At 31.9% G+C, this 62,290-nt stretch overlaps 3 protein-coding genes across 3 annotated transcripts; all 3 read right to left on the reverse strand.

The window, feature by feature from the left end:
• Nucleotides 1-3,743: 3,743 nt before the first annotated feature.
• On the reverse strand, nt 3,744-16,098 carry LOC134241751 (protein sax-3-like). The gene is made up of 8 exons (XM_062723773.1): nt 15,891-16,098; nt 9,785-10,192; nt 9,247-9,594; nt 8,448-8,768; nt 8,048-8,137; nt 6,728-6,847; nt 6,612-6,630; nt 3,744-3,834 (listed from the first exon to the last, which is right to left on the reverse strand). Exons 1-8 carry the CDS (start codon nt 15,964-15,966, stop codon nt 3,744-3,746), a joined length of 1,473 nt encoding a protein of 490 aa, XP_062579757.1. The 5' UTR covers nt 15,967-16,098.
• Nucleotides 16,099-24,964: 8,866 nt separating this feature from the next.
• LOC134241752 (cell adhesion molecule 2-like) lies at nt 24,965-32,145 on the reverse strand. The gene is made up of 5 exons (XM_062723774.1): nt 31,716-32,145; nt 31,198-31,545; nt 30,673-30,993; nt 30,163-30,264; nt 24,965-25,077 (listed from the first exon to the last, which is right to left on the reverse strand). Exons 1-5 carry the CDS (start codon nt 32,143-32,145, stop codon nt 24,965-24,967), a joined length of 1,314 nt encoding a protein of 437 aa, XP_062579758.1.
• A 10,433-nt stretch (nt 32,146-42,578) lies between these two features.
• Nucleotides 42,579-58,443, reverse strand: LOC134241753 (nectin-4-like). The gene is made up of 8 exons (XM_062723776.1): nt 58,350-58,443; nt 55,662-56,069; nt 54,719-55,066; nt 54,193-54,513; nt 53,746-53,841; nt 51,880-51,994; nt 47,639-47,709; nt 42,579-43,271 (listed from the first exon to the last, which is right to left on the reverse strand). Exons 1-8 carry the CDS (start codon nt 58,441-58,443, stop codon nt 43,096-43,098), a joined length of 1,629 nt encoding a protein of 542 aa, XP_062579760.1. The 3' UTR covers nt 42,579-43,095.
• Nucleotides 58,444-62,290: the final 3,847 nt, after the last annotated feature.

The following is a 62,290-nucleotide window of genomic DNA, read 5'->3' on the forward strand; positions in this document are numbered from 1 at the left end:
ACAAATAGATGTCTTTATTTCACGAGAAAAGTATAATTTAAGGTCAAAAATATTTGTTTATTTGTACATTTGCTTTTAAGAATCGGGTTTGGTTGACACAACAAGTGCTGTATATGAAGGGTCGGGTTTGACCTTCACCTTTCTTTGCTGAACTTTAGTTTTCAACGGTAAAGACGCATAAAAAATGCAAGCAAAAAATGCATGAAATGTTGCTTTTTAATCCCCCTTCTCTCACCACCTTTAGGCCTATTAGAATTTTCTGTATTCTATAGTTAGTAACCTAGGATTTTTCGCTGATAGATTTTTGCTTTATTTTGCAGTGAAACACTGCGATCTTGATGTCCGAGATGAATAATTATACCTATAGAGAAAATCATCATGGTGCTTTCTAAATAAGGAGAAGTTGAACTGAAGAATCTGCCACATGATCTCCACATCAAATCCTTTGCCATCCTAAAGGATTGTGCAAACCGTGCATTAAACTGTCTCTGTGCAATATGATAGTGTTGCAAAATCGCACCAAACCTGTAATCGTTCATAAAAATGGATCGTGTTGCATGTAATCGATTAAAGGTTGATAGTTTGTACGAATTTAAAGCTCTTTTACGAAAGCTTTTTTACGATATAAATATCAAGCTCAACATTCAATTGCACGAAAATAACAGGATATTTGAAAGCAGAAAAAAATTGCCCTTCAAGGAAATGACAAACACCCTACCCTCAACTCCCCACTTCACATGTACCATACACCATACTTATTGCCACTAGAAATGTCTGCATATCTTTTTTCATTTCTGTACCTCATTACATGATATAGGTTTTATGTCAAAGTAAGTTGTCAACTGTTAAAGTCAGTGCTTCTCACAAAAGTCCAATTATCACTTCGAAGTTCATATCTTGCCAATAATCTTTGATATCTTAAGCTAGATTAAAGGAAATGTGGTTTCTTTCAATGTGTATTTTCTTAAACACATCCATGGTGTACAAATGTCAACTTTTTCCAAGACCGATTCTGAAACATCAAAGAACCTTGAGACACAGTGAGATTCACAAAATGAAAATTGTTGCGCGAAAAGATTTTAATTTCAGCTTTATTTTGATACTTTTGAATCAAATAAGAAACTGAAGAGTTATCCTTCCTGACAGAGGATTGGGTTTTAATAGAAAATTGCAGTGGTACTTCCTGATAGAGAAGTCGCTAGAGTAAACGTCTGCGCACAGCATTGCAACTGATAACTGGCTTTTATCTTCTGTGTCCAATTGGTGAATTGTTATCTTGTCCAAAATGCTGAGGTTGTCTATTACTTTGTGTTATTTGTGGGTAAAAAGTTTGTTTCCCTTGACCAGTCTTATTTCGTTGTTTTTCGTAGTTTAATATAACTGTTGAAAGTAGAAAACACAAAATTGATGACATTTTTTTGAGCTCTTTGATATTCTTTTGGTATTGCGCGTTTTTGAAAATAAAAACAGGCATATGCAGTCACATCTCAGAAGGAAAAAAGCTGTCTGAATCATAATTCAATTTTATACAGTGCAAAAATTCATTTCTTTCTTTAAATTTGTTTTCAGTGAAAAACATTTTTTTCTATTAATCCATAGAATATGTACTGTATAAGTAGACTTTTTAGTAATATTTAATTTTGGCATTATTAGCCATGGCGCTGACATTGCATTGAGTTAGCATTGTAAAATCGCTAACATTACTTCTCGCTGAAAATAAAATACCACATTTTATGTAGAAATTGCCTAATTTGAGTCTCGCTAAAATATCCACAAATACGGTATTTTGTTCTTTGTAGATGTCCCGAGAAAACAATTGAAGCTTCAAATTGTAAAACATATTAAATGCCAAGAATCTTTGCAATTTAGTTTATCAATAAATATGAGAACATTGGGTTTTGCCGATGTATACGGATATTTTTCCAAAATCAATATTCCTTATATTATTTAAAATGTAAACTGTTTGAATTAGTTATAAACTCCATAATTATAATTTATAAATTTTAGCTTATATAAAAAATTATCTTGAAACTGAAGAAAAAAGAGGCAGTTTCCATGACAGATAGTTATTCAAATAATTTAAAAATAAATTATCATTTCTTTTATTAAAATTTAAAAATGGATGAAGTGTCGTTATTTACAAGTCTTTAAGAAGATATATATCGAGATTTACTGCCATATTTACACTAATTCCAATAAAGGACAAGAAAACTTTGATGAAACTATCAATTGTCGCCCGGAGAATAATTGAAATAAACAATGGAAATGAGTCTTGATCATCAAACCGCTTCGATATGTGTAAAAAAAGACATGCGTTTAAATGATGGAGACGATGGTCGAGAATATTTTGAAAAATTATAGTCGGATGAAAATCGAACAAAATGGATACTCTTTTAAACTTAATATCTATTCCTCAAGTAAATGTTTGCTGCATAAATATCAATTGAAACCAGGCAGATTCATCGCATATATTCAAAAATGTATTTCACTTTAAGAAAATAAAACACGAACGGTGTAGAGTACGTTTTCATGCGATAAGAAGAATTCGATGTTTAAAAAAAAAAAAAAGGATCTGTTGTTTTTTCGAAGTAAATGATAAGCAACTTTATACGTCAAGTACTGTAGATTCCTAAATATACGCGAGGAATTAATTATCAAGTAATTTTGCAAGAAGCAACACTCGCAAAATAAAATTACTCGCTTTTATTTTTATGTTGTTGAAATCCATGTAAATTCTATTGATCAAGCGTCCATTCGCGAATTATTATTCTCGCGATTTGACGTTAGAGAGCCATCTCGCGATAATAAGTACTCGCGAAAAATAAGGAATGTACAGTATGAAAAACATATTTATTTTTACAGATTTACTTTATGGAGGTAAATATGTATCTCGTAATTTATAAAGGGAAAGAACATTCTGATTAACAGTCTTTTAAATGATTAGAAAACCTTAAAGTTTAATTCTGAATAACTTCTCCCATCTCAATCTTCATACAACAATACTTAAACTTATATGTATAGAGCAGCCCGGTCCTCCGGGCTGCAATAACATTTAAATCATTTACTGAGAAACAAAACAAAAATGGCGTCCGTTCAAAGTTTTAAACACGCTCAGCAATTTCCGGAGAAAAAAGAGCTTACTTTAACATTTGAAAGAGAAGAGAACCAAAAATGGACAAAAGTATGTTGATCAAAATACGAAGGAATTTAAAATTCTTATGATTTACACTTGTTCGTGTTATCTGGTCACCTATTTTGGAGTCCTAATCCATGCAGATGCATGGCTTTGTGAGGGTTTTTTATTTGATAGTCTATAATATACATGTAATATAAGTCATTCAGTTAAATTGCAATCACATTTACATATACATGTATTAATATTCAATGTAGTTCATTTATTTATCCTTGTTTGATACGTTTAAAAATTAAACATACCTGTAGGGTCTGAAAGTTTTTCATATCCGTGTTCTTCTTTTCTGTGTTTCAGTTCTTCATATGTTATTCTGAATAGTCCAAATAAAATAAACACATTTTAACGTTGGGATTTCATTTTCATTTTCGGTTATTTTCTATTCTAAATCATTACTAACCTTTTTTTTCTCAAAAATTACTTACCTGTATGATCCATTATCTGAACAAAGAAGAGAGGTGTAAAATAGATTTCATTTTATGATTAAAATATTTGTAAATAGAATGCCATTGTGTATTTTGAAAAAAAAATTATCTTGATATATCTATATGTTTTACAGAATGTCCTTACTCATTGACGGTCTAATAACGTCGTATCCGTTTTCCTGATCTCGACGAATCTGTGTCACCTCTTCATATTGAGCTCTTAATATATAAATATGAGGTTTATAAATATTCATCATTTAGTGTAAATTAATAACCTTTCGTTAAATGATGAAATGATACTTTACTTGGTAAAACACGGATATGCATACAATCATAGCACAAAAATAATTAGATTCGATGTGATTTCATAATCATTCTATAGTGTTATTTATTAAAACTGTGACAACTCTTTACATAGACAATCAAAATGTTTTCAAAAACAGAAACTAAACTTCTCCTGCCAGTGGGTTTGATTAAGCTTACTTCAAAATACTGTGTCCTTTTCTTAAGAAAAAAAATATAGGTCTACCTCATACTGACATTTTAGCTTTTGACTTAAAAAATTACCACTTAAACTACGTGTTTACATATACCTCTAATCCTATTATTGTCATCCTCTTAGAATAATTTCTTGTCTGTTAAGAATAAACTTTTTATTATAGTTTTTTTTTCAAGTATCACAATGCATATTGATGTCAATCTTCTATTCACAATGCTTTTGAGACTTTATTTACATGTATTACTTTATTTTTTCTGATGATAAAGCATACGTTACCTCCTTTCTGTTTCAAGCCCTATAAGATCGGAAAAATTTCATTAAACATTTTTTTTTGAAATTTATAAAAATAAAAATCATTTAAAGTGATTTGATACTTACTTTGTGTGCCAGAGATAGTTTTAACTCTTCCATTTTTCTGTTACTGTGAAATAAACATAATCGATCACATTAAAAGAATACAAACACGTGAATGCCATTTTATGATTAATAAGAAATTGTTTTACTGAGGTCCTTTATTTTACAATGCCTTATTTTGTCATTTGGATTGCAAATGCTATTCAATCACTTAATTCCGTGTTCTAAGTTTTATGCTTTGGCGTAAAGGTTTATGTACAAGAAGGAGTATGCCTCAATTCCTAAAAAGTAATTGATCCGAGGTCCTCTTTAGTTGCATTTGATTTTGTGAATAGTAAAAAGGATTACGATTTACATTTGAATTTCTTTCAAAAGACTGTGTTTATTAGTTTAATTTTTTCCACGTTTTTTTTTATCTATTAAATTTTCCTATTTATCTTTTAGAAAAGTAGGAATTTATTTCTTTCGTAAATAGATCATTAAAATATCTTATTCAAAGCAAAGAAAATACACCTGATTATATATGATATCTTGTAACTTATATTGAAATTATTTTGCAAAATCAAATTTTTGAAAGATCAAGACATTATTATGAAGTTCGTAGAATTGGCCTCAGTTTTTAAACTTGTATTTTGAGATTAATATATAAACATTTAGCATCCTTTGAAAGGGACCTTTCCTAATACTGGAGCTTAAAACTTATTTCGAAATTAACATTTATTTCTCCTTGTCTGGAATCTACGAGGGACGTTCAATAAATAATGTCATTAGCTCGACGACATACAATATCGTAGTCATATGACATAAAGTTTGATTTTCTCTCATTATTGAATCTTTAATGATTTGATAACAGTTTGTGTGACCACTTTTCATCTTATTATTTCATCGTGGGAAGCTGGAAAACAAGGGCTGTTCGAGACTCTGCATTAAAAATGAATGGTCAAGAATCAGTAAACTAGAGTAAAATTCAACGCTTTATTATAGCAGCTGTAAAACTTGTTAATATCCCAAAAAGGGATTATCTGAAATATATAAAATTTACAGCAGCCAAATTCCCGTTTTATAGACAGGTGAACATGTAGATTTCAATGAAAAAAAATTATATACTGGGCATCAATAATGGGTACCGTCCTTGGCAACAATGACTTACAACAACCGATGTAAATTTGTGAAATATCAACAAATTATCAATGATTATGTTTTATTGACTTTAAGACACATAGCAAAATTGATAAAAATAATTTTGGGGATAATTCATAATGTTTTAAAGAAACTTTTTATAGTAAAAATGTTTAATACTCAAAAGTCACCCTTTATTTTGAAAAATGAGAGAAAACGACAGCGTGTAGGAATATCCAAACAATTATTTTTTAAAAAAAAAACAAAAATTGTACATATCTACGGTTGTATGAGATTCTAACAGATAATGAAACTTGAATCCATTTTGCTTTAAGCCCTCAAAACACATTTACAATAAGATGCAGTTGACAAAACTGCAAAGGCCTAAGAAGAGCGAAGAATTGCAAGAGCATATAACAGTTTTACATGCTATTTTCTTAAATACTAGCGGTCTTGTTGTTCAAATTCATATTCAGGGAGGAAGTTCAATTTCTGGAGGAGTCTAGAAAACAATTTTTTTTTAAAAAATGAAAGGTTTCTGTGAGGAAGGAAACAGAATGAAGAATTCACTACATTACATGTCTTCATGACGGCGTCAAAAACCACAGGCCATGAAGAATAAAGGAGTTTTGGGGATAAATAGAAAATTAATGTTTTGTCACACCAACAAAATTTGCCAGGTCGTTCAACCTTTGACTTGTTTCATTTTCTTAACTTAGAAAAACATCTATCAGAAAAAAAATATCAAGTACAGCAAATCATAGGATCTGCCATATTCCAGTATACGAAGGGTCATACTCAAAAATGTCTTCGAAAAACAATTAGAAATTAAATGAAAATGTTACGGATATATGTATTAATTAAAAGAGAATATTTAAGTTAAATCATTAAGACAAAGTCATAGAAAAACGTTTTTTGTTTCATTCCTAGCCCCAATGACATTATTTATTGAACGCCCCTCGTATAGTGTATAGTAGTAAAAACAGTTTTGACTGAATATTCCATGTTATGTTAGCGTTCTTACCTTGAATTTTGTTTTCTTTCTGAAAGTAATATTTTCCAAGCATTATTCTAAAATAATTGACTAATTTAGAAGAATAAGAAAATCATAATTACTCATAACTTTAACTAAATACTTACCAACACATAAAATTTGGTATCTTCTATTAAAGATTAAAAGGGCAACAAGTACAATTAAAACAACTCCTCCAATTGTCCCGCCAACAATAATTTCCAATTTTGATTGAGGTGTATGAAATCCTAAACATAAAATACCAATAATGAATGATATAATAACTTTACAAGTTTTTGTAAAAAATTCAACCAATAAATATGAAATTTGAAAAAAAGGTTCAACTGCAATATTAAAGATATAAATCCAAGATATCTTTATGAATAATATATTTAGATAGCGATGTAATGTTTGCGGACTTGAGTTATAAGATATCAAACACGACAAGACAGCATTTGACATCAAACTCAATGCCAATTACGTCACTTATACGTTACGTAAAACGCAAGGATTGCGTAACTATATCCCCTCCAATTCCATAGCAGTAGGTTATAAAAATCTTAAATATGCAATTTTCTCTGAAAAATTGCTCTATTTTATTCACGAAATCATTTTACGTCGACATAAGTACTGTCAATATGTTTAACAACTATAATAACCATGTTCTATCGTGGAAAGCATTTGTTATTTCATTTTTTTAATTTAAAATAATATAAAAATTTTAGTAAAATTTTCGGACTCTAGACACGTAGACTATTACAATAGAATACCCCCCCACCCCTCCAAAATAATGAAATAAATATATATACTCAAAAAATTAGTGCGATTATAAAACGTTCAAAAAAATTTAACTTGTTTACTTCATACAAAATTACAAGAAGTACAAGGATCTTGGTATGCATCTGAGTATAATACAGAACTGTGGATCATTGTTTGTTTGTTTGTTGTACCTCTCAAGAATTTGTAAAGTATGTAATCATGGCAAAGAATGCTCAGAGGTATAGAATAAATCATAGTTAATTGATCAATAAAGTTTGTTGCAAGAGAAACATAAGACTGTGCAAAACAAAACAATTTTTCATAAGCACTACTGTAAACTCTAACAACTCAGATTTTCTTGAACCCACTTGGTCTTGAACGAATATCAAATGAAATAATAGAAACGTGTTATTATTTATCTATTATTTAAATCTGTCTAACTATACAAAAACTTCGAAAGAACTTAGTATATATTTTATTTTTGAAATTTTGTATTTTTCTGTTACTTTTTATTTACATCAATTGTTTAGCACAAGTTACAATGCAAGTTAAGAGGAATCACAGCTGAAAGGTTAATAGGGATAAATTCTCTGGTTCATTAAAACATTGTCGATGATAAGTATGATGTATTTTCAAAATTAATTATATATTCTTTTATATGTAAAAATGCATGCATACTAAAATATTACCGCTTCGTTCCTGTGTTGTGAATGTTTCAGAAGATCCAATCGTATCGATAATAGGCGTAGTACTTGGGGTAGTGGTAGTTGTAGTTTTCACTATCCACATGAAAACGAAAAGAAATCTTTAGATAATAAGTTAAAAAAAGATTCAACCCAGGTTGACGGGATACAGCTGATTTCTCAAAGAAATCTATGTTTTAATCTTTGATCATGAGTTTCTAACAAGGCTCTAAAATTTTTGCAATCTCTTAAATATTTATTATAAAAAAATGATAAAATCCAATGTTTTCTTAAACATATCCATAGTACAAATGAGACAAAATAATGTTACTCTTTCAACACGAGACTTTTTGCACATCAAACATTAAATCAAAAGGAAACAAGTCTTAACGAATCAATCCCTTACCAATTTGTAAAATTTGGTCTCTAGATGCATTGAAATATTTTCCATTGAATCCATTGAATGCAGTACAAGTATAAGTCCCTGTATTTGTTTCCCGAAGATTTGTCAGAGTCAATGTTCCATTAACGGATGATAGTTCTGTAGCATTGTCATTGGGACTGGTCTTGAATGTCCATAGATACCTGTTAACAATCTTATTTGTGTGGATCCCAGGAGTTGGATTACCATCAGCTTGACAGGTCAAGGTAGCAGAGGAGCCAACAGAATACTGAGAGTCAGCGCCAGTATGTGGTAGCTTCTTTATGATGGGAACATTGACCTTAACTATAATTATAGAAAAATACTGAGAGTTAACACAAGTGGTCCTTGCAACTACCTAATTCTAGTAACTCTGAATTTAAACACACTAAAGAACTTGATGTTTGTTATGGTAAATTATAATTTACATTAATTAGAAAAACGCTTCGTTGCATACATTTTGCTTTATGTAAGCTACTGAATGCAGGGGGTAGAGGTACATGTATTTTCGCCCCATGTTATTTTGAACCTATTACTTTTGTCCGGTTTAAATACGTCCAGTAACAGTTCCGATTAAGAAATTATACTGTCACCCTGTAGTGAATTTGCCCACTTGTGTCTATGATGAAAGAGGCGAAAATAAAACAGAGGCGAAATTTTACCTGTAAACAGTATTTTATTATTTTATGCGCTTTTACACATTGTATTAGTTTATAAATGTTCATGTCTGCTTATGACCTATCAGTGCTAGTTACACATGACATGAACACAAAGATAAACTTACAGAATACATTAACCCTTTTAGATTCTTGGTTAGGTTTGTCTCGGTCTGGCATTGTCAACAATTCATTGTCCACAAAACATCTCCACACCGACTGGTCATCATCCTTCGTCATCCTGTATGTTACCGTGCAGGTCACGTTGTAGACACACAAACCTTCCTGAACCGGTGGGGTGCTAGTAGACACTCCTGTCATTTCCTGTGGAGCTGTTATACCATTCCTGTAGCGCCACCACCTGATTTGTCCTGTAGGTTTACCAACATTGGCTGTACAGGACAAAGTCACTTCCATGTTCTCTTCTATATTGTCTGGTACAGGGACTGGAATGTCATAAGGTTGCTCAGCAGGGGCTGTAAATATAGGTTTTCAAATGTTTACAGATCTTTTTAAAATTTTCCTTGGTTTGCATGAAAAACAAATTTTCGTGGTTTTAATACAATTTAAACTGAATACATTTAGCACATTTATAAGACACTTTTAGAACATAAATAACGCATTTAAATATCAGTACTTTAGGAATACATGTAATAAAATACTTACCTCTAGTTGTGAGAGAAGTTTCTTTTGTTTTAGTTGTAGGACCTGATCCAGAATTAATAAATAAAACAGAACATCTGTAGTGTTTCTCGTCTGAACACATCACCTCATTTACTCTCATCACAACAACATAAGAATTACCTCCATTTGCTGTTACATTGAATAATTCAGATCGATTCTTATAATCTGTGACAAACTGTGTAAAGGAATTAGAACCACCCGATCCAGGGGGAGAAAAACTGGCTATATTGGAAAAATCCTCTGGTCCTGTTCCTGTTTTAACTTGCCATGACATAGATCCTGGATAGACTGTATCACCGGAGTCTAGTGTATATGTACAGGTGAAGTCAACAGAGCCTCCAATGGTGGCCGTGAGAGAGCCCGCTGTGGAAACTGTTCCTGCAATACTACCTTAAATATAAGAAATATGTATCTTCAATTCAATTTTATCAATAAGTGAGGTAATGATTAGATTATACCAGCTGTATAATATATGCTATTAGAGACAATTACTATATGCCTACAAAGTAAGTTGTCTTTAATTCAAAGCTATTACATGTTTAATGTTTTAGATATTTTTTGACACTAATTATCCATTACTATATATCTGAATAGTATAATATCATAAAAATATAAAATAAACTTCAAATTTTAAATCATTATAATAATCTCTCTAAAAAAAGATGCATCAGGGCATCTTAAAAAGGAGGAAAATTGTTGGCAAGTGTAAAGTGCAGATGTAACACGGGTCAAAATAATTCTATTAACAGTATCATGAAATATTTCATTATCGTTGTTGTAAAGGTAGGTGATGGCGCTGATGCAGTTTTGCATATGAAAATTTACTTTGTACGATTACATTGTAATATTAAGTTTTAAAGATGATATTGTAAGCTCCCTGAGAACCAAGTTTGAGTCAGGGACGCTACAAAATAGATAGGCCTACTGGTAGCAAATACCTGTACCAAAATCCTAGGTCCCCCGGTTATAAAGAAAAGACAAGATTCTTTGTTGACAAGATTCGGCTAAGTCTCAACAATATTTATTAATTATAAATCAGTTCTCTTTTCAACAGGTACAATAATACATTTTGGTGGCGTCTACTGTACAGGCTTCTCTTAAAGAGGGGATATCCCCTGCGAAATGATATTCATAATTTTAAGAACCTTTATGAGTTGTTCATAATTGTTCATGAATGGTTCTTAAAGGATTCTTAACAGGTTCATAAAAGTAGTTCACGAATAAAATTCATGAAAACATTCATAATTCATAGTTCATGAACAAATGATGAACAAATATGAATATTGTTAATTTTCAATTTAAAGAAAAAACTTAATAGTTCAAGGTTGTGAATGTTCATGAATTTTCATGAAGACTAAAAATGTAAAAATAATTGTCACAAACGATCGCCAGAAAACACTCATTACTCCCATAATACAACTTTTGCATGCAGATGCAATTGTTGAACAAGCCCCTGATTTAATTAATAACATGCTTTTGTTTTGATTTTGAAAGTATTAGATCAGAGACAAGTAGGAGAACATAAGAGGTTAAAATCACTATTTTCTACTCTCCGAATCGGTAACTTAGATTTTTCAGGATAATAAAACTCTGTTATGTACTGTCTAGAAGGGAGATCATTGTAATTAAATTATGATCGTAATTTAAAGAACACTGCATCAATACTGACAGCATTTTTTTCTCATATTGAATTACTAATGTTTCTTCATCATTTAAAATGGCCAGCTATATTAATATTGTGCTTTAGATTATCTCATTTTTCACGACACAACTTTGTTCGACCGAATTTTCTCTATTTGTCAAACTTTTAACAAGTTGTAAAAAAATGAAACAGACTTACAGTCTAGGGATAATTTTATAATCTTTATAAAAACGTATCATAAATTTATTGACAACTAAAAAAGTATATCTCTTGTCCGTACTGTACCGTACCATTCTTGGACCGAAAAGCTTAATATTTTGATGCAGTTATAAAGTCACATATTTCTGTCCATCGTGTGTAAATGATACAGCACAGGCTGCATGGTTGTGAAGAAGCTATGACATGAACCACATTCGTGTTTTGTAGTCTATTCTCCTATACTTTTTCATAGCTCAGGGTACTCAGTTTGAGGGCGAGTGGTTCCAAGAGATATTTGTTGTCCTCTGATATGGAGGCGGCCATACTTGAATACGAAACTATGGCTATACAGGTATAATGTAAAAAATCTAATTCAATAAATGATATAACTTATATTAATTTAAAAAAAATAATTTCAGTGAAAAATCATTCAGATCGTGTTTGTTATTTTTTGTTTAACAACAATCTTGGCAATTCGAAACTATTTCTTAATTAGTTCTGCATGACACTTTTTAAAAGGCGCAAACTTTGAAACGCGCGAGACGTTGGAAAGTGAATCGGTAGAGTGAGAGGATTATTAGCATAGATCTAGTCATTCTTTGTCAACCTTTGAAGAAAATAACAGAATACGTAGAAGGAATATCCAGAGGATCAATTTACTTCATAACTGCAGATAATATGTTGACGGTGCGACCGTTAGGGCGAGCGCAAACTCTTCTATTTCTTTTGATTTAGACAGATCGGGCTCGTCAAACCGCACGTGACATTTGGTGCGTCTAGACTCTGACGTCACATGACGTATGTAAGTCGCAATAATCCGAGAAAAAGCCTGAACGGTGCTGAAAGTTAATGAAGAACGTTTTGTTTTCTATTTATCTTCAATATATATCCATTAAATCAAGGTGAGTAAACTTTTTGTTGAACATTTGCCTTGATTCTCGTGAGAACGTAACTTAACAAGTGTTGCATTGTGGGTCGAAATTGCGGCGTCAAAAAAGTCCATCGAATGAATGTGCAGTAGTCCGAATTTTCTCTTCGCACAGGCGTTGCTTTAAGAGCTCGCAGTTACGAGCGTCGCTTCGCGACGCTCGCTGCGCTCGTTATTAATGGTGAGTTACAAAAAAATAGAGGCAATCGCTGAATCTGTGAGATATTTGTCAAGATGTTACTGTCTATTTGTAAGAGTTCAGTTATGTCTTTTTTTAATGAAAATTTTGTCAAACTTTGTTATGAGTAAGGATCCAACCAAATTACGTTACATTTAATAATTAAAGATTGAAAAAATTCATCCTGTTCACCTTTAACATCTTGAACATGGCGGGCAAGGGAAACAGGCTAAACTCCCGCTCGGAATGCTTTAAAATATGACAGTGCCTATGATACAGAATTAAATGAAACAAATATGCAAAAAAAAAAATAAGTCTTAAGTTTTCACATTTATGAGCATTTTCAGAAAATCTTTGTTCTTGTAGGGAAAAGAGAAGCAGTTCACAGATAATGTTGATGAGTTGAGATCCGAAGATTAAAAAAACTCTGGCTGCCAAAAAAAAAAAGAATATAAAAATCCAGGATCTTGAAGAAAAACAAAAGAAAGGAATGAAAATATGAATCGTAATCGATCAAAGGATCCAAATGATGAAATTCTGAAAATTCCACAGGGAAAGCCAATAAGATTTTTTATTTGACCACCTCTTCTCAAAATCTTTGAAAGCCCTTTTAGCTGATGCCCTAATATTGCTGAACACACTTTTCTGCCAGCAGTGAGACTTGGATTAAAAATAATTCCATTTTAGGCATACACTTTGAAATACGCTGAATAGGGAACCCACTCTCCTCTTGACCAAGTAAGGTTAAGGATTCTGCAAAGAGTCGCGTTTGAATTAAAAATTTTCATAATTTTACTAGGAATGAACTACATAATTTATTTATTATCGATATCACTTATCAGAGTTGTTTACTTGAACAAAGATTTTGTTACCATGATTGGAAAACAAAAATTCTGTGAAATCTTTCAAGATGCTATTAAAATATTTTCTTTTACAGATTTACATTTTGCATAACTTATTACATTTTTGTTTACAAAAAGCAAGAACATTCATGAATAGTTCATGAACATTCCTAAATAACTTTTACAAATTATTCATGAATAGTTCATAAAAATGCATTGAACCTATTAATATCATTCATGAACTTTTCTTGAAAGTTCAAGAATATAATTCATGAAGTTTTCTTGAAAGTTCAAGAATTATTCTTGATCATTTTGCAGGCAATTAAAAAATCGAAGTTTGTTCATGAACAACAAATAATTCTTGAATATTCTTGAACTTGGTTTTCATGAATAAAATCCATGAAATCATGAGTGTCCAATTTTAACTTCATGGGATCTTCATGAACAATTCATGAGCTGATTCAAGAATATAATTCATGAACTTTTCCTAAAAGTTCAAGAATTATTCTTGATCATTTCGCAGGGGATACAATGGTTATATTAGGATGATCCTCACAGTTAATTACAAATAAATAGGTGTCCAGTGTGTTGGGAGATAATTGTCGATCATTTTCTCACCTGAAATCGCAATATTAATGCTATAATAGGCTGCGGTGAAAAGATGGGCGGATATTGGATTTATCTCTCTTTGAATATACGCGCCTTACATCTCGGTACATTATCTGTTTACCAAATGCGATCGGCCCCTGAATATAACCCTCGGAAAAGGGTTACATGACAAAATTCAACCAATAAAAATGCTGTACAGCGACGTTCCACCAATCACGACAATGTACGACCCCGTGAAAAATGAAAATCGTGTCGTACTGTTAGACAAAATTTCCGTACAACATGGGTTATAAACAAACCCAGGAATTGAAATGTAAAAAGACAAAATCATCAAGAAATATGGATCACAAAAGATGTGTCTCTAATAAGTAAGAAACAATTTGTATCTGAAACTTGTAAATTTCACATAAATAAACTTGCTGAGTATGCAGACGATATCGAGGATGGATAAAAATATAGTTCCAATTTTAAACACATGTAATCAGGAATAAGAATGGCTAAAATGCATAATAGAACCCACAGTAATAATTAACATAACAAATAGCAAGTAATCATGCCCGTAAATTAGCGCAAAGAATAAGTTAGGTAAAATACGAAACTATGTACATAACATGCACCGATATAAAGACGGCGAGCGGAATGTAAACAAGTGGCAAGGCAGCAAATGATTCAAAGTATTACAGCTAATCCACTCACGTAGAACTGCTAAGATAATTACAGTTAACTCAAGAAATACATGCAGATTTTTAAAAGATTACAAGTAAAGTCCACCCACCCAATAATTATTACATAGTACTCCATAATTAAATTATAGTCATCTGCATGACAGATCCTTACAAAATGTTGTCTATAATTGAAAGAGAAACTTTTAATTCTACAATAAAATATTTTGTGTTATACAAAGCGAAACGTAAAAACAAGGCAAAATGCAGTAACTGGAATATTTCGTTTTGCGTTTATAATAACATTTTGCATCAACATCAGCACAAAAAACAACAATTCTTAGATTAGTACATTTTGCAATGCAACATTTTGAGCAGAGATTGAAAAAAGTTTATACAACTCTTTTTGCCACGACAAGGTAAGAATAATTTTAAAAATGAGTATGGATGAAGAAAAAAGAGAAGGAGAAATAAACAAAAAGAAAATGCATTTAAAATTGTAGCTTATAATACCGGATTATATTTCAAGGTTTCAAAGGCGAGTGAATTGTCAATGTTTTAAGTGAATTAAACGTCTCAGAACAAAAAAAAAGTCCCGAATTTACGTTTCTTTTAACCAGTTGGTTTATTTTATCTTGGTTTTGATTTTCAAGACATGATACCGAAATTGTTATCTAAAAATTACATATTACATGCTTATTTGTGATTAGCTAAGTTTTGAACAGGAAAATATAGTTTTAGTGTTTGAATATTTTATTAATGAATGCTAAATTTTCAACAAACATGTATGTACAAGACGTAAGAGCTGGTAGGTCTTTCTGCCAATTTTTTTTAACTGATTTACTTTCTTTAGAAAAACTTCCTACAGAGTAATTCGAAACTTATTTTACTACAAATATTTTTCAGGTGTTTTATTTACACAAATTATGCAAGAAGTTATAATGTAAACATGGTAAATGAAAAAAAAATCATAATCAATAACAGTGACTTAATAAATTAAATTTTTATCATTCCTTTTAAAGTACTTACCTCCAGGTAGAAAGGAAAGGTATATACAACAAAGATGCAAAGTAAAAAGTAATTTGTCAGATTCCATTGAATTCATTTTGAAGCCGATCGTAAATCGTTGTATACATATAATTATTCACGTTTGTTAATAGGAAAATTCCTAGCACACTCTCAACAGCCAAATCAATAGTGGTTTCGATATTGATGATGTTTAAAATTTCTTTTAAATGACCTAGATATATATCGATTTTTCGTCAGCAACACAATATAAGGAAGACCGAACCCTATCACAACAATAAATAGACCATGATAAAAATATGCACTATTCATATGCTCTTTTTGAATAGCAAGTAACGTTTATAAACGTTTAGTAATCAATATTAATTTATAAAACAAACATTTGCATATTATACTCAGTTTGTTGAGTTTAATTTCTTTCGATTTGTACATTACATAAATGTTCAAGTCTCTCTTTGAAAAGTACCATGTATATCCCACAACAAAATTAACATTTTAAAAGTAGTTTTAAAAGTCTCTCTAGAACTAAATGTACACGAAGATTTGGTATTATTATGACATATGTCAATGTATTTATTAAGATTCCAGATAATGTCTTATCTAATAGTACTTTATGGTATTTGTCCTTGCCATTATGTTGTCTGGGACAGATTTCTGATTCTATTAGTTCTGGATGTGCCTTGACAAGCATAATGCACAAAAGTTAATTTTAAAGACTGAATGACGTCAGATGAGACAAATACCTGGTTTGATGAGTTCTGGATGAGATTAGACTGGCATAATTCTCCAAAGTAAATTTATGGTTTTCTTGGTGTGTTTCGCTTATCAAGTATATACGAGGGACATTCAATAAATAATGTCTTCGGGACTTCGAAAGAAGCAAAAGACGCTTTTCAATGAATTGGTCTTCATGATTTTACTTATTAATCTCTTTTGATTAAAACAGACGTCCGTGAAATTTTTATCTCATTTCTGATTGTATTTAGAACTCATTTTTGGGTATGACACTTAGTATACTGGAAAATGGCAGATCCAATGATTTCCTGGACTTGTTTCTTCTTTCTGAAAGGTGGTTTTTCAAGTTTGGAAATAGAAACAAGTCAAAAGGTCAAAGATCTGGCGATTATTGTTAATGTGAAAAAATATTAACTTTCTTTCTATTCCGAAAACCCCTTTACTTTTCAGGGGTGCGGGTTTGGACGCTGTCGTGAAGAAATTTAATGCAGTGGATTCCTGATTCTAGGTCCTTCCTCTAATAAATCTTTCGATTTTTTGGCAAAAAAAACTTTCTAGACTCCTCCAGAAATTAAACTGTCTCTCCGAATACATTATTTTCTATCTAGCTTGTAACACGATCTTTGATTGGTTACAAAGTCGGGTGTAAATATCCGTGCACCTGACTTGAGCCGGGAGTAAATAAAACGTGACGTCACAATGTATACATTCTCTATATATTGTAGTACGTAGTTATCTAATCGATAGATTGAGACACTCTGATGTTTACAAAGCATTTTTATAGGTACAAAGGAAATAAATTCGTTATCCAGGTTCAATCAAGGGTGTACGGGGATTTACCCCGGGTTGTATTCCATACATCCTTCGGCCTTCGGCCTTCGGCCTCAGGGTGTATGGAATAAAACCCGGGGTAAATCCCTGTACACCCTTGATTGAACCTGGATAACTAATAAATCAACAATACCACTAATATTTAAGAAAATTGTGTATAAATTTGTCTTTGTGCTCTTGCATACCTTTGCTCTTGTCGGACCATTGCTGTTTTTATTAAGTACATCTTATGGGAAATTTTGTATTGAGTGTTTTAAGCAATAGATTCATTATCTGTTTGAATATGAAAAAAAACGTGGATAACTACAAATACCTTTTATTTTAAAACAATTGTTAAGATATTCCTACACGCTGTCGTTTTCACTCATTTCTTAAAATAAAGGGTGATCTTTGAGTACCAAGCTTTTTTACCATCAAAGCTTCTTAGAAACATCGTAAACTACTCCCGATATGATGTATATCAAATTTGCTAAGTGTCTTAAAGTCAGTCATACATTATTAGATATAATTTGTTGAAATTAGGCAAATAGTACATAAGTTGTTATGATTTTTGTTGGCAATGACGGTACCCATTTTTGATGCCCATTATATAATTTTTCATTATTGGAATCCACCTGATTATTTGTCTATAAAACAGACAATGGTTGATGTAAATGTCACATATTTCAGCTATAATTTCTTTGGGATTTTTAACACATTTACAGCAGCTTTATTGAAGCTTTTATTTTCACTTTAGATTACTGATTCTTTACCATTCATTTATAATGCAGTGTCTCGAATAGCCCTTGTTTCCCAGCTTCTCACGATGAAACGGCATAGTCTAAAACCTGGCCTTGCCCCTTTGGCCTGGCCTCTAAGTTGGCCTGGCCTCTATTTTGGCCTCTAATTTGGCTTCACACCAAATTTTGGCCTGGCCTCAAAAGTTTGTCTGGCCTCAAATTTGGCCTCTGCAAAAAAATTGGGCCTCAATTTTGGCCTCACCCAAAAATAATTTCTTTTTCAGAATTTGATTGGTTTGATTGATTTTTTTATTGGTTTCATTTTTTCAAAGAACGCAGATAAATAATATATTTCTGTTGATATGTAAATGTGAACATTAAGATAATAATACACTACTACCAATCTGATTTATTTTTATTGATTTTCTATTGACCAGTTGCAATTCTGAAGACTATATAACACAGAGCATATAGTTTTAATTTTGATAAGATTTCTTAATGATTTAGTAAATTTGCCTTTAATTTTTTTTCATGGTAGGATTGGTGATTTTTACAGAGAAAAACATTTAGAAACATCAATTTTAATTATCAAGACAATAAAGAAATGCAGATGGGTACAAAATCCTAAAGTTTTGTATTTCATATTCAAACATATTCATGTAACGTGTTAGTTAACTTTCAGCAACTATCAACGTGTTACACATTCCAATAAATGTGTCATTATAATGTTTCTATTTCAGAGCTGTACTTATCAAGAACAGAACTTATGGTCTTGATTTTTTTAGCGTTATCTAACTTTTGCAATTATTTTTCTACCCTCAGAGAAAAGGTGAAAGGTTCCCATGTCATTGGTGCCTGTCCTATCAGCAAAAACTAAATAAGCTATCATCATATATCAATTATAAAGAGTTGGTGAAGACAGGATTTGCTAAAGTTTAAATTCCACCAAATATAGAAACAATGGACCAGTCCATTATCAGAAAAAGGGTGTTTGATCCAATAGAAAATTTAATTAGCAACTCATGATCATTTAATGAAACTGACTAAATTAATTAAAGTATATAAAAGTGCATAGATTTTCAAAAAGTAATATTTTGTTTCTCTTTTTTTGTGAAGAAGCCAGTTAAACTGTTAAACTGTTTGAAATATTAGTTTTATGCTGTTCACCCTCTACCCATTTTATTCCCAAAATGACATTGTCAGCAAAAGATTTTACTTCGTTGTAACCACTGCAGCAGCTATACCTTTGTAAAAATCTCAAAAATACAAAAATCATCTTAAAATGGAGTGAAAAAGTTATGCAGATGCCGTAAAAGGTTTTAGTTGGGAAGATGGATCCCCTGGTGAACCAGTGATCAAAAGAAGTTTTTCATTTAAGTACCATGCTATGAACACAGTCACTAAACCTGAAGCCGAAAAAGAGAAGAAGTCCTAACAAGAAGACATCCAAATCTGGAAAAAGGTAAAATATGCAATATTTATAACATAATAAGGATGGGTTCCATAGATTTCTATATAAATTGGATTTATATTGTGGAATAACAAAAATGAACTTAAAATAAAGTATTAATTACCTTCCCAAATTATAAATTGAAACCATTTTTTTTTTATTTTAGGCATGCGGCTAAGCGCATGCAGGACCATATAAGTTCAAAACTAGAGAAATGGGAAGTATGTCATTATTATTACTATCCAACTTGAAAACTCAGATTGTATTGAGTAATATTATCAATATTTGCGAAATTTGGTTATTGTTTCCAAGATGAAGAGACCATATCGGGGAAAAGATGAAACAATGAAAGAAGGAGCACTTTCAAATGTTTATTTCCATTTATCAGAGAAATGCATCAAGAAACAAGATCCTTATTTTATATCATCTTTAATCTTTTGTCATGAGGATTTAAAAGGTCATTTGCTTCATCAACATCGTGAATACCTAACAGCAGCAAATATAAAGTTTTAACTTTTGCAGTAATTTTTTTCAGGATTATCCATTGTCAATTGTAGGCTAATTCTTTATTGTATTACGCTGTTATCAAATTAACCTTTCATTCTGAAAACTGATTGTGATAACTTAAGATTTTTTTCAAAACATGAATGGAAACTGACAAATTCTCTATGCCAGTGATTAAAACCTTCCTGTTAAACCCCTTCCGTGGATCTCTGTGTAATAATCCTGAACTTATTAAGAACAGGGCATACGGTCTAGAGTTTTATTTAGCTGTGTATCAAATGTCAACTTGTCTTCTGCATTGGTTCTAGATAGTGATGTCATGGGCACTTCATATATCAAACAAAATTGTTTCTATCAAGGATGGTGAAGGCAATAAACCATAAGCACAGCATTCTTTGGTGCAGTGTGTGAAGAGTGAAGGGTCATGTTTACAATAAATTGGATCATTAGACTCATATAGGTAATAATAATGTCAGAACTAAAAAGAATTACTTTCAATGTAACTGGTTTGTTTAAAACTGTATTCATTAAGAAAATAAAAGAATGTTTTTTTTTAATGAAGATCTTAGGTAATTATTATTCATCTGCATTTCTTTGTTGTCTTGATAATTCATATTGATGTTTCTAAATGTTTTAATTATATATACTTAAATATGTAAAATCCTCAATTCTACCATGGAAAGTCTTCAGAATTGCAATTGATAAATAGAAAATCAATAAAAAATAAATCAGATTGGTAGTAGTATATTATTATTTTAATATTCACATTTATATACCAACAGAAATATATTATTTATCTGCGTAATCTTTGAAAAAATGAAACCAATAAAAAAAATCAATCAAATCATTCAAATTCTGAAAAAGAAATTATTTTTGGGTGAGGCCAAAATTGAGGACAAAAAATTTTGCAAAGGCCAAATTTGAGGCCAGGCCAAAATTTGGTATAAAGCCAAGTTAGAGGCCAAAATAGAGGCCATGCCAACTTAGAGGCCAGGCCAGGCCAGGCCAGGTTTTATAGTATATCCGATGAAACTATGTGATGAAAAGTGATCACATAAAAATGTTATCAATTCATTAAAAATTCAATAATGAGAGAAAGTCTAGCTTAATGTCATATGATTTCTATGTAGTATGTCATTGAGCTTATATATGACATAATTTACTGAACGTCCCTCGTACTAAAAATGAGTCTATTGATACACTAGAACATGAAGTAATCAAACATATTTTTTGTGTTTTCTTGCAGGTATCATGGAAAATATATCTTATATTCAAATTTATATTCAAAACTCAATATTAATAATCGACCTGTGTCTGTTATAACTGTTTCAGACATTAGTTTCAGAGCACGCATCCTATGATTAAATTTTTTTTAAATGTGTCGCTCTTCATCGTTTCACAAATTGCCAATTTCAAAGAAAGTGGATTGATAATCTGCACAGATCACAGAATCAGAGACATCAGATTCGAATAGATTTCTTCCAAATTTGTCCAAGGCGTGTTAGCAATGGAGTGTGAATTAACTGGTACCTTTTAAAATATGATTTGCATTTTTATTAATCTTAAATATGTTTATCAAATTTTAATGTCTCTTTTCATTTTAGACTAGTAAATGACATATCTTCCTCGTCTGAAATTTACTTGTAAGTACCTTTGCATCTTGTGTTACAATGTATTTATAAATCCATAATTTCAATATTCAATATAAACTCAACAAAACTTTCTATTATCAAACCTTTTTTTTCAAATTTATTTCGTTCAATTTTAAACAATTCCTCAGTCTTTGATAAGAAAATAAATTTGAGGGATAATAGAGGGAACTTGTTATATTTTAAGTATGGACTTTGTTTGTTTCCGAAATACCCAAGGGAAGGGAAGAAGATTTTTAAAGGCAAAAAAGACCTTTTTACTGTTTAATCAACACAGTCCCTCCAAATTAGATAATAAAAATTCGGATAGATTCGTCCCAATTTCCTTTTCGTATATATATAATGATTACAAAAAATTCAAACATTGTATGTTACTAGCTCATGTGTATTTTCGTCGTTTTTTTGGGGTGGGGGGGGGTGGGGTGGTGGTGGCCCAGTGCTTATTTCACACTCCAGGGGGGCATGCGCAGGGACTGTTATTTTTGTATTCCTTAATCTATAGTTGATTTATCAACATTATCATCATTTTTTATATCATATGAATCACAACATTGAAAATTGTGCACAGGAATGTATCCAATATTGTACAAAACATTTTAAATACATGTCTCAATAATATTTTACCATGTCATTTTGATTGATATTACTTCTGATTATGTCACGTTTACAATCAAAGTTGATGATCATATTGGTTTGTGTGTATGAAGTTACGTGTGCCTGTGTATTATCCGTGTTGTTTTTTCCTATTTTTATCTTAACAAATATGCTGGATATTCTCGACGCTCATTTCAAATTATCTACCTTAATTAAGGTATCCGACCTACATTAGCTTACGATTCATGAAATTGAATGCGAAACAGATATGTATGAGCTAAATACTCAATAGATGTAAAAATAATTTTCATGTTTTAGTATCAGTATGTAAGAACGGAAGGTGACTTAATATATGACCTGGTCCTGTCCTTGAAGAGTTAACACCCTTTGATATTACTTTAAGTTAATAAAAATCAAATAGTAAATTTCGATCATTTTTCTATTTCTAATGAACTGGAAACGGGAATGGAACGCCCTACCGCTAGGATACCTTAACCTGTAGGTGGACTTTATATAGCCAGGCTTTCAAATTTATTGTCTTAGATGTATGCCTTTAATCAAAATGAATGACAAATGAAGATTATTTTCTTTTTTTAGCAATAAAATATCCACAAGATCTCAATGACATACATAATTCTTAATTCAGAAGTAAAATATAAGGCAAAAGAACTCAAAAATCAAATTCAGACATGAATTAATTTACAATACATAATACGATTAGGACATAAACTAAACATTACAGTTATAAGCTTTTGTTAAGCTTTTACAGTTATAAGCTTTTATAAACTTTAGAAATGTTTAATTGACATTATAAGAATACAATAGTCATAAATATAATTTTTATTTAATGATACATATATCATGATTAATTCATATTTTTTGATACCTAATGTACAAAAGATAAGCACCCTTTCAGCTGGGACTTTTCAATCGAGAAAGTGGTATACTAGTATTTGATGATATATTGAAGTCGTACATTAAGTTTTCTTGTTGCATAAAGAGTATTTCTGAATTAATGCTTATTTCCTGGTAACATGGTTGTGAATTGTTTAATACTATGATTTCAAAGTTTTAAAAAAGAATAAAAAGAGATCTATGGGCCTTATAGATCACCTGAGTATCATGTAACAACTTTCCAACAATTTGGTTCGTGTTTTAATCCAAAAGCCATGAAATTCACAATTTTGAAAGAGGCACCATTTCTTATCATAATTATACACTAAACATGCTTACTTTGTTTACTTAATACCCAGAGGTAGATCAGAGTAACAAAGAGAAAATGCATTTCCACTTTATAACCATCAGTTGTGCACCCCACCCCACAGGAGCCACTGACCCTGCGGCCACATATTTCGAAATTTTGGAAATTTTATCATAAATTTTATTTCATCATAAATGGTTGATTAAAACCAAAAAGCAGATTTCAAAACATTATTTTATTTTCAGACAAAGTACACCCCCGAGTACCCCTCACCCAGGGGCCCTGAAATTAACCATTTTAAAGGAAGCACCTTTCTTCATAAATATATAGTTAGATCATTGGCATATTACCCAGGAGCAAAGGAAAAGATTTTCAAAGAATTCATACATTTATCTATATAATGAAAAGAACCCTGCCCTTATGAGAACCTTGACCAAGGGGCCCCGAAATTCACAAATTGGGAAGAGGCAACCTAATTCAACATAATTATATACTTGGTTTGACGATTTAATGCCCTTGGGCAGAGCAGAAGATTTTTTAAAAAAAATGTATTTTTTCTATATAATCAAAAGAGCTTCGGCCATAACACCAGAACCCCTGACCCATGGGCCATTAAATTCAGAAATTGGAAAGAGGCAGCCTTATTCAACATAACTATGCATTTGGTTAGTTTATTAGATGCCCAAGAGCAGAGAAGAAGATTTTCAAAGAATTTATGCATTTTCACTATATAAACTATTGAACCCCGCCCTAGCACTAGAACCCCCGACCCAGGGGCCATGAATTTAAAATTTTGGTAGAAGACTCAATGCTTATTCCAATTATGCCAACAGTATGACTGATTAATGTCCAGGAGAAATTAAAGAAGTTTTTAAAGATTTATTTACTTATTTTATTTATTTATTTTAATGCTTTTGGCTCCACCACTAAGGTCCCAGGGGGGCAGGGACCATTAAATTCATAATTTTTGTTTCCCTTCACCCATAAATGCTTTGTGCCAAATTGGGTTGGAATTGGTTGATCGGTTGCAGAGAAGAAGCTGAAAATGTTCAAATGTTAACGCACAACACACGACGACGGACGAAAACGGATAGCAATAGGTCATCTGAGTTTACTCAGGTGACCTTAAAAGCAACAATGTTAAAATCTGTGACAGTAAGTTGATAATTGAGAAATGTCCTTTTACAGGACTTTGAAGTTTTATTAAGCCCTAAATTATCAATTAATTAATTACATAGTCATACAATGGCATAAAACGTTAGTTAAAATATTGTTTTACTCAAAGTTGGTAATCAGTTACTCCCACATTGGAAAACAGAATTCAAAATTTCTGAGATACTTTATTTTGGAATATTGGAATCGGTCTTGCTTTCTCAAACAAATGTTTTCAATACTTAATATTGTACAGCCACATGGTAGTATTTTGGCTGACCATTGTCTGCAGTATCCCGGGGGTGAACATTGTCTGTATTGGTGAGGTTGTTCAGAACGTTGTCCTGGACATTGCCTAAAGGTTTGTTGTTCGTGATTAATTCTTATTTGTTGCTGTCCATAGTTAATTTTAACAGCTGAAGTAGGCATTTTACACATTAGGCAACCTAAACATTTAAAGCATTTTAAGTAAATGTATGTAGTGAAATATTTATGTCTGGTATTCATCTCTCTCTCTCTCTCGTTTCTACCCCTATAAAATCTTAAATGAAGAAATTATTAAAGGATTAAACGTTCTTTTTTTCAGAATTTATCGATGTGTAAACTCATGCCTTTAAACTCACAAACTGAATAAAAGTGCGAAGCACTTTTATGTAAAGTTTGTGAGTAAAAAACATGAGTTGACACATCGATAAATTCTGAAAAAAGTTTAATTCTGATAACCAATTACGAATTTTTAAAATTGTTAAAATTATTTCACTTTGAGGCTTCCATACAATCCGTTATTTTTGTACCGCGTAGAAATTACCAGTACTTATGCCGTAAAGAAATGTAATCGATTTTGAATATCGATAAAACTTCAACTTAAATTGTCAAAATAATCAATAAATAAACTGATAAAAACTCATCGAATCCTATTCAAGTCAACAAATATCGTAAATAAAAGTAAATTCCAAAATAATCCGTCCTTGACCATGGCCATGTTGACATTAACGACAACTCTCATAGCGAAAGTTGCAGACTGACGACGCCCTCGATTTGCTCTGGTTTGTTCAAAGACTGAGGAAGAATAGAGGCCTAATATGTAAAAATATGAATTTGATGCTCATAAGGCAAGAGTCCGTGGTATGCTTCTTTTCCCTATCACGTACAACGATACACTGTACCAACTGAGCTCATTTGCTTCGTATTAGATCGAACGTCGATCGATTTTTAGAATTCGCACTTGTGATCCGACGGTGACATAAACATAATATTACCGTCTTTCGGGCCTGTTTGTCGACAGTTTTGTTTTCTGCTTTCATTGTTTTTACGGTAACCTGGAAGCTTGATTAGGAAAGTAGTTCTGATTGAAAAATTTATCGATGTGTAATTTTTTTTCTTGAAGTTGCTCTCGTCCAGTCAAAACACAGGGAAACAATAAATAAAGTTAAGATTTGAATTATCAACAAATATTTCCATTTTATACATTATTTTATTTGACCTCTGCCTTAAAAAAAGTATACATAAATATGTACAAATTAAATAAAAATATAAAAACAATTAACAGATGTTTGTTGAATTCATTACAGACCGAGGAAATTTACATTACATTTTGAAATAGAATTCGTGTACAGATAATCAAAGTTTTGTTTAATCTCCACAGCTAATTCTTATAATAGTATATAAAATTTTTCTGACAATTTTAATATAGCATTGCTATCAGTGTAATGCCATTCTACTTTATATGTATTGATGTTCCTGAATTTTCGCCAGAAGAAAATATATATAGAACTATATCTCCACACACTTTTTTCCCTCTCCTCTTGTACATTTTTAGTTCCTTAAGAAATGTATCTTCAAATTATGTCATTGTTTTATTTGTAAAAAATTATCATTTTCTTTATTTGAAATACAAAAATACAAATGTCCAATGAAGAAATGGCGCTAACTTAGGTATCTAGAAATTTCTTTTTGAACAGCAGACGGTTATACTTACGGTGAAGCAGACGATGAAGCTTATGATAAAAACAACTCCACCAACAGGAGAACCAACAATTGTTCTGTTATTATAAGATAAAAAGAATGTACTAATAAAATACTATTATAGCAGAACTTTTACATTTTAAAAATCTTTATCATGATCGAGTACTTTGAATGTATTTAATCTTCTAATATTGTATTTTTAACAAAACTTAACATATTTACAATTTTCTCCTTCTCCAAACATTATTCTTATTATTTGTTATTGCATGTCGTTTCCACAGTAGGTGATACATATAATACATGGATTCATTTGATGCTTACTCCTCCATGGCGCCTGATCCCACTTCTGATGATTTAGATGTCTATGTTTGCTCTATCTGCTCCTAACTTGTATTGTTTTATAGACTTTTGATCTTAAATACTGTTCATTATCTCAAAATGTTTCATAAAAATCAATATTTATAGTATCAAATTATTTTGGTATCAGTCTTTAAGTCCATACATGTATATCGTTTACCGTGTGAAGTAAAATAATAAAAAATACATGATAATATGTGCCTATCAGGCAACTTATTGGTGACAAATAAAACTGGAAAGGTCACTAAAAGATTATCCTCGGTCAGTCTTTCACTTTTCAATTATTGGCAGAGCTTCTTCAGGTGAAAGAAAGCATCCAAGAGAAAGAATATTTTTTAAAAATCATTTTAGACAATTTTACAAACCTATTTAAGAACAAGAGGCCCACGGGCCCTATAGGTCACCTGAGTATTGTGTAACAACTTTCAAACAATTAACTTTGGTTGGTGTTTTAAACCAGAGGCCATGAAATTCACAATTTTGAAAGAGGCGCCATTGCTTATCATAATTATAAACTTAGCATGCTTACTCTACTTACTTAATACCCAGAGGTAGATCAGAGTAACAAAGAGAAAATGCACCTCCACTTTATAACCAGTTTTGCATCTCACTCCAAAAGAACCACTGGCCCTGGTGTCACATACCTGGTATTTCAAAATTTTGCAAATTTTATCATAAAATGGTTGATTAATACCAAAGAGCAGATTTCAAAGTATTAATTTATTTTCAAACTATGTACCTAACACCAGAACCCCCTGACTCCGGGGCCATAAAATTTACAAATTTGGAAGAGGTACTCTTGCTCATCATAACTATGTACTTAGTTTGTTTATTTAATACCCAGAAGCAGAGAAGAAGATTTCAAAGAATAGATGCATTTTCACTATTTAATCAATAGAACTCCTCCCTAACACTAGAACCCGAACCCCTGACCCTGGGGCCATAAAATTCACAATTTTAAAAGAGGCACTCTTGCTTATCATAACTATGTGTCTAGTTAGTTTATTTAATACCCAGGAGCAAAAAGAAGATTTTCAAATAATAAATGCATTTTCACTTATCATATAACATTATAATCAATAAAGCCCCGCCCTAACACCAGATCCCCTGACCCTGGGGCCATAAAGTACAAAATTTTGGAAGAGGCACTCTTGCTCATCATAACTATGTACTTAGTAAGTCTATCTAATACCCAGAAGCAGAAAAGAGGATTTTCAAATAATAAATGCATTTTCATTATATAATCAATAGAGCCCTACCCTAACACCAGAACCCCTGACCCTGGGGACATAAAATTCAAAATTTTGGAAGAGGTACTCTTGCTCATAAAAACTATTACCTAGTTCATTTATTCAATACCCAGAAGCAGAAAAGATTATTTTTTTAAGAATTAATGCATTTCACTATATAATCAATAGAGCCTCGCCCTTACACCAGAACCCCTGACCCTGGGGCCATAAAATTCACAATTTTGGAAGAGGCACTCTTGCTGATCATAACTATTACTTAGTTTGTTCATTTGATACCCAGAAGCAGAGAAGAAGATTTTCAAAAGAATTAATGTATTTTCACTATATAATCAATAGAGCCCTGCTCTAATACAACAACCCCTGACCTTGGGCCAAAATTTGGTAAAGGCACTCTTGCTTATCATAACTATGTACTTAGTTGTTTTTGTTAATACCCACGAGCAGAGAAGATTTTCAAAGAAATAATGCATTTTCACTATATAATCTATATAGCCCCACCGTAGTACTAGAACCCCTCACCTTGGAGTCATGAATTTCACAATTTTGGTAATGGACTCAATGCTCATTACAATCATGCCAACAGTAAGACTGCTTGATGTCCAGGGGTAAAGAAGAAGATTTTTAAAGATTGCACTAATTTTAGTGGTTTTGGCCCCACCCTCAGGCCCCACGGGGGCAGGGACCATGAAATCACAAATTTTGTTCCCCATCACCTATTGATGCTTAATGCCAAAATTGGTTGAAATTGGTTGCAGAGAAGAAGCTGAAAATGTTCAAATGTAAAAGCACGACGCACACCGCACGACGACATACGAAAACGGATAGCAATAGGTCACCTGAGTTTACTCAGATGACCTAAAAAATCTAGATGTTTGTATATCTATACATATTTTAACAAAAAACATTCTTCTGGAAACTGCACAAAGTCATCATCCATTCTGAAGGTATTTGACCACCTTTCTTTCAAAATACAGATATGAATTGAATTTATATTATTATATACAGTTAAACGTAGAAAATGGGTATTGGTTAAACAAAAACTCCTCTAGAAATATTTAGTCATTTTAAAATTATCATTAGCTTATAGAACAAAACTGTAGTCAAGAAAAACATTATTAGAATTAGAATCTAAAGATGTTTTGGATGTTCGTGTTTGCTTCGATTCTATTTTAATTTGCTATGTTCAATGGACTTTTGAGCTCAAATACTTTTTGCTATCTCCGCATGTTTCCTGTTAAGTGCCGATAATGATTAAAATACGTATATAGCTTTGTTGGCCATTATTCTATCTTAATAAATCTAACTACTCGTATACATAATAGAGATTGCAGGCAATTTTTTTTTAGATGAGCAAACGTTTTTTAAAGGTATCATTTGAATGAATTGAAGGGCATGGATAACATATCTATTATTTTTCATTTTTATAATATTTAAAAAAAATCCACTGAAAGGGTATTATATATTGTAGAGGGAGCAAAAGTCAATTATATCCAGAATTTTTTCCTATAGTCAATAGTTTTGCAAATCACGTATTTAGTTCAATCAAAATAAGAAGCATTAAGTCTGTACTATGCTTCTATTTTTGAAAATTACATGTAGAACATAAACCTTATTTACTTTTGTATCAATTCCTTGGTTCAAAGCAGAGTTTAAAAAATATAGAATTGTCATTCATAGTGTGGATTATTTAGAATTACATACTTATTTAGAAACGTGAGATATGATAGTACAAAACAATAAAGAAAATCATGTAATTCCTTTGGTATGAAATATCCCCTTGAATTAAATAAATGAAAAGTTTCTTCCATCTCTAAGATTATGACAATTAGTTCTTACTGAACCATAAGCACACTGTAAAAAAACATTACCCAGTCCTCCCTGTGGTGTAATGGTAAATCTTTTGGATGTTCTTTCAGAGGATGCAGAAGACGTGGTTTGCATGATATTACTAGTGGTAGTTATCGTTTTTACTGCCAGGAAAAGAAAAAAGATAATTTGTTTTTATTGTCATGCTACTAACACCCTTTAGAAAATAAAACGAAAGAACAAATAATTTTGATAAAGCTTACTGAAGAACATGATAAAAAAACCACTGTCTGGGAAAATAAATTTCATATCAAAACATGTGATTGATTTCATTTATAACAGATATAGGGTCTCCAGTTGTTTGTGTGTTTGGATACGATTTTATCCAACATGTTGTGTATTTTCTGTCCAATAGCTTTGGATAGAAAAAATACAACAACTTGGATAAAAGTGTACCCAACCGCAAAACAAAAAGGTTTCCTACACTATTTTAAGCAAACAATTTTAAACATACAAGTAGCACAAATGAAAATTTAATAATAAAAGCATAAGCCTTTCATGAAAAAGCTTACCAATCTGTAAACTAATTTCATTCGATGCGTTGAAAAATTTCCCATTGAAGCCATTAAATGCAGTACAGGTGTACGTCCCTGTATCAGTTTCATTGAGATTTGACAGAGAAAGTGTCCCATTATTAGATGAAAGCTCTGAAGCAGTGCTATTGGGACTAGCCGTAAATGTCCATAGATACCTGTTGACAGTCGTATTAGCGTTGATTCCTGGAGTTGGATTACCTTCAGCTTCACAGAGTAAGGTAACAGAGGAACCAACAGAATACTGGGAGTCAGTATCAGAGTCCGGTACCTTCCTTATAATGGGAACATTGACTTTAACTGTAAATATATTCATAAACACCTCCGTGAAATGGTTATCATTGTACCAAAGAATACGCATAATACTCATATTCATTCAATCTCAAAAGTGCCATTTTAAGTACATTGGTTAACACACTAAACATGTATATGCAAACATAACCCGTACGAGCAAGTTAGATGTGACTTGACATGATTTGAATTGTTCTATTAATATATACGTACAATACACATTAATCCTCTTAGATTCTTGGTAAGGTTTGTCTCGGTCTAGCATTGTCAACAATTCATTGTCCACAAAACATCTCCACACCGACTGGTCGTCATCCTTTGTCATCCTGTATGTTACCGTGCTGGTTACATTGTAGACACACACGCCTCTCTGAACTGGTGGGGTGGTGGTAGACACTCCTGTAATTTCCTGTGGAGCCATTATCCCATTCCTGTAGCGCCACCACCTGATTTGTCCTGGAGGTTTCCCAACGTTGGCTGTACAGGACAAAGTCACTTCCGTGTTCTCTTCTATATTGTCTGGTACAGGAACTGGAATGTCATAAGGTTGCTCAGAAGGTGCTGTAAAGATTAAAGATATGTTGTTGAACAGATGTCATTTAATTTTATTTGCATCCAAGAGATTTTTTCGCGGTTAATACAAGCTCATTTCATATAACATTTGTCAATATGCAGAAATATTACGTATTATATACATGTATAAGTATTCTTGGTAAAATAAAATTACATACCTCTAGCTGAGAGAGATGTTTCTTTTGTCTTAGATACAGGACCTAATCCAGTATTAATAAATAAAACAGAACATCTGTAGTGATTCTCATCTGAACACACCACCTCGTTTACCCTCATCACAACAACATAGGAATTAGCTCCATTAACTGTTACATTGAATAATTCAGATCGATTCTTATAATCCGTGGCAAAATTTGTAAAGGAATTAGAACCACCTGATCCAGGGGGAGAAAAAGTTGCTATGTTTGTAAATTCCTCTGGTCCAGGGCCTGTTATGATTTGCCAAGAAATAGATCCTGGGTAGACTGTATCACCAGAGTCTAGTGTATATGTACAGGTGAAGTCAACTGAACCTCCAATAGTGGCCGTGAGAGACCCCGATGTGGAAACTGTTCCTGCATAACTACCTTTAATAAAAGAAATATGCATCATCAATTCACTCTAACCAATAAGTGAATAGATGATTTGATTAAACATTGTACCAGTTGTTTTATACATGCTATTTCAGACAATTACTATGTTTTTACAAAGTAAGTTGTCTTTAATTCAGAGTTAATACATTTTCCATGTTTCAGATATTATGTTAAATATCCATTACTAATATATCATAATATGATAATTTAAGGTTATCCGATCCTCAGCCATGAAGGATAACTCCAAAAAATAATATTTTATTTAAAAAGCTTTAATAAGAGGCTCGGAAATGAAAACTTTTCAAGCAACAATTTTCATTTAATTCAAGGTTTATGGTAGTATTAAAAAAGGCCTTATAAAATGTTGGCATTTGTAAGCCATAAAAGGGAAAAAATATAAACAGTTTAAGATAAGTGAGATTTTCTTGAATCAAGCCTTATACAGTGGAGCCTCATTTATCCGGACGCTTTGGTTCCCAGTCAATTTGTCCGGATATGTGAAGCGTTCGGATACCTGAATCACCAGTTAAACAAGACAAAGTGCCATTAAAAAATTCTGTTCCGATGAAAAATCGTCCGGATACTGAAACATCCGGATATCTGGCGTCCGGATATCTGAAGGTCCACTGTATACCAATGCTAAATAGCATGCTATAAAATTAGAAGTTATTTTTGATGTCTTACATTGATTGAAAAAACGTTTTACACTATGTATTACATGTATATAGTAAATGAAAAAAAAACAAGACATAGAATACCAAAAAAGTATAAAAATCACGACAATTTCTCTGAATGACTGGATACCTATTTTTTTTAACCTAAAATATATTTTTTGATCAATTGCAATTTGAATTCTTTTTGGCTAGTCAACATAGTCAAAGTAAGAGTAATTTTAAAAATGAGTATGGATGAAGAAAGGAAAGAGAAAAATAAAACAAAATGAATATGCATTAAAAATTGCAGCTTTTAATTTTCTTCAAGGTTTCAAAGGCGTGTGAATTGTCAGCAAGTGTTTTAACTGAATTAAAATTCAATTTAAAATGTATGTATATAGTAAGTTTCTGCACAGCCCTTAAATAAGTGGTCAGGTAAAATTTTATTTACTTCCTGTTTCATTTACTGGGACATATAAAAAGCCAAAACACACTACTATCAACAGGTAATCTGAATTATCTCTTTCTATTATCAAGAATTCCTATTCTAAAACTGTTACATAGTCTCAAAACAGATTTTAAAAAACAAGTCACATATTAACATTTTCTTGCACCAGTTGGTTTGTTTCATCTTGGTTTTGAATTTCAAGACATGATACCGAAATTGTTATCTCATAGGTAAAACATTGGTGATCAGCTTAGTTTTAAACAGGAAAAAATATAGTTTTAGTGTTTCAATAATTTGGTGAATGGTAAAATTTCAACATATTTACAAGATGTAAGGGCTTGTAGGTCTTTCTACCAGTTTTCTTTTTTACAAGTAACCTGATTTTCTACAGAGTAATCCAAAATTAATCATATTTTATTAAAATATTTTTTCAGGTGTTATTAGATATACATATGAAAGATATTATAATGCAAACATGGTAAATGAACAAATAATCAATAATAGTTACTTACTTATCATTCCTTTTAAGTTACTTACCTCCAAAAAGAAAGGAAAGGTATATACTACATGGATGCAAAAAAGTAAATAATAATTTGTCAGATTCCATTGAATTCATGTTGAAGCCCAATCGTATTTAGTTGTATATTTCTGCACACTCTCCACAGCCAAATCAATAGTGGTTTCGCTATTGATGATATTTAAAATTCGTTTTCAATGACCTAGATATATCGTTTCGCTAGCAACACAATATAGTGAAGACCGAGCCCAATCACAACAAAAACATAGACCATGATACCTGGTATATCTTTAAATCTCCTTATTGAAGAGCCGTATGTACATTTATCATATTTATAAACTTTTAGGACTCTGTTTATAATATAATAAATATTTGCATAAATACTCAGTTCGTTTAGTTTGTACATGTAACTACTCTCAGTAGTTTTTAGAATTAATGAAGTGTCTCTTTGAGTAAAAAATTATATCCTAATTATCCTACAATAAATTTCTTACATATTTATTTATATTGTTTAATGTCCATCTCGAGAATTTTCTTTCATATGAAGACGCCTATAAAATTCAATGAAATTCAAGCAAAAAAAATTACATATTTCAGTAGTTGTACAGTCGTGAATCTCTTTAAAAACCAAAGGGTGATTGGGTATATGGTTAGATCTACATCATTGCATTTATAAAGAGCCCAGATAATGTCTTACTACGAGTACTTGGGCTTAAATGGGACAGATTCCTGGTTTGATGAGTTCTGGATGTTGTTTGACTAGATGGATCGTCTTGTTTCCAAGTGGTTGAATTAATGCTGGGTATGTATGCTAAGAAAAGTCTATTGATATACTGAAACATAAAATAATCAAGTATTTTACAGTGTTTTTGTAGGTATCGTGGCAAATATATCTTGTATTCAAATCTATAAAAATATTCAATATGAATGATCGACCATTGTCTGTTATAACAGTTTCAGACAATATTATTTCAAACCAAGCAGGCTGTGATTACATTTCTTTTAAATTTATCGTTTTTCATAGTTTAAGAAGTGGTAACTTTCAAAGAAAATGAAATGATAATCTGCACAAGTTACGGAGTCAGACCCATCAGATTCGATGAGATTTCCCAAATTTTGTCCAAGGCGCGTTAGCATTAAAGTTTGGCCTAACTGGTTCCTTTCTTTCTTTCTTTTTTATCTGATTCGCATTTTTAGCTCACCTGAGCCAAAGTTTAAGGCTCAAGTGAGTTCTTATGATCAAAATTTTTCCTTTCTCTGTCGTCGTTGTCATTGATGTCGTCGTCGACGTCGGCGTTCTTGTACATAATATACATTGTAGTATGTAAACTTTTCAAACTTTCATCTTCTTCTAAAGATACAATGGGTCAATTTAAACCAAACTGTTTTACCACAAAGTATCCATTCGTAAAGGGGAATCAAGTTTGGTCAAATGAAGGGCCAAGCCCTCTTCCAAGGGGAGATAATTATGAATTAGTGAAAATTAATGGAACCTTTTAAAAATCTTCTTCTCTAGAACCACTGGGCCAGGAAAGGTGAAACTCTTGCATGTGGAATTATCCTCAGCTAAATCAAGTTTGTTAAAATCATGGCCCCGGGAGTAGGGCGGGGCCACATTGGCTGATCAAAGTTTTACATAGGAATATATAGGATTTTTTTTTAATCTTTTTCTCAAGACACCGCAAATCCATGATTGATGTTGTTTATAAGGAAGCATCCTCAGGTGGTATAGATTCAGGTTTGCTCAAATCATGACCCCCGGGGTAGGGCGAAGTAATGATAGATGATCAAAGATGATGCATATATAGGAATATATATGAAAATCTTAAATTATTTTCTTCTCAAGAGCAGTGAGGTCATTATTTGTTATATTTATATGCATGCATCTGCAGGTGGTGTAGATACATGTTTGTATAAATCATGACTCCCGGAGATAGGGCGGGGCCACAATAGACGATCAAGTGTTTACATACATGTAGGAATACATAGGAAAAATCTTTTAAAATCTAATCAAGATCTAAAGAGCCATGGTAGATCATATTTATATGGGAGCATCTTCAGAAGGTGTAGATTCAGTTTTTATATCAAATGAATCACAACATTGCAAAGTATGTCACAATGATATTTTACTACCGGGTATGTCATTATGATAGATATTCCTTTTGTTTATGTCATATTTACAATCAAAGTTCTACGCGGGTTTGTTTAGGCAGCTCGCGGATCAAAATTCGGCGAATTAACACTTTTTTAATAATATGTATCACTAATAAATCGGAAAAGTCATGGATAAAACTTTTGCTAACATTCTGCATTCTATAGACTTCAATAGGACTTATACTACACCACGACGTTCCACGAGACGTCTATAATTAGAAAATATGCTTTAATGAAAAAGGGAAGAGTTTAACTACCCCGTGGATAATTAATTTCAATTTGTTATAATAGTTATGTAAAAACATAGCTTTCCTAATGGCCGATAGGAAGAGCTGGCGTGTACATTTCGTTGGTCGTCTAAGGACGGCCGAGTGAGTGAGTGATATCTGTACCATGAAAAGTGGTGCTAGAATCCTACTGTCCTATCATAGAAATAATTATTCAACCTTCCCAAAATTTTTACATAAATGCTCATAAGCTCCAAAAAATGCACCAATTCCCATTAACTATACGATAATAGCAGCACTTTCCAAACACAATAGAATTAGAACTTTAAATCGAAACAAAAATTAGTTTCAAAGTACTCGGCATAGTGTTTAACTTTTGCATCATTCTTTTGTGTTACGAACGACAGAGGAAAGGCTGATCGGCAAGTTAACACACAGTCTGCTTTTATTATACGAAGAAATTGTAGAATTATATTAGCAAACCTATTCAGAAGCTTTATTCTCACATGAATCCCAAATGATATTCATTCTGAATGCTTTAAAACTCCTATCTCTTGTGTTTGTTTGCATCAATTCTCGTTAAGTTTCATTTTCTCTCTGCTAATATACTGATCAACAGTTTTGACGTCACAGGTTTTGTATTTAACCCCTGTGATAAACAATTAGACCCAGAAACGACAAAATTCCGTTACATCATGTCTCTCCATATTTTGATTCATGTTTGCGACCTCAAGTCAATCTTAGATATCGATTTTAATAAATTGTTAACTATAAAGTTAATGTCATATAGCTTATATGACGTCATATCATATAGGCAAGTAAATATTTGGTTGTAACCTTAACATACATGCGTAGATCATAATATATGGGTTTTGTTTATGGAATTGCAGGTATGTGCCTGTGTATCTGTGCACTATTGTACCTTTTCAAATATGCTGGATATTCAATAAATGTAAACATAATCTTCATGTTTTAGTATCAATATGTAAGAGCCGGATGTAACTAGCTATATGACCTTTTCCGGTCCTTGAAGAGTCATTTTCCTTTGATATTACTTAATAAAAATCAATTCTCAAAAAATCTATCTAGTAATAGTAGTTTTTAAGAGTCAAAATCAGCAAGCATCGAGCATTTAGTTAAAAAATGTGGAAAGTGGCATAGAAACAGATTTGGTTAAAACTCATATATAAAGAGGTAGGTTCACGTACTCCATGAAATGGCCCTGTCAATATACCAATTAACCGACCAAGTCCTTACGTCCTATTTCGATCATCAACATAAAGTAGAGACTTAGTGCTTTCATTTCCTAAAAAAAATTCCCCTGAGAGTCCAAGTTTGGAAACGCAGGCGTTGTGAAACTGTAATGTTCTTTAATTTTGAAGAAAATGGGTTAAATTTGGCATCTTCAACTTTTGATAAAAATATGAGCCCACCCCGCGATCCAAAAATTCTTTCATGGATTTGAATCTTCTGAAACAGTTCTTTCATTATAACATTCAACATTTCAGATCAGAATTTGGGGGCTATGCAAAATATTAAAAAACAGCTTAAATTTTCGGTCATTTTTAACGAAATATTCAAGATTTGAGAAAAATGACGAAATTCATGACGTCATAATACATAGACAGGAGAAAAATTACGTCATTTTTATTTGATATGAAGTCACCAAGAGTCCAAGTAAAATAAAACATATTTTCAACTTTAACTGAGTAGTTCTGATTTTTCAGAAATTCACAGGGTCAAAAATGAACCAATGTCAACTTTGTTCTTTTCAGAACAAAGGGTTTGATAGAAAAAAGCAAGCAAAAAATAATTTTTCGCATTGTTGCTATGGAACCCACGCGCCTTTCAGATAGCGTGTTTTGTGCTTTATCATGACACTTGAATTTATGGTTAAACAAATACTTTTTTATTACTAGTCATTAAAAAAAGCTTTTTAGATTATTATTTTATTTATGTAAATATACTCTATTTTAACAAATGTTGATTATTGAAATTTTCTTCACCTTTTGATAAACATAACTAGTTTTTTGAGGTTTATTTTGCTTTAAAAAACAGCAAATTTGAAGTACTCTTTAAGAAATCTACAACTACATAAAAGCTTATTAACACAAAATGTTTATTAAACAGTATTTGTTCTAGAAGAATCAAGAAAAAAAATTGAAGGCAACTAAAGCATTTATATATGATAACTGATTTAAATCCATAACTTTCTGTCATTTTCGCTCCAAATTACCTCCCTTTGGTATGGCTCTCTAACATAGGAGGAATAAACGGTAGTTTGCTTACATTGTTTTCAATTACAATGTACAGAAGACTAGCAGAAAATTACAAACTTGGAGCAGTCTGAGCCTCAGTTTTGGCGTTTTCATGAGTCTTAATTACGGTGAGTGATTGAAATTTTTACAATTTACCATTACAACAGTTACAGAAGAATGTATAGCATAAATTAACCATGCAGTAAAATATCTAAGACTTGGCAAGTGTTTTTGCACATTTTGCACATTTAATTCTGATTGATTATATATTATATGTTAGCATTACTTTAGTATTTTATAACTAAAAGAAAAGATTATGCATGCATGGCCTGAGGAACCAGGAGGGGGGGGGGGGTATGCGCCCCAAATAATATTGCCGATATTAAACTATATGATATGATAACATGAATAATGAAATTAAATTACCCAACTTAGATTGTGTCTGTGGGCCTAACTTGAAAAAATTGGTCATGATCAGTCACATAATGATAAATCTATCCCAAATTATAAAGTTTAATTTTAATTTGTTGTTTTCACGGTATGTATGTAACCTAAGTCACTCACCAGCTATAATGATTATAATTGAAAGTCGGATAAAAAATTTGTATATTATTGTATATATCTTTATTTATAATTTACGATAATACCTGCTTTTTACATGAAAAATTATGAATTAATGAAAACCAACACTATTATGAAATATTTGTAAAATGGAATGACCTTTGTTATGGCGTCCGTAAAAAAAATGAAAAAGGGGCAGGGGGTTAACTCTGTACTTAATATATTTTAGTTTAGGAAAGGGGATTACCTTGGAAGTATTGTGATACAGACAAGTGCATTATGTAGTGAACTAGTGGTAACTGAATTGTATATATACCACAGTAAAATAATTAATAACTTTTTGCTGATGTCATCCAGTGTTTACTTATAAAAGAAAATTCATATTCAGCTAACATTTTCCCTGGTACCACTGATCTAATTAAAGTAAACTAGGTTCAAATATTAAGTATCATTAGATTTAAAGCACGTAAATTAATGAAATGAATATCTATACTCCATTTTTTCTTGAGGAGGGGGGGGGGGGTATTGGAAAGAAATGAAAAACATAATTTAGAGTTTTGACAAAACCTATAACCAGTTGACCTTTTTATTCAAGTTTTGAAATTTAAAGAATATCTAAAATCGATACGGTCTCAACTTTGTGTTGTATACTTCTGTTTTTAGAATGAAATTCGGCACTTTGAAGCCAAACTCAGGAAGAAGTAGAAACAGAATCGGATGAGCTGATATAGAATTAGACAGGATAAACATGTAAATGATACATTTAGTAAAAACGTTAACTTTTTTACAATAAAATGATAAACCATTGGAATTTAATTGATTCCAATAAACATGCTTTGCATTCATCATCATTGCTCAACCTCAACTAGAAATGGTTCCAAGTATATGAAGGCAAAGCTGTATAATATTTATTACATTTGAATTTTATCACTTTTTCAGATTATGAGAATACATTATTACAGTACAGATCATTGATGTGGGGAGTGTTACCGGAGACTCAGGGATCCAGGAAATTGATCCATAAAATGTACATTGTATTCATGAAAGTGGATCAAATAAAAATGTTCAGTCCAAAAGTAACATTCTTTGTTTGTCTGTTAGCATTTTTTTAATTGATGTAAATCGCACAACTATCAATTTTTATCATGCAGATTCATAATTAGATAGTAGAAGAATCTGAAACATATCTTTATATTCTGCATTTTGAAGTGCCATAATTAAAAGAAGGTCAATATTAATGATCAATCAATTAAATAAATTTCAAAACTGACAAAATGTTTTTGTGAGAAAAAAGAAATAGGGATAGTTAAAAGTCAGACAACACGTGCCTAAAAATTTATGTTTTGTATCTCTAGGTATTATATAAAAAAAATATTCATATCTGTCATTCTCTTCTAATTTCTACATTGTTTTCAAAATGATTTAAAATATAAGAACAACAAAAATTTCGATATATGCCATTCAAAAGATTACTCATAAGGGTTATTATGAGGTCAGTTCAAGTGTAGACATTCATATATATACGAGTATATATAGCCCTTCCAGATTTTTTATTTTAGGCACCTGTAGCTACTGAGGTCATACCTGTCTTGCAATATTGTTTCTTAATTAGGACAGCAGGAGAATATATCATCAGTTCAATACCAAAGGTTGCAGTCATTCGTTCTTGACAGACATGGTATCGTTTTTGAAAATGCATGCTGTGGGGGTAGTCATAAAAACAGCAAGAAAAAAAAGTGGGGAAATTCTCCAAACTCGGGGGGGGGGGGTATACATAAGGTTATGTTGAGAAAAAAGTTGGGTGGGGGATGTCACCCCCTTACCCAACCCAAACCTGGTGCTACATGCCTGATTGATATGGTTTTACTTTAAAATTATGTGAGCTGTAATAGTGACTCTCGTTCATAAACTAGAATTATTGTGAGCAAGCTCATAAAATGATACCCCCCCCCCTCCTGCTATTGCATGAAATGTTTTTCATTACAAAAAAGGTCCAAATATTAATTTAAAACCTTTTTATAATTTTGCTAGTGCAGATATACATACCAAAATGACTTTGACATATACTCATGTAGTAGGTAGTAAAACCGTTGTGTTGAGCACAAACTTCCAGAAAACATATTCATAGTAAAATGTCTAAAAATCGTTGATTTCATAAGGATTTATGAACCCGTTGCTAAGGAAATGAATTTCCATGGATACCAGTCCCTTCATACGTTCAAAAAAAATTTTTTTAATTGTGTTTTAGCATTAGGTAGGACAAAATTTTTTATATACCAAAAGCTTTTGAAAAAATAAAATTTTGACTTTCCATTCAATGCTCGATGCTTGCTGATTTTGACTCTTAATCATTTTTCTATTCCTAATGATAAAATAATGACCGTATAAACTAATGTTCCGTGTCGCAGTAGGTGTTAGCAGGAAAAAGACCCCTCACTGCGCAATGGCTTTGAGTGCCGAGCATAGGACAACATTTCTTTACCGGCAAGTGGTGGCGTCTCAAATTCTCGAGAAGGACGTTATACAACAATCAATCAATCGACGCGGCGATTGGAACAGGAGTGGAACGCCCTATTACTAGGCTACCGTAACCTGTAGGTGGACTTTATCAACAAACTAAGCTTTCAAATTAATATGCAGTCTTATATGTATGCCTTTAATTAAGAAACAGTAACAAATTAACAAATGTCAGATAAAGACAATATTCTTTAATTTTTGAAACATAAAATATCCAATAAGATCTCAGTGAAATACATTTTTTTATTTATGCATTAAAAATATAAATCAAAAGCATTCAAAACTATTACAGGCATGAATTAGTTTATATAATACGATTAGGACAGCTTTTGTCAAATCAAGACTTAAGAAAAGTTTTCTTTAATCGGCATTGTAATAATACAACAGTCATAAATATCATTTTCATAAGTTAATTGACACATTAATCATGATTAATCCATATTTATTGATATCTAATGTACATTAGAAAAGTACCCTTTCAGTTGGGAATTTTCAATCGAAAAAAATGGCATATTTAGAATTATATTGAAGTCTTGTATTTAATTTTCTTGGTGAATAAAGAGCTTTTTGAATCAAGACTTATTCCCTTATTACATGGCTGTAAACTCTTCAATATTACAAATTAAAGTTTAAAAATGAAATACAAGCACCAACATAGAAATCCGTGTGTCATATTTTTAGAACTTATTTTCTTAATTTTGTAGACTTAAGGGGGCAGACTCTGGTTTCAATTGCGCGATATTTCGCGCATCATAGTAAAATGATTTTTTTTTTTGCAGATAGGTAGGTTGACGTCGTTACAGTGTGTTTTTGACGTTATGATAAACTGTCGCTCTTGAAGAAAGGGGTAGTAAAAATGGTTTGAAAGAAAAAGTAATAAACATATATAAACTTGAGAATACTATTATTTTCATTATTTTTATTATGTTTTCATATGAATCCTTTGTGCCTGTCATATTTTAAGTATTCTATAAAAACAGAAACATTCGTTAATTTAGGTATTTTGAGATGCCCCCTCTAGTAACAAGACGGTAGAATTTTCTGTTTCTTACATATATTGTATGATATAGAATATCTCATCAAATATTTTATTTGAACAAAAAGTATACTGTAGTATTTATATAATATGCTTTAAAGTACTAAAATTGGTATTTTCCTCTATAATCCTATAGTAAATGTACCTGTGTTTTGAAACTATCCCTCAAAAATACCTGGACTGGAGATGTCCCTCAAACTTTGCATGTATATTGAAGTTAATGTAAGTTAAATATGGTATAAAAATGAAGAGTTGCGCTATTGTAGTTTTCATACAATAAAACCCCAGTCGACCCCCTCAAGTCTTAATTGAGAAAAGTCCTTTTACAGGACGTGGTGTTTTTTTTAAGTACTGGAACTAAATAATTGATAACATAATCACGTGCAAGCACAAAATGTCCAAAAAATTACTGAAAATTTTTTTCAACTTTGTAATCAATTATTCACATCAAGGAAAACAAAATTTCCTACTTGGGCTGAGATGAATTATTTCTGAAATACTAGAATCGGTCTTGTTTTTCTCAGACAAATACATCATGTACATATGTACTGTCAATACTTTATCTTGTACATGTAGTGATCTGTTTGGCTGACCATTATCTGTAGGATCCCGGGGGTGAAGCATAACCTTGTCCGAAATGATGAGCTCGAGATTGTTCAGAGCTTTGTCCTGGACATTGCCCAAAGGTTTGTTGTTCGTGGTTAATTCTTATTTGTTGCTGTCCATAATTAATTATAACTGTTGAAGCAGGCAATTTGCGTTTACGGCGACCTAAAAATGTCAAAAGGAAATGTTAAAAGATTATTCAGTGAATGAATGTTGTGACACATTCATAGGAGGCTTAATCTAAAAGTAGTATTTCTACCCCCAAAAAATCTTTAATGAAGAAATTATCAACAAGATGTCAATTTTATACATTTATTTTGTTTGTCTTTTGACTAAAAAACATATGGTAACATGTATTTATATAAATATATAAACACAGATGTTTTAAATTCATTAGAGGCTAAGAAATTTACATAACTTTTAGGAACTAGTACCCGTTTTCAGATAATCTGAAAAAAACGTTAATCCCCAAAGTGTAGCTTAATCTCCATGGATTTTTTTGAAATACATGTAATATAATATTTACTGACAATTTGACGAAAGCATTGTTATCAATTTAATGTAATTCTGCTTTAAATGTTTCAATGTTCTTGATTTGGGCCATTTTGCAATTACGTCAAAACCTATAATGACAGCTGCGCTCAAACTAAATAGTACACGCGTCCATCTTCAAGCTTTATGACTGGAAGTTTCTTATCCCTGATTCGTTGCTCGTGCAACAGACTATTTCCATGCCAGTATTGATAAAACAAGTCATCCAATTATTCAGCGGGGGGGGGGGGTTGATTGATTACACTTGGTGCATCTGTGGAAAAAAGCTCGTGCCGTAATGCAAAATGGTAAACTCAACCGGAATTATTAAAGAATAAATGTCTTATATTTTGATTTCAAGATGTGAGCAGGCATTTATGCATGAAATCATCACTCAAGCCAATCGATTGATCATCGTCATGAAATTAGAAAATCTTACAGATCTTACTTAAATTCACATGCTCTTGATTCCGCTAATGCACGCTTCTGTCTCTATTTGTCCCGCCCAGAACCTATTTTTTTAAACGCGCATATCTAAGAACAATGTACACTTATGTAGAAATAAATTACATTATCTATAAGTAATTTTATCTCGGACAAAGGCATTGGAAATGTAAATATGTAATAATATACTCAATTACGATCACTAACAGCAACATGAACAACAGACAGTTATTTTAGGTGGTTTAACATATAGAACCGATTTATAACATGTGCAGCTTTACGCTTCATACGATTATTTCTTAAGGTAAAATTATACTGTCAGCAGCACTTACGAGTACTGTATCATAAAAGCAGACTATTGTACTTACGTTAACAAAATAAATCAGATGGTAATACTTACGGTAACAAAATACAGCAGACGCTAATACTTATTGTAACATACACAAAAGACGGTTATACTTACTGTAACATATAAAGCAGACGATTATACTTTATGTGACCTACACAGCAGACGATAATACCTACTGTAACATATACAGCAGACGATTCTATTTACTGTAACTTGTACAGTAGACGGTTATACTTACAATATCATATACAGCGGAGGGTTATACTTACTGTAACTTGTGCAGCAGATAATGATACCCAAAGTAACATATACAGCAGACGGTTATACTTACATGTACTGTAACTTATACAGCAGACGATCATACTTACAGTAACTTATACAGCAGATAGACGATTATACTTACTGTAACATGTACAGAAGAGAATTATATTTACTGTAACATACACAACAGACGTTTATACTTATCGTAACATGTACAGAAGACGATTATACTTACTGTAACTTGTACAGCAGACGGTTATACTTAATTAACTTGTACAGCAGACGGTTATACTTACAGTTATATATACAGCAGACGGTTATACTTACAGTTACACACACAACAGACGGTTATCCTCATGAAAACATAAATAACAGATGATTAAACTTTCTGTAATATATACAGCAGACGGTTATACTTACAGTAATATATACAATAGACGATAATGCTAACATTTACAAAATACAAGAGATGGTTATTCTTACCTGAACTGTAACAAAATACAGCAGACAATAATACTTACGGTAATATATAGAGAAGACTAATATACGTACTGTAACATACACAACAGACGAATATACTTATTGTTACATATAAAGCAGACGATTTTACTCATAGTAACATACATATCATGGCGATTATACTTACTGTAACATATACAGCTGACCGTTATACAAACAGTAACAAAATACAGCAGAAGATAATACTTATGGAAATATGTACAAAGACGATTATACTTACTGCACCTTGTACAGCAGACGGTTATACATACTTTTGCATGAACAGAGGATTATTATACTTACAGTAAAACAAACAGCAGACAGTTATACTTACTCTTATATGTACATTAGACAGTTATACTTACAGAAATATACACAACAGACGATTATACTCACAGAAACATACACAACAGGCGGTTATACTCACAGAAACATACACAACAGACGGTTATACTCACAGAAACATACACAACAAACGGTTATACTCACAGAAACATACACAACAAACGGTTATACTTACAGAAACATACACAACAGACGGTTATACTCACAGAAACATACACAACAGACGGTTATACTCACAGAAACATACACAACAGACGGTTATACTCACAGAAACATACACAACAAACGGTTATACTCTCAGAAACATACACAACAGACGGTTATACTCACAGAAACATACACAACAGACGGTTATACTTACAGAAACATACACAACAGACGGTTATACTCACAGAAACATACACAACAGACGGTTATACTCACAGAAACATACACAACAGACGGTTATACTCACAGAAACATACACAACAAACGGTTATACTCACAGAAACATACACAACAGACGTTTATACTTAACGTTACATGTACAACAGACGGTTATACTCTCAGTAACATATACAGCAGACAATTAAGCTCACTGTAAGTTGTATAGCAGACGGTTATACTAACAGTAAAATATAAAGCAGACATTATACTTATACAGTAACTTATACAGCTGACGGTTATACTTACTGTAAAATGTACAGCAGACGATTATACTTACTGAACCTTGTACATGTACAACAGACGATTATACTTACTGTAACATGTACAGTAGTCGATTATACTTACAGTAACAAGTACAGCAGACGATTATACTTACTGTAACATACACAACAGACGTTTATACTTACTGCAACATACACAACAGACGATTATACTTACTGTAACATGTACAGCAAACGATTATACTTACTGTAACATACACAACAGACGTTTATACTTACTGTAACATACACAACAGACGTTTATACTTACTGTAACATATACAGCAGACGATTATACTTACTGTAACATGTACAGCAGACGTTTATACTTATTTTAACATGTACAGCAGACGATTATACTTACTGTAACATGTACAGCAGACGTTTATACTTATTTTAACATGTACAGCAGACGATTATACTTACTGTAACATATACAGCAGACGTTTATACTTATTTTAACATGTACAGCAGACGATTATACTTACTGTAACATATACAGCAGACGTTTATACTTATTTTAACATGTACAGCAGACGATTATACTTACTGTAACATATACAGCAGACGTTTATACTTATTGTAACATATACAGCAGACGTTTATACTTATTTTAACATGTACAGCAGACGATTATACTTACTGTAACATGTACAGCAGACGTTTATACTTATTGTAACATATACAGCAGACGATTATACTTATTTTAACATGTACAGCAGACGATTATACTTACTGTAACATGTACAGCAGACGTTTATACTTATTGTAACATATACAGCAGACGATTATACTTATTGTAACATATACAGCAGACGATTATACTTACTGTAACATGTACAGCAGACGTTTATACTTATTGTAACATATACAGCAGACGATTATACTTATTGTAACATATACAGCAGACGATTATACTTATTGTAACATATACAGCAGACGATTATACTTATTGTAACATATACAGCAGACGATTATACTTACTGTAACATATACAGCAGACGTTTATACTTATTGTAACATATACAGCAGACGATTATACTTATTGTAACATATACAGCAGACGATTATACTTACTGTTACATGTACAGCAGACGTTTATACTTATTGTAACATATACAGCAGACGATTATACTTATTGTAACATATACAGCAGACGATTATACTTATTTTAACATGTACAGCAGACGATTATACTTACTGTAACATGTACAGCAGACGTTTATACTTATTGTAACATATACAGCAGACGATTATACTTATTGTAACATATACAGCAGACGATTATACTTACTGTTACATGTACAGCAGACGTTTATACTTATTGTAACATATACAGCAGACGATTATACTTACTGTTACATACACAACAGACGTTAATACTTATCGTTACATGTACAGCAGTCAACAATACTTACGGTTGCATAGAAAACAGACGATGCAGCTAATAATAAAAACAACTCCACCAACAAGGGAACCCACAATTGTTCTGTCAGTATAAGATAAAACGATACTGGTAAAATACTTTTGTAATAGAAGTTTTATTTTTTTTAATACCTTTAACACGATCCTTCGAGTGAAATGAATATATTTTATATTTAATCTTCTGATATTGTATTTTATCAAAACTTAACATACTTAAAATTGTGTCTTACTTTAAACAAAGTCTCCATATAAGTGAAAAATTCTCGAGAGGGACGCTAAACAACTTATGATTAATCATTCAAAAAAAAATTCTCGTTGCTTTTAATATTTCATTTCCCTTCCTTATGTCGTTATTTTTAGTGTCTGTGATACATAGTGTATTTGAGGTATTTCATAACTAATAGAAACAAATTTTTGGGGTAGCAATCCTGACGTCCATATACATGTACCTCTCGGTAGTTTACTTCACTTTCATAAAAAAAAATAGAATGACACCTTGCCCAATAGACCACTAATTGGTCACTAATATAAATGGAAAGGTCACAATAAGGTTAGTTGCTGTCGTTCTGTTAATTTTCAGTTAATCTAGTCAAGAATGAACATTACCAGATTTGGTTCTTAGATGTTTTTGAGGCTCGTGTTCGCTCATATTTCACAATGTTTAATGTACTTTTTAGCTCGAATATGTTCTTTATCTCCACACACACGCATTTCTGTGTCTATTTATAGATCAGTGGAAGGTTTAAATACAGTAACATTCTGATCATGGTTAACATGATTTGACTTAATTTGCGTTTAAGCGTTTTCTATTCATCATACAAATTAAAATTATTTTTAACACGTCTAATTAATGATTTTCTAATTATTTTGATATTTTACGGAGCAACTATGCTTATCTTGTTATATTACTAATATTTACTTGTACATGTATGACTTTGATCTTGTATTTTTGAAAGGACTTATATAGGCAGTGCCTGCTGTCCGATCCTATTATGTTCATTCATAATAAAATATTGTTTAAATTATAATCTCCACATACATGTATTTCATGTTAAGTTTCGATACTGATAACTTTGTTGGTCATGCCTCTATATATTTTTATGAATCTTATTATAAAAAGATATAATTTTAGGCAAAATGGATTAGATTTGTAAACTCTTTTGTTTGAGGTATCATTTGAATACATTGGAGGGCATGATACGAAAAAAAATATCCAGGGAACCGACTTGGTTTTCTATTGCACAATTTTTATGATAAAATAATAAAATGAATTTCTGTAAGAGGATATTATAAAAAAAAAGTTTAAAATACACACTCTTGAAATTTTAAATATTATGATAATCATAAAATTTGAGAATCTCACAATTGTGTTTTTTTTTTATTTTCTGTATAAATCCCTTGCATATGTCTTATTTTGTAGTACTTCATTAAAGTAGACTGTATAATTTTATATTTCTTATAAAGGATGTTAAAAAATTTATTTCATAATTTACTTTGATTTTCATAAAGAAAATGTACGATGAGAAGATATAAACAATTAGTAATATTCCATATTTACAGAGTCCATTCTTACTTCTGATAAGGTTTTAACTGCCTTTTGTTGAAACAAAGGGAGATGGGTATTAAACAAATGATGTCTGTGCAAAAACACCAGGAATACAGCATATTTGTGATATGTATTAAGCATATAGTTTAGTAAATCCTTTCTAATACTATGCAAAATTTATCAAGCAAGCAAAAAATTTCTATTTGACAAACCTATTCTTTTGAAAAATATTTTTTTTCTTAGTTTATATCTTATCTCTTTAGTTCTGTATAATACAAGATAGGCTCTGAGAACCAAAAGTAAATAATTCTACGTTTTTGAGTGTGTCTTAGTAGTAGTTACCCCATATCATACTGTTGGTTATGTGTAGATACCCGATGGGCGTTTTCCTAATGACACGAGGTAGTGTTGCTCCAAGGTTGTCATTTTGACCACGCCCATCGGATATCTACACACAACAACAGTGTAATATGGGGTAAATGACTTGTACCATAGTTTTTTAAAATCATTCATATGTAAGTCAGCTTAGGAATCGGACGGACTGGTTCGCGTGATTGAAACATTAAGAGTTTGGTTTCAAAGAATCTTATGCATTTGGATTTTATATGATTTTATGCTCCTTCGTGTCCTCCTGACCACGTCCATCGAATAAAGGGTAAGTGATCTGAATACAATTTTTTTTTCAAATTTTGCTACAATTTTTTCCCTACATGCATACCCGTCACTCATGGTCATTGAGCATTGAGGGATTTTTTTCCTGTCAACACCTTCTGCGATACGGGACCTCTGTTTATACTTTATAGATCTCCAAGTCCCACAGTGGGATTCAACTCCTTACTTTGTGGCTCTAGGACAGGCGCTTTAACCACTGGGCCACGCAAGCGACATAAACATTAAACATATCTAGGCCCATTTAAAAAGTTTGATTTATGTAATTGAAAAAATAACGAGTTTGGTTTCAATGATATACATGTATGTTAATTTGATATGATTTTTTTTAAACAATAAAATGCTTATTTTTTGGTTGTTATTACTGGAATGAACGGAAGCAGCTGTTGCAGAAAAAATACATAACCCGCGTAAGCGGGTTATGTAAATTTTTTCTGCAATAGCTGCCACCGTTCATTCCAGTAATAACAAACAAAGAAAGCATTTTATTTTTTATATTTATATCTGTTTAAATAATCATTTAAAGTTTGAATAAAGAGGTTAATTATTGTATGAATGATGCAAATGTCTTTATACGTTTCATTAATGGAACAGCCACTAATCAAGAAATCTGTACTGGCGACATGCCTAATGTAGTTCATGCAGTGATGAACGCAATGGGTTTTCTTGAGAAATAAAGGAGAAATTATTCAGTGGATTGTAAATTACAATCGTCAAAATTACATACTAGTAATCTAAATTTATTATGAACTTGGTTTAACTTAAATTTTTGTAAACCTGATACAAACTTTGCCGTGCACAGTGATTCGTTGATTGAAATGTTTGTTAGGGGTTATATGTATATATCAATTTAATGAAAATTTGATCTTTGGTGGGCTAGATCCGCGATCGAAAAGGTTATTTACATGTTAGTACAGTAGTGTACACTTGTTTTTACGTCAAGTGTGCACCGTGTTTCCTTTGTTGGTTATCAAAAGAACGATATATTGGAATCTACTAAGCTAACGTCACCCTGGTCAATACACTATTTAAAAATGTTTAAAAAATCAAACGATTTCTGAAGTTTTCTTCTTCACTTTTAATAAGAGTTAAAGTATTAACGGCCGTTTTTAACTGTTATTTATTACAAAATGATGTATTTAATTGAAATTTTTACTCTTTTTTACTCTCCTAAATTTGGTATAACAAGCCCGATGATCGTTTCAATTAAAATCCGTGCATGATCGTTTTATAAATAGTTCTTTTGTCCCGACTCGATGGGCGGAGTTATAGAAAAGTGTGGGTTATGTACAGAAACCCACACTTTTCACAAAAGAAATTACACCTAACTATGGTACAAGACACGATGTAGTAAGGGTATCGAAAGATTACTTTTTTATTCGTTCTTGGACATGTATGACTTTTTCATACAAACTGAACAGCATGTCAATCATAAGGGTGCTTTAAAGATATATTTTCACACATAAGAAAAACCTTTCAAGCTAGAAAGCATTGCAAAAATCTAACACACTACTTTGAATTTTTCGAAATATTTCATCAAGGAAATAGAACAAACTTTCTTAACCCCCTTTTTATTTTATACAATATATAATTTCTCATCACATATCATAAATTGAGCAAAAAATCTATTGCAGTATTTTTATAGTTTGTACAGTTGAGTTTGAGCATTGAGAAAATTATTTTGAATAAAGATGTAATTATTTAGCTTATCTCAATTAAATTTTCAATACATGGTGCATGGCATTCCTCCAGGTATATTTTCAAATATAACACAGTATCAGTGAACAGAAACAATGTTGTTTACTTCCTAAGAAAAAAATGTAATAAAAAGATTGTTCATTTAATTTATCTTGGTCTTTAAAATGTTTAAATACCTAAATTGGTTATAAATTGAGTAATTTAATGTAAATTTCTATTCATTGGAATTCAAATCTAAGGTCAGATCATTTCAACTGCAGAAAAATACAAATAGAATCAGAACTCTTTAGTGTGTAGTGTAGAGAAAATTCGATCCCATACCCGATACTGATACAGTTGATGGTCCCAGTGCAGATGGTTCCTAGCGGACAGCAGTAAATAGTACCAGTACAGCAATGATAGGTAGAATCTTGACACTGGCTATCCGAGTAGCATGCTTTATAACATTGAATACAAATATCACATTCGTTATTGACAGTATGTAACTTTTCAGTGGGCGTGGGTTAACATTATAACTATAAAATACATTTTGAGAAAAACAGCTATCCTATGATGAAAACGAACAAGAGGCCCAGGGGCCACAGCGCTCACCTGAGCACACCGGCTAGGAAAAAGCAAATATCAGATAAGAAATAAAAGTTTAAGGAGGTTGAAGGGGGAGGGGCTTAAATTTTAACCTCCCAGGGGTTCATAATTTGAACAAACTAGAATCTACACAACCTGAGGATGATTCCATATAAAATTAAATATCACTAATCATGGCTTTGAGATACTGGAAAAGGATATTTTAAAAGATTTCCTTATATTTCTTATGAAAAACTTGGATCGAAGATTTTTCCTATATATTCTTATGTAAAAAATTTGATCGGCCATTTTGGTCCCACCCTACCCCGGTGGTAATCATTTGAAAAAGCTAAAATCTACACTACCTGAGGATAATTTCACATGAGTTTTATCTTTCCTGTCTCAATGAATCTTGAGCATAAGATTTTTAAAAGATTTTTCCTATATATTCCTATGTAAACTTTGATCGATCAATTTGGCCCCACCCTACCCCCGGGGGTTATGATTTGAACACATTTGAATCTATGATACCTGAAGATGATTTCACATGAGTTTCATCTTTCCTGGCCTAGTGGTTCTTGAGAAGAAGATTTTTTTTTCTATATATTCTAATGTAAAACTTTGATCGGCCATTTTGGCTCCATCCTACCCCTTGGGATCATGATTTGAACAAACTTGAATCTACACTACCTGAGGATGATTTCACCTGAGTTTCATCTTTCCTGGCTCAGTGGTTTTTGAGAAGAAAATTTTTTTTAAAATGCCATCAATTTTTCTCTAATTCACAATTATCTCCCCTTGGAAAAGGGTGGCCCTTCATTTGAACAAACTTGAATTTGTTCACCCAAGGATACTTTGTGCCAGGATAGTTTGGTTAAAATTGGCCCAGTGGTTCTTGAGAAGAAGATGAAAATGTGAAAAGTTTACAACGACAACAACAACAACTACTACTACGACAACAACGACAGACAACGGACAAATTTTGATCGGAAAAGCTCACTTGAGCCCTCGGCTCAGGTGAGCTAAAACATATAAAAAAAAAATTTTTTTAATACTGATCTATTACTTTCCATATTTATAAATTTTTGAGAAAAAAATCCTCTGTAAAAAGTATTATGCACGGTCAGAAGTCAATTATATCCAAAGATTTGTTTCTGAACAATACAGTTTTCAAAGTTACATATTTAGTTCAATCAAAATAAGTAGCCTAAGGTCTTTGTACTTTGCTTCTATTTGAAAGTTTTATGTAGCAATGGTTATATAACATAAACTATGTTTACTTTTTGTTATCAATTATCAGGTTATAACCAGAGTATTTTTCTTAAAACTTGGAATTATTATTGATGGTGGGTATTAGAATTACATACCTATTCAGTAAACGAGAGACACTATAGTACAAAAGAATAAAGAAAAATCATGTAATATTTTGAGGAATACTAACCGGTATTGCATTTATTTAAAATACTGTTTACAAACTTGAACATTCGTGTAATAGCGTCTTTGGTGCAACCTTTGAACTCTTATATTTATGATATCTTCCCTTTGATTAAAAAAAACTTTCTCTCATCCCTAAGGTAATAACAGTTCTAACTGAACCACAAGAAAATAAAAAAAGAAAATTACCCAGCCCTTTCTGTGGTGTAGTGGTGAACATTTTAGATGTTCTTTCAAAAGGTGTCGTAGAAGATGTGGCGGTGAAGATAGTGGTTGTCGTTTTTACTGCCAGAGAAAGAAAAGATGATTTGTCTTAATTGACAAGCTATAATCACGCTTTCGAGGGCAAATTGAAAGAAAAATAAAATTAAAAATCATATTCAAGAACGAAAAGAGAATAAACACTGGGAAAATAAATTTTATAACAATAACATGTACTTTAATTATTCATTACAGATATGGGATGTTCAATTGTTTTTGTGTTTGGAAACAATTTCATCCAACGGGTTGTGAATTTTCTGTCCAAGGGTAGAAAATAAAACGAGTTGGATGAAATAATACCAGACCACCACGATATATGTAACACAAAAGAAAGTTAAAAAAAATAAAAGGTTACCCTTTCTTTCAAACACTTACCAATGTGTAACTTTACGCTATTAGATGCGTTAAAGAATTTCCCATTGAATCCATTGCATGCAGTACAAGTGTAAATCCCTGTATAACTTTCCTGAAGATTGGTCAGAGTTAGTGTCCCATTGCTGGATGATAACTCTCTAGCATTGTCACTGGGGCTGGTCTTGAATGCCCATAAATACCTGTTGACAGTCGTATTTGTGTGGATCCCAGGAGTTGGATTACCTTCAGCTTCACAGATCAAGGTCACAGTGGAGCCAATAAAATACTGGGAGTCAGCACTAGAGTCTGGTATCTTCCTTATTATGGGAACAATGACTTGAACTGTAAATATATTCAGAAACACTCTCCGGAAAATGGTAATCTTAGCACCAAAGAATACAATACTCATATTCATTCAATACTTACAAGAAAAAGTGGCATTTTAAGTACATTGGTTTAACACACTTCATATCCAAAAAAGACCGTAAAATGTACATGATGATGTGACTTATCATGATTTCAATTGTTTTACATTTCACATACTTACAATATACATTAATCCTCTTAGATTCTTGGTAAGGTTTGTCTCGGTCTGGCATTTTCAACAATTCATTATCCACGAAACATCTCAATACCGACTGGTGGTCATCTCTAGTCATCCTGTATGTTACTGTGCTCGTCACGTTGTAGACGCACACGCCTCTCTGAACTGGTGGGGTGGTGGTAGACACTCCTATCATTTCCTGTGGAGTTATTATACCATTCCTGTAGCGCCACCACCTGATTTGTCCAAGAGGTTTTCCAACATTGGCTGTACAGGACAAAGTCACTTCCATGTTCTCTTCTATATTGTCTGGTTCAGGAACTGGAATGTCATAAGGTTGCTCAGCAGGGGCTAAAATATACGTTTTAAATTATTTTTAGATATGTTTTTAAACATTTATTTTATTTGCATTCAAGTATGGTGTCCAGATAGGGCCATTGCAAAAGTTTATCAGCGCGTTAGAAACAACAGGCAAGCGCGTTGATGACAACAAGAAAATGGAAACCAAAGGTAGAGAAATCATATAGGTAATTTTCATGGTATGTTTTCGGACACTTTTAAAAGCTCTGAAAACCCGCGACCTACGTTAATGTGTTTATGTGTTGTTTCTAACAACGTGCTAGCTTGTTGTCAATAACAAGCTTGCACGTTGTCATAAACGTGCTAGCGCGTTGTCCTTAACGCGCTTGTGTGTTGTTTTTAACGCGCTTATTCACTTTCACAATGGCCTTATCGCTGTATTAACGCGCTAGCGCGTTGTCATTAACGCGTTTTCCTGTTGTGTCTAACGCGCTACATGTAATACACTTTTGAAATGGCCATACCGGGATACCATATTCATGAAATTTAATTTAAACTGGATACATATAACACTTTTCTGTGACACCTTTTGAAAATAAATAAATTATTTAATTAACAGAACTTAAGGAAAACTAAAAATACTTACCTCTAGCTGTGAGAGATGTTTCTTGTGTCTTAGTTATGGGACCGGAACCAGTATTAATAAATAAAACAGAGCACCTATAGTGATTCTCATCTGAACACACCACCTCGTTTACTCTCATCATAACAACATAAGAATTAGCTCCATTAGCTGTAACATTGAATAATTCAGTTCGATTCTTGTAATCAGTGGCAAACGGTGTAAAGGATTGAGATCCACTTGAACCAGGAGGAGAAAAAGAGGCTATGTTTGTAAACTCCTCTGGTCCCGGGCCTGATTTAACTTGCCACGAAATAGCTCCTGGAGGGACCGTATCACCAGAGTCTAGTGTATATGTACATGTGAAGTTAATAGAGTTTCCAATAGTGGCTGTGAAAGAGGCTGCAGTGGAAACTGTTCCTGCAATAGTGCCTATGACAAGAAAAAAATGCATCCATGCAATGCTGATCATGAGAACAGACCTTATCCTTCTATAAGTAATTTTCTTAGAATTCAACCTTACAGTATTGAATTTTATTCATCAAGATATAGGCCTGGCTACATTTAAAAATATTTATGATTGTGTTAATATTATGACATTCATATAACAAAGCTGGAAAGGCTTCTTAAATTTCTAATAAGGTAAAAAAAATTGTTTTACTAAGTATTATATCGAGTAGGTACACTTGAATCTCGTTATAACAAGTTAATTACCTTGTTTAAACGAGTAAGTTACATGTATTTCCTTATAATTATATAAAGAGATAATTATCTTGTTTTAACGATCGAGATATCCAGAGTTAATTTTATAATTTTAAAGAGTTTACTAATTCAATCTATCGAGATAGCTGTTTCATTGTTACAAGTTACATGACATAGCATTTAAATTGTTTTCTCTTCCTTAAGCCACGTTTGAGCCCATTGAGGTAAAAATTGCCCACTTTAAATGATTAATTAAATTAAATGTATAAAACATTTCACCATTTGCAAGTTTCGTGTGCTGCAAATTTAATGGATCTGTCTCTCCATATACATGTATTTATTTATTCTTGAAAATAATCTTGCAATACTTTGATCCAAAATTTGTTAATTGCACAAGTTTGTTTAACTTAAAATGTCAAGAAAGGTCCTTAAGTGTTCTATGTATAAATTATGCAAAATGTGAAAATAGAAGAAATAGCATTTAACAAAAATGAGTCAAGATAAGCAAACCTACCTTCAGGAACAATATAAAGGTATAAAAAGCTAGAATGTAAAATGAATAAAACAAATATGTCAGATTCCATTCCTTTCAATTTTGAAAACACTACGATACATATTTCCCCATGTTTTATAATATATGAAAAACCCTAGCTCATTGTTCGACGCCATACAAAAAAGTGGTGGTTTCGATATTGTTGATAGTCAAAACCCCTTCAGAATGACCTAGTTCTTTTGTTTAGTTGCTAGCATTATAACATATGGAAGGCTGTACCTATTCACAATAATGAATAGATGATGAAAAGATCATAAAACATCTATACAATTATAATATCGTTACACGCCTATTGTAGCTCAATGTTTGTGTAACGTTTTGTTTCACTATTTATATATAATTATTATGTTTGCATAAGGTTTCAACCCATTGAGTTCATATTTCTTCGTACTTTCGATTTGTTTTTTCCTAAATGCCCAGTATAATCTCTGTCTCTCTCTCTGTCTCTCTCTCTCTCTCTCTTAACTTAAAGAAATATAGATCTTACATACATCTTCAAAAATAAATGAATAATGTACTTAATTCTCTAACTAGATCTCTTAAGAAAATCATGATACCTGAAATTAATACATTAGCATCATGATCCACATGATGTTAGCATCATGATCCACATGATGAGTGGTTGGTTGACTGACTGATTGTTATGTTACGTTGGTTCACGCCCCTTTTGAGAATTTTTCAATCATACGAGTACATAGAGGTCACCGTATGATATAATAATTTTGTATAGGATTTAAATTCCCATATGAATTTGAGAGATACTCTGATAGGATGGACGAATACTTATGTGTACCATCTTCTAAATTTCATAATCTTGATTAGTTTCAGAAAAAGTTCCCTAGGAGTTGCTGGATGTGTTTCTTCAGTTGAGTATGCATTTACTTCGAATGGATTATCTAGTCCATGAACACTGTCACTTCTATTTCTAGCTTGCTTCACTGATAATGAAGTTGATTGGCTGATAGAAGGATATGGATATAACGAACAGTATTCAATTTCAAAGTCCATAAAACGATACAAAATAGGAGCAGAGCAAACACGGACCTCTGAAACATCAGAGGTGGGATCAGGTGCCCTGGGGGAGTGAGCATCCCCTGCTAACCGGTCACACTCGCCGTATGCTCCTAGTTATGATCGGGAAATAACGGGAAAATCCGTCGTCAATTCAGTGTTTAAAAAATGGACTAACAATTGGTATGAAAACGTCAGTCAGCATTTGACTCAATGATAAATTATGTTCGCTGACAAGGTCATCGTATCGACCATAGAACTTACGAAATGATGACTTTAAACGAAACTGCTGATATGTTTGTTTTATCAACTTGCATGTCAATAATCGACCTCGTTTTAAAAATTGTTCATACGTAGAGCATGCTCTTGCGTATCGAATCAACTGAGATATATATACTCCGTATGCAGGTCATCGTGTTTATCATATAGCTTGGTTGTTAGATTACCAGTAACATCTTTTTCAAGTACAATATCCAAGTATGACGCAGATGTGTCAGAATCAGTGGTATCTTTTCTCTCAAGCTCACCAGGATATAACATATTGACGTAGGAATGGAAATTACCATTGCTAATTGACAATACGTCGTCGAAATGTCTAAATGTCGAGTTGAAGGCCACAGCAAGTGTTTTTTTCTTCTTTTCACGCATAAGATTTTATACAAATTCTGCTTCATATGAATATAAAAATAGGTGTGCTAATAACGGAGCGCCATTGGTACCCATGGGTATTCTAATAGATTCTTGGAGTACCCGGTCTCCAAAAATCACATAGATATTGTCAATCAAAAACTTTAGCATCTCTTTGATATTAACTTAGGAGTACTTGTATGTGTACGAAAGCCCAATGAGCTCATTTTCGTAGGAAAGGAAAATAAAATTTTCGCGATATAACGCGAAACTTTCGTGATATATCGTGAAACTTTCGCGTTTTAACGCGAAACTTTTGCTGTCTTAACAGACATATGCTTTAGTCTCAACGTTCTTTTGATTTTGTCATCAATTTTATTCAATACAATGATAAGCAAAAGGCTATATTGATCTTGGACTATCACAAGTCTTAAGCTTTCTTGCTATTGAATCCATCTATACCGCCACAATTTGTCTTTCTCAACGTTGTTCAAACAATTCAAAGTTTATGCGAGTTTTCCAAAAGTAAAACTTCAAGATTATTAATTTCGGGGAAAATCACCCCTTTCCGTTTTTTTATGCACTCTCTAGAGAATTTGATAATAATTTCATTTTATAGAGATCAAGATCTCAGAAAATTGACAAAATGAGGTAAATTTGTCAATTGTGTCCCACCGCACATGTGAAAATTGGATAGCAGATTTTCATTTGTCTCCGTTGGATTCACTGTGGAAATTCGATATCCTATTTTGAGGTTGCACCACGTTGTCATTCCATTGCTTACGAAAACATTGACAATTCAAAGTGAACAAACTCTGCTGTATACCTTCATAGTTTTTATTTATGGCTAGTCCACGAACTTCTCAATAACCCAATATAAAAAATTTTGGAGACAACGAAATTATACATTGTTCATTCACTTTTAAGTTATGTTTCTACAGTGTATAATTTTTTGTCCAAAATGATTGATTGCTTAATTTACTAGTGGTACAGTTGTAGTAAATGTTACTGATTAAAAAACAGCCAGAAAAAAAAAAATGTCAAGTGGAGAAATAATCAGTCTAAAGAATTTAACAATTGAAAAACATGTACACGAAAATTAAATTCATTTTATTAATTAATAGTAAGGTAATAAAATAAAATAAAATACTCTGATGACTAATCTATCCTATTCTTGCATCATTTTTTTCGCGAAATAACGCGAAAGTTTCGGGTTATAACGCGAAAGTTACGCGTTTATTTGCGAAAGTTTCGCGTTATAACGCGAAAGTAACGCGATATAACGCGAAAGTTACGCGTTTATTCGCGAAAGTTTCGCGTTATAACGCAAAAGTTACGCGGTATATCGCGAAAATTTCGCGTTATAACGCGAAAGTTACGCGTTTGTTTTCGCGAAAGTTTCGCGTTTATTCGTGAAAGTTTCGCGTTATAACGCGAAAAAAAAATAGTTTTCTTACCTACGAAAATGAGCTCATTGGGCTTTCGTATATGTGCAATCAGAATGTGTTTTAACAAAATAATTTTGCTAATGACCAATGACCAGGTTAGTAGATTTACTAATTTTAATATTAATCTAAGAATACATAAATCTTTTCGAAGAAAAAAATAATGAATTCAGAAATAAAGATGGACAATGGGATGATTTTATGATTTATTTTTTCAGTATAATATAAAAAAAAACAAGATACATGATATTTAAAATATATAAATTCTTATACAATAATGTCATTAGATACAAAGGAACTAAGCAATCAAAATCAAAAATTCTGAAACGGGCTGACAAATTACCTCAAGAACATAAATTAAAAAAAAATTGGCTTTTAAAAATACTGTTGAATAGAAAGACTACATGGATTTGTCATTGCTAATACACAATAGAAGTCTTCATCAATCAAAAACCCATATACATTTTTTTTATTTGTTGCATATTAACAAAAATGTACATGAACTAATAATCATTAAGTTTTGATTTAATGTGAAAAAAGAATAATAGGACAAAATTCTTTGATAAAAAAATTAAATCTTCAATGGTAACACATCTATTCAATGGTAACAAAATTGATAAAGATCTGTTCTTCGAAATAGTAATCATCTCTAAAATTAGAAAAAAGAAGTTACCGATTTGTTGGAGGTTTCTTATTCCTTAAGGTCTCAAATTACTTTTAAATTACTTTAAAAGGTAAGTTTTTTTTATTGTTTCCAACAAAGTCTTTCTTTGTTTGACTTTTTTCTATGGTACCCTGAGAAAATTCTACAGGTGAACCATAGCCTTTTGGTTGTCTGTAACCTTGTCCGTATTGCTGTTGTTGTCCGTAACTTGGAGGAGGTCCGTACGTTTGTTGTCCAGTCTGCTGTTGTTGTCCTTAGGTCACCATTGGTGGGGGCACCTGTCTCTTAAGTTTGCCTACAAGTCATAAAATTCCGGTTTTTTTTGTAAAGTGTCTATATTGAATGTGACATCTAAATCAACGAGTAAAAGCACTTTGTAACGCATTTTCAAGGATGTTGATGACCCAAATAAAAATAATTCATTAAACGTACTTTAATTATTAGCCAAACAATATTATAGAATGACCTATTTTTGTTTGAAAATTAGGTCATTAAAACATTGAACCATTAACTAGCTATATGAATAATTCAACGGAAAAAAATAAAATTTAATACGAATTTTTATTTCAAACGTATTTCTAGTGTTTAGTGACATAATTATATGTCTTCTATGCAGCCGACCTTTCATACCTTCGATACATGAACCGTATATACATTCTCAAGGTGACACACACAGCAGAGGTTCGTGCTTAAGATAACATATACAGCAGACTCTGTCATATCATTTACAACACAAGATCGTTCTTACATACAGTAAGATATAATTTATGGTAATACACAGCAGGCGTTCATATACATACTATAAAATTTACAATAGTCAATCATACTAACATACATATAATCATAAGCGTTATATATGCTGTAAACCACCATATTTACTATAAAATATGAAACTTACGCTAGTATACACGACATGACTTTCATACTTTCTAAATTATTCAAAACAGACAGTTAACCTGCGGTAACATATACTGTACATTATAAACAACCATATTTACATGTATGATAAGAAACGGAACTTGCGGTAACATATACTGTACATTCTAAACAAACACACTTACATATATGGTAAGATACGAAAGTCCACTAATCACTTCGAAGTTCATATCGCGCAAATAATCTTTGATATTTTAAGCTAGATTAAAGGAAATGTGATTTCTTTCAATGTGTAATTTCTTAAACACGTCCATGGGGTACAAATGTCCATGGGGTACAAAAGTTTTCCAAGACCGATTCTGAAACTTCAAAGAACCTTGAGACACATTGAGATTCATTGAATAAAATTTCTGCATGAAAAGATTTTATTTAAAGCTTTATTTTGAGACTTTTTGAAATTAATAAGAAAGAGAAAAGTTGTCCTTCCTGACTGAGGAATAGATATCAATTAGAATATTTGGTGGTGCTTTCTGATGGAGAAGTCGCTATACTAAAGCGTCAGCGCACAGCAAGGCAACTAATAACTGGCTTTTATCTTCTGTATCCAATTGGTGAAAGGTAATCTTGTCCAAAATGCTGTGGTTGTCTATTACTTTGTGTTCTTGATGGTTCAAAAGTTTGTTTTACGTGACCAGTCTTATTTTGTAGTTTTTCGTAGTTTACCATAGCTGTGGAAGGTAGAACACAAAATTAATGCTATTCTTTTGAGCTGTGT

This window comes from Saccostrea cucullata, unplaced genomic scaffold (assembly GCF_032062105.1).
Source record: "Saccostrea cucullata isolate Sc308-1 unplaced genomic scaffold, CSIRO_AGI_Scuc_v1 ctg3248, whole genome shotgun sequence".
NCBI classification, from domain to species: Eukaryota; Metazoa; Mollusca; class Bivalvia; order Ostreida; family Ostreidae; genus Saccostrea; species Saccostrea cuccullata.

What these genes read in the sequence shown, in the direction of transcription:
- LOC134241751 (XM_062723773.1), bottom strand. Translation starts at nt 15,966, where the DNA reads ATGAATTCAATGGAATCTGACAAATTACTTTTTACTTTGCATCTTTGT. An exon ending in AACTTCTCTCACAACTAGAG is followed by an intron (nt 9,595 to 9,784) that starts GTAAGTATTTTA and finishes CTATATTTACAG; the next exon opens with CCCCTGCTGAGCAACCTTAT. An exon ending in TAAAAGGGTTAATGTATTCT is followed by an intron (nt 8,769 to 9,246) that starts GTAAGTTTATCT and finishes CTATAATTATAG; the next exon opens with TTAAGGTCAATGTTCCCATC.
- LOC134241752 (XM_062723774.1), bottom strand. Translation starts at nt 32,145, where the DNA reads ATGCATATTTCTTTTATTAAAGGTAGTTATGCAGGAACAGTTTCCACA. An exon ending in TAAGAGGATTAATGTGTATT is followed by an intron (nt 30,994 to 31,197) that starts GTACGTATATAT and finishes ATATATTTACAG; the next exon opens with TTAAAGTCAATGTTCCCATT. An exon ending in TGAAATTAGTTTACAGATTG is followed by an intron (nt 30,265 to 30,672) that starts GTAAGCTTTTTC and finishes TTTTCCTGGCAG; the next exon opens with TAAAAACGATAACTACCACT.
- LOC134241753 (XM_062723776.1), bottom strand. Translation starts at nt 58,443, where the DNA reads ATGTTATATCCTGGTGAGCTTGAGAGAAAAGATACCACTGATTCTGAC. An exon ending in TAGCGTAAAGTTACACATTG is followed by an intron (nt 53,842 to 54,192) that starts GTAAGTGTTTGA and finishes TTTCTCTGGCAG; the next exon opens with TAAAAACGACAACCACTATC. An exon ending in TACACCACAGAAAGGGCTGG is followed by an intron (nt 51,995 to 53,745) that starts GTAATTTTCTTT and finishes AATGTTATAAAG; the next exon opens with CATGCTACTCGGATAGCCAG.